General features: G+C 33.0%; 3 protein-coding genes across 3 annotated transcripts; 1 reads left to right on the top strand and 2 right to left on the bottom strand.

Annotated features, from left to right (window-relative positions):
• Positions 1 to 10,137: 10,137 nt before the first annotated feature.
• Positions 10,138 to 11,346, top strand: LOC140450881 (uncharacterized). Its single transcript, XM_072544563.1, has one exon. The coding sequence runs from the start codon at positions 10,138 to 10,140 to the stop codon at positions 11,344 to 11,346; it is 1,209 nt and encodes a 402-aa protein (XP_072400664.1).
• Positions 11,347 to 25,244: 13,898 nt separating this feature from the next.
• LOC140450882 (zinc finger BED domain-containing protein 5-like) lies at positions 25,245 to 25,667 on the bottom strand. The gene has a single exon (XM_072544564.1). It carries the CDS (start codon positions 25,665 to 25,667, stop codon positions 25,245 to 25,247), a length of 423 nt encoding a protein of 140 aa, XP_072400665.1.
• Positions 25,668 to 28,395: 2,728 nt separating this feature from the next.
• On the bottom strand, positions 28,396 to 29,280 carry LOC140450883 (uncharacterized). Its single transcript, XM_072544565.1, has one exon. It carries the CDS (start codon positions 29,278 to 29,280, stop codon positions 28,396 to 28,398), a length of 885 nt encoding a protein of 294 aa, XP_072400666.1.
• Positions 29,281 to 72,089: the final 42,809 nt, after the last annotated feature.

The raw sequence follows: 72,089 nt of genomic DNA on the forward strand, positions 1-72,089 counted from the left end.
AGAACGTGATTCATTTTGGGCATTAAGTAAAGTAATTTCTTTAGAGATAAACATTAATAAGTTTGAAATTGGAAATGGTTCGAGCTATATTCAATTACCTCAACAAATTATTAATAAAAAAGCTTGTATAAACGTTAGAAATTTTGATGAAGCTTGTTTTTACTGGAGCATAGTAAGTGCATTATATCCAGCAAATCAATCAGTCAATCGAATTAATTCATATCCACATTATAGTCAAGTTTTAAATTTGGAAGGACTTGAAATTCCAATTAAATTTAACAAAATAGCAGTATTTGAAAAAGTAAATAATATTTCAATAAATGTTTATGGTCTAGAACTAATTGAAAAGAAATTTAATGTAACTCCGTTACGTCTGTCTAAATGTAAATTAGAGCGACACGTTAATTTGCTAATGATTCAAAATCTATATTTTCCAAAGTTAAACGATTATGATGCACCTGATCCACTTGATAATGAACAAATAAATATTAGTTATCATTATTGTTGGATTAAAAATTTATCTAAATTGTTAAGTAGTCAACTAAATAAAGATGGTCATAAAAAAATTATATGTGATAGATGTTTAAATTATTTTACTAATCAAGAACGGCTTGACAAACATTTAATTTTATGTGAAAAAATGAATAACTATAAAATTTCTATTCCAGAAAACAAAATAATTAAATTTAAAAATTTTATTTACAAACAACGAACACCGTTTATTATATATGCTGATTTTGAATCAATGCTTGAACCTCTTGAAATGAGTGTAAAAAGCACAAAATATCAAAAACATATTGCATTTAGTTGTGGATATTTTGTGAAATGTGAATATGATAATAGTTTATCCTTTTTTAAAGGTTATCGTGGAGTTGATTGCATGGATTGGTTTGCCAATGAAATGTTAAACGTTGCTCAAATAATTCAATCAAAAATAAAAAATATAGTTCCTATGAAACTAAAACCTAATACAATATATGCACAAAAATGTCACATTTGTGAAAATGATTTTAAATCTACAGATGTAATTGTACGAGACCATAATCATTTTACTGGTGATTTTAGGGGTTTTGCACATGAAATTTGTAATTTGAATTTTAAAAAAGTATTTGTAGTACCAGTCTGTTTTCATAATTTGTCTGGATACGATTCGCACTTTATAATAAGAGATCTTGCAAAAAGGGGTAAAATTACATTACTTCCCATAAACAAAGAAAAATATATTTCGTTTACTCAACATTTACCATTCGATATTAAATTTCGATTTATTGATTCACTTAGATTTCTAGGTGCATCTCTCGATGAATTAGTATCTACAGTAGATATTAAAGAATTAAAAAATTTAAAGTATGAATTTAAACACCTACCTGATTCTCTATTTCAGTTACTTACACGAAAAGGTGTATTTTGTTATGATTACATTGATAAATGGGAAAAACTCGATGAAACGCAATTACCATCACCAGAACATTTTTATAATAAATTAAATGACGAACCTTTACATAATGACAAATATCAACATGCCCTTAATGTTTGGGAAGGATTTAATATACAAAATTTGGGAGAATATTCAGATTTATATTTAAAAACGGATATACTTTTATTGGCAGATGTTTTTGAAAATTTTAGAGATATAGGTCACAGAACTAGTGGTTTAGATCCAGCATGGTACTATACCATCCCCGGGTATTCTTTTGACTGTATGCTTCTATACACAAAATGTGAATTAGAGTTACTAAGTGATGTAGATGTGATATTATTTATCGAAAAAGGAATTCGAGGTGGTATTAGTCAATGTTGTTCAAGATATTCAGAGGCTAACAATAAATATATGACAAACTATAACCCAAACAAACCAGATAAATATCTGTTTTATGTTGATGTTAATAATTTATATGGTTGGGCAATGTCTTAGCCACTTCCAATTAGTAATTTCAAATGGACTGATCCAAATATTGATGTAACTGGTATACCTGATGATGCATTATTTGGATATATACTTGAAGTGGATATAGAATATCCGCAAACACTACATGATTTACATAAAGATTTTCCATTCTGTTCAGAACATCAAATACCTCCGGGTTCAAAGTTACCAAAATTAATGACAACACTATCAAATAAAAAAAATTATATTATTCACTACCGCGCTTTAAAACAAGCAATACCGCATGGATTGATCATTACAAAAATTCATAGAGTTTTACAATTTAAACAATCTGCATGGCTTAAACCTTATATTGATCTTAATACAGAACTTAGAACTAAAGCTAAAACTAAGTTTGAGCAGAATCATTTTAAGCTTAAAGTTAACAGTATTTACGGCAAAACGATGGAAAATATCCGGAAACATAGAATTGTAAAATTAACGAGACAGTGGGAAGGTCGATATGGTGCAAAAAACTTAATAGCCAGTCCAAAATTTCACAACAGAACAATATTTGATGCTGATTTAATGGCAATTGAAATGAAAAAAACTGAAATATTTTTTAATAAACCTCTCTATATTGGAATGTCTATTTTAGATATTTCAAAAACATGTATGTATGAATTTTACTATAATTATATGTTACCAAAGCTAGGAATGAACTGTAAAATTATGTACACGGATACTGACAGTTTTATATTTGAAATTAAATGTAACGATTTGTATAAAGAGATTGTATGTAGTGACATTCAAAGATTTGATACAAGCGACTATGCTCCTAACAACCAATATAATATACCTCTATGTAATAAAAAGGTTCCTGGTCTAATGAAAGATGAGACTAGCGGTAGAATTATAACGCATTTTGTTGGTTTAAGATCTAAAATGTATAGTTATAAATGTGAAGATAATACTGTTGTAAAAAAATCAAAAGGAGTTAAATATTGTGTTATTAACAACAAAATTACCTTTAATGATTACATAGAATGTCTTCAACAAAATTCGGAAAAATGTATTTCTCAATGTTTAATTCGTTCAGATTCTCATAATGTTTTTAGTATAGAGCAAACAAAAATTGGTTTAAGTCCTTTTGATGATAAAAGGTTTTTAATTAATAATTCATTTAATACCCTTCCTTGGGGTCACTATAGTTTAAATCTGACATTTTAAACATCAAACATTTTGTAAAATATTGAAAATAAATATTTATTTAACGGTTCTTGTTGTTGTTGTATTATTCCCACCTCTATAATTTTATATAAAAAGAAACTAAACTGTAAAATCAATGCAGTAATCATGAGCAGTTCAAGAATTTACTTGGGTGAGAGAAGATTTCACTTGAACAGAGCAAATCCTAATGAATATGTTGCTGTAAGTATACTTGGATCATCTTTCGAACCATGCATCAGAATATGTGGAATTACAAACAGCTCCATTATTTTTAATTGTGAAGAGTGGAAACAATTTTTATTAAATAAAGAACTAATTGACGTTTATTTTAACTATTCACAAAAATCAGAAAAAATAAAATTTGAAAAGATTTGGTTGCAGTTTGAAAATATTAATAACATGAGGATGCTAAATATATCAAGGGATATAAATACAGTTTGGTTAGGAACAATCTCTATTTCGGAACTGTGGAAAGTATCATCGATATTAAATTGCATTTTGGATGCATATAAAAATATAAATTTCATAATCTCTTTTAAAATTTTGCAGTTGGGAGTTAAAAACTGCAGTAATATTACAGATGCTGGTTTAAATGTACTTAAATATATAAAAAATACAAATCCACTAGTATACACCATAGCAGTAGAAATTATTTATAGATATCCTGAGCTACTTAAATGAAAAAAGTTACATTTAACAAGAATAATGAAATGTATATACTACGCACTTGGAATTTTGCTTATCAAGACGCTAGAAAAGGAAATTGGGAACAATATGTAGTTGATCGGTATCGGTTTCATCGTCGCATCAAAGAAATGGAAAAATATATTTCTCCAATTTTAAGTAATAGTCATAGAAATAAAATGTATAAAAATTATTATTGTAATGAATAAAACATAATGTAATATTTTATAAGTTTTTTATTTAAAAATATATATATAAATTATACAATGTTATTTTTATTAATCCAAGACTGTTGTTTCAATCCAAGCCATTTTACAAGAATCTTATTTCCTTTTCGTTTCACCACCTTTTCAATTAAATATACATCTGGATATTTAACTTTTTGTAATTCTTCTCGATAGAATGATCCTTGAATTTCTTCATGTTGTTCATCTTCTAAAACGTATGTTACAGGATTAGTTAAATTAATTTTAACAATTTTAAAAATTTCAGTAGTCCAGTTAGGAGTATAGCCTTTGTTGAATGCATGACGGATTTTGCTTATACGCACATAATCTCCCTTCTGAAATTTTTGTTTCCTAGAATCTACAACTTTTATATGATTAAATGCAGTAATATATTTCGCATTGTGATCGTTTACCTTACTAGGTATAGCGTTAATAGTAGAGTGTTTTGTATTATTATATTTTGATACAATTTCTGGTAATATATCCAACCATTTGTAATTACCTTGTATACTAAATCGTTTCCAAAGTAACGATTTTAAAGTTCGAATTACTCGTTCAGCCATACTTGCTTTAATGTTAGAAAAAGTACTGTAATGATTAATTCCAAATTTGTTCATTAATGTTTGAAAATCTTTATTGTAAAACTCTGTGCCCTTATCAGTCTGCAAGTTTTGGGGAGCTTTTTTCATTTGAGATAATATGTCTTTCATTGCGTTTGTAATTTCTTTTCCGGTTTTAGTTTTAACTGGTGCAGCCCATACGTATTTACTAAATACGTTGATTACAACTAAAATGTAATTATAACCTTTATTTTCTTTAGTAAATGATTTCATAATAGCTAAATCTGCTTGTATAAGATCATGCAATCCTTTAACGATTACATGTCTCCGTGGGTAATTAATTCGAGCTGGAGCATGAAGTTCATGAACAACTTGAGCCTTAGACATTTTTTTCTACAGGACACTGTAACAATAGCTCTATGCAGATATTATTCGTTTTTCCTATTTTAAATTGTATCACATCACCCTTTCTAATTGTGATACCGGCCAACTCATGAAATTTATATGTTTTTGAACTTATTTCAACATTTCCATCTGCTGCATAATGTGCAACACTTTCAATTTTAGCTGTTAGAGGACTTTTAAATGCTATTCCACCATTATCGAGTACGTAATATTTTTTATTTAGACTCGTTTTCTTTTCTCCTCTTAAACGAATTAGACACTTTACATGAAAGTCAAATGAATCACAAATATAAAAAGCTGACTTTAATTGTGGTAAAGGCGTTGACACAATATCATCTGATGAGCAGGTAGGTGACAATGTAAGATAATGTTGATTAAACTTGTTTAAAGGCATATTTTTTTTTAAATAATGTTAGCAGTTACTTGACGTAACCTGTTTATATACTAAAGCAGGAGGGATATGTACTATATATGTAGAAAAACTCGGATTCACGTTAGTTGTTCAATATGTATACAGAAACGATTTCTATAACAGACATTGATACTGGTGTTAAGAGTTTAAAACAGATATTTCTAAATCTTGAATGGGATGCTCAACATGAACTAGTATATGGAAGAGGATATTTTGATGACAACTATTGTATACACCTGTCAGCGAAATATAAAAAAGGGTATGAGACTTGCGATTTGTTTTTAGAAAAGCAAATTTGTCTACATGGGTTTGTATCCTTGTTAAGAAAAGTGGAACTGGATATTTATTTAGATCGCTTAAAAGATTATCTTCCATCTGTGCTATATGAAACTGATGTTGATAATGCTGATAAAGAGTCATCAAAATAATTGTATTTTACAAAAATAAAAAAATTCAAAATATATATTGTTTTTTATTTACGTTTTTACTAACGGACAAGATAGTGTCAATTCAACATAAATTTCATTATATGACTTAAACTGAACAAGTGGAAATGATAACACATCATTTTTTGTAAAAACATTGTTATCAACCAAATCTTCTAAGATGGTCGATGAACTATTATACTTCATTTTAAGCGGTTCTGGGAAACATTTAACATTTTTTACTTTTCCAGTTACAGGCATAGTATATAGAATATTTTTGCCATCCAATACAAAGTAATCTTTGCTAACATTTAAGTCTTTACGTCCACGAATAGTAATTATACACACACTGCAATAATCGGCAGGTTGGCAAATGTAAAATTGAGATTGTAGTGGCTCTGAGACAATTTCATCAACATTACAGGTTTGAGATGTTAGGTAGTGTTGGTTGAATCTGTTAAGAGGCATTTTTGCACTGAATGATATTTAACAAAAGTTGCAATATTTATGCACTTTATGCGATAACTCCACTTTCCCGCAATTCCTCAATTATTGAAATAATTTCATTGTTGTGTCCGTTATTACCCGCTGCTTGAGAAGCTACTAGCAATCGTAGTCTATCAATCAACTCATTAAAATCATCAAAATATTTGTATTCAATAGGATTTTTATTATAGGACATCAACGTCATTTTTCCACCATTTTTGGAAGATTTCAACGTTAATTTTCCACCACGTTTGGAAGACATTCCCCGCGTAAGCACACCTGATGGTATTGAACCAGATCTAGGACGTATGGGTTCAATTAAGTTAGGTTTTACTATGTAGAGCCACTTGTCTTTTATATCGTTTGGAAATGTACGAATAGGTAAAGCCCTATTATTATTCCTACGGTAAGCATTAGTCGGTTCTATAATATCAACATAGTAGCTTATGTCTTGCTCAGTATACGTAACAGGTTTTTTTAAAAATAACAACTCATAAATTCCGAGAGTACCCGGGTAACTCACTCCTTTTATTCCAATAGTAGACCCATCAAAGTAAATCTCTGAATCTCCAATGAAAAACTTTTTTTCTTTAGGATCGTAGAATATACCCAAAATATGATCATATTTACCTGTCACATCACGCACCATTCCTTCAATAAAATCTCTTGGAAGTGGTGCTGTAAATTGATCAAAATAATCATGCGATACTTCAGGATCGGTTTGATAAAATTGTGAAATAGTATCATCTATAAATTCATTCAATTGTGTTCTGGATTCATAAGGTGTTTCAATCAAATTAGTGGGTTCTGTAGGGCGAGTGCTGGATCCTAATTGTGTGCTGCTTAGTTGAGGTGGTGGTGTCAAAAATGCTATTTTTCTAAAGGCGGATGGATCTCTCTTAATAGGACTTAAGTTTTTACTTCCAAGAAGTTCTTTTTCTGATTGTGGTGTAATAATTTCTTGTTTAACAGATGGTTGTTTTGTTTCCAATGCGGTAAGCAATTCTTTAATCGGTTTAGTAATGGGTGTATAGTTTTTTTCCAACTGTATTTGTGAATCAGTTATACCACTTTTTAAACGTTTATATTTTTGCTTCAAAGCTTGCCTACCTTTAATTAGTTGTTTAGCAAGCTGAGGATCCATTATAACTGAGGAAATATAAGTAAATTATAAAGCTTATATACTAATATACGCATCAAAACCTTTTCTATATCGACCAGATGATATTTGACAATCTTTGTCAATGGTTAGAAAACCAAATTTATCTTTCCAACAGTGAGAACACACATTTTTAAAATCTTGAAAGGACATATCAATATTTACATGATCATCATATATGTGTTTTAAATTTGTCATATCTTGTTTAAAAATTATTAGAAAATTTGCATTATCTCTAATGAGTTGTTTAGGTATTGCTGAATAAGTTTGACATAAATAAAAAGCATCTGTGGATCTATGACGACCAAAGCAGTAGTAACTTTGAATAATTTTTTGATTGCATGAACCTACATCATCAAATATGATAACAGAATTATTTTTTATATCTTCCGGAGCAATGATGTCGTCTACATTACCATATTCCTCATAACCTATTTCTTTAATCGGACTAATTAAAGTTCGCAAATATGCATATTTTGGTTGATGTAAACTTTTAGAATACACATAGATATTTTCAAATCTTAAACCATTAGGATGATCAATTAAAGATAACATAGCATTGGTTTTTCCTGAACCACTAGCCCCAACAATAAGACCTCTTTTAGAATCACCTCCAAACAAACAACCGTGTTTTCCCGTTTTAAATTCATCGTTATTATCATGATTTTCAATAGGTAAACGATTCTTTTGTTGAATGATCTTCATAACGTTCAAGTGATAACTGATAGTATAAATAGGTTGTAATATATATATATAAGTACCATAATGGTAAAACGTGCGAAAGTGAAAACACGTCGTATAGGAAAAGGATTAGTCAACAGTCTCATTAACAAACTTCCATTCGAAGCACATATACCTGGATACCGATTTTGTGGTCCTGGAACTCACTTGCAGCAAAGATTAGAGAGAGGGGACGAAGGAATTAATGCATTAGACGCTGCGTGTAAAACACACGACATTGCGTATTCACAACATAAAAATTTAAGTGAAAGACACGAAGCAGATAAAATCTTGGAAAATAAAGCTTGGGAACGGGTAAAATCAAAAGACGCTAAGCTAGGTGAAAAGATTGCAGCTTGGTTTGTAACGACAGCAATGAAAGGTAAACGTAAATTGGGTATGGGATTTTCTAAAAAACCAAAAAAAGGAGGTGCGTTGAAAAAAAAAAAGAAACGCATTATTCGAGCTCCCAAGAAAGGTGGTTTTTTACCATTGTTGTTACCATTGCTCGGAGCGTTAGGAGCTGTTGGGGGAGGTGCAGCTGGAATTGCCAAGGCGGTTAATGATGCCAAAGCCGACCGCGAAAAACTTGCTGAACAACAAAGGCATAATTTGGTAATGGAACAAACGGCAAAAAAAGGAGCGGGTTTTTATTTAAGACCATACAAATAAAACGTCGCGGCAAAGGTTTCCGTTTAAAGCCGTATTCAAGAAACTCCCGGTAAAGCTACCTAAACGAGCAATGACTGATGTAGATCTTGTTAAATATGCTGGTTTGTTACATATTCCTCATTTTCGTGGAGTTTTTATGCGTGATTCTGTACCTCATGTAATACGAAAACATGAATCAGGTATAGTAAACCACGATACTAAAGACGGAAATGGTACACATTGGACTGCATATGCTAAACAAGATACGGTAATTACTTATTTTGATAGTTATGGAAATTTACCTCCTTCTTCTGAATTAGTACGATATTTTAAAAGTAATGGAAACGTTACTATAGTATATAACTATGATGTCATTCAAAATTTTAATTCTTTTAATTGTGGTCAAAACTGTTTAAGATTTTTATTTAATTACTATAATTAATCATTGAGCATCATTTATACTTGAACCATCATGTCAGTCACATTCACCCTTACTGGAGAATCATCAATTCTCAGTGATGATTACAATCCTCCCATTTATCTTGATGAGAATTTCAATTATGAAATTGGTGTTGCAAATTTCGACACTTTTAACAGTATTCCAAATGTTGATATATATAATAATGTTTTTGTGTGGGGTAAAAACAGCGAGTTTACCTTTAAAATTCCTGTAGGTGCCTACGAAGTTGATGATATTATTAAAATTATTAAAAATGAAATGATTCAAGCATAATTAGTATGAAACCCGATATAAATACAAATAGAATTAGTATTAAAAGTAGTGATTGGATTAATTTTGATGTTGATAATTCTATAGGAAGTTTACTAGGTTTCGATAGAGTTAAACTTACACCAAATAAACTTCATCTATCCACGAATGTGGTAAATATTTTAAAAGTTAATACTATCTGTATTGATTGTAATATTGCTGTTGGATCTTTTTTAAATGGAAAGGCTGTGCATATTATTCATCAATTTTTTCCTCAAGTTCCTAATGGGTATAAAATAGTCGAGCAACCGTTAACCATCTTGTATTATCCTGTAAGCAACAAGACGATAAGCAACATAACTGTACGAGTTTTAGATCAACAAGAAAATTTGGTTAATTTTAATAAAGAGACAATTACTGTTCGGCTACATCTTAGAAAAATTGAGTAAAATGGTTTTGCAGTTTCATCGAAGTAATTATCCCAAACATTCCTATAAAAGACGTCATCTCATTAAAACAATTAGTAGAAGGATAACATCTAAGCTGTTAACATCTCAAAATCGTAAATTTTTGAAATCACTTGGTTATCAAGTTTTAATATAATGGAAATGTTACACGTGTTGGGTCAACCTTTTAGCGATACAACTATTGAAGATTATCAGTATCACACTTATCAACCATATACATCAAATTTAAACTATAATGATGAAATTAGAATTCCTATCCAAGATCTAGACGCTTATACTTTACCATGTAACAGCTATATTTACATTGAAGGTCAAATGTTAACCGATAAAAATCAGGTTCCAACAAAATTTCAATTTATTAATAACGGTATTTCATATTTATTTAGAGAATTAAGGTATGAGTTAAACGGTGTTATAATTGATTCTGTACGAAATATTGGTTTAATTTCAACTTTGAAAAATTATTTGTCTCTTAATGAAAATCAGAGTAAACTATTACAAAATGCTGGATGGTTTCCAAAAGGAGATAAACTGGTAATTGATAACCATGGGAATTTTAACGTATGCATACCGTTAAAAATTTGGTCCGGATTTTTCGAAGATTTTCAAAAAATTATAATAAACATGAGGCAAGAATTAGTCTTAATACGAGACAAAGATGATATTGATGCTATTATTGCTACAGATGAAACAGAAAAACCAAAAATTGCAATTAATAAACTATATTGGAATGTACCTCATATTTTACCTAATATTAGCGAACAATTGCGATTAAACAAAATAGTTCGTAGTAACATAGAACTACCTATTAAATTTAGAAGTTGGGAGTTGGTTGAGTATCCCACTTTAAATAATTCAACACGTCATACTTGGCCAGTAAAAACAACTACAAAGCTAGAAAGTCCTCGACACATTGTAGTGGCTTTCCATGATGGTCGAAAAGGAAAAATGCTGAAAGATATGAGTAAATTTGATCACTGCAATCTAACAAATATCCGTATGTTTCTTAATTCGGAGCGATATCCTTATCAAGATCTCAACTTAGATTTTGACACTAACCGTTTTGCAACGTTGTATGAAATGTTTGCCAATTTCCAAGAATCTTATTATCATATTCAAACTAATCAACCAATATTTAGTCCAGAAGAATTTAAAAAGAATGCCCCTATAGTACATACTGATTGTTCAAGACAAAAAGAAATAATTCAAAGTGGCTCTGTTGTTTTGAGAATAGAATTTGAAACTAGTAAATCTGTAGGAAACAATGTTTCCGCTTATTGCTTGATATTACATGAAAAAGAATTCTCTTACAATCCTTTAACTAAAATTGTGAGACAGCAATAAAAGGTCTGCATCATAGTCAAAATGTTAGTTGTTAAAATGAATCTGGTAATAGACGTTCAAGGGTTTAAGATAGAAAATAACAAATTTGTAGTGAAAGAACTTGCTGCTTTTAATGGAACACAAATTTGTCATTATGTATTCAAGTCTCCGTTTCCCATTAGAATGTTGTCTTCCGATTTACACAGACAGGCAACTTGGTTAACAAGAAATCATCACTGCATTGATTGGAATTTTGGTTTTACACCCCTTTATCATTTTGCAAATATTTTAAAGGATATTACACAAAACGCTAATGCAGTTTACGTCAAAGGTTTGGAAAAGAAAAATTATTTAAAAAAATACATTACTGTTCCTTTATACGAATTGGATGAACAACCATCATTAGAAGTTAAGGAACCTGCTTGTTTTTATCATAATAGTGAAAAATGTATTTGTGCTTTATCTAATGTATTTTGGTTGTATAATACTTTTTTAATGCAAAAATAAAAATATATATTACATTATTTTTGTTTTATTTCTTAGTTATAAATATTGTAAAACAAACAACCAATTAGTACTAAAATAATTTATTCAAACAAAAATTACATAGTATACGGTTTAATTTTTCTGCGAAATTTACTTAAGTGTAGTTTACTAAATGATTTAAACATTATTTGCTTGTTTTCGAATTGTTTTATTTTTTCTTTTAGTTCTTTAATTTTTTTCATAAATTCCTCCAATTCTTGTTTAAACGATATGTTGTGTTGGAATGAAAACTACAAAATAAAATATATTATTTATTTATTGTATTTACATTAATTTACAGTATCTACCCCCTCATCTTCAAAACAGTGTTTGGGTAGAACATCTTTGAGTTGATGTAAAAAATCGGTCAGCCCTAGTTTTTTTATTTTTTTTAAAAAGCAACACATGCATATTACATCAGTTAAATAATCTTCGCAGATTCTGGCTCCCGTTACTGTCCAGATACTGTTTAACTTATATTACGACGAACTAAATGTTACTAAAGATCACTTTTACAATCCTCAATTTATGTAGTTTACATTTTAAACACTGCGCATGCCTAAGTTGCTGCGTAGAGGTGACCTTGATTTACATAAATAAAAAGTAAGTACATTTGATGTTTAAGAACATTAACAGGTTAATAGCAATGGATTGTTGTCACAAAGCTAAATTAATGGCTCAACATCCGAGAAAACCTTTGTACAAGTTTACTGAAGCAGAATTAGAAAACTTTACCCTACCATACTTTAGAAAATGTGTGGAACCGTTGGAATTACTTCGATCTTGGTATAAATTACCCACAAAAGCAGTTCAAGATTTTGAAGTTCAGACTCGTCTGCCATGTTTTGTACATTTTAATCGTCCCGAGTGGAGAACAGAGCTTGAAGGTACAGCACCGGCCCAATCCAGTTGTCATTTATGTAAGTCTGCGCTTGAAAATTTAAAAAACATGTATAACAGTGTAATAAATAATTAAGAAGGTATTATTTTTTTAAAAAGAGTTTTATTATACTAATAACCTATCCTAACCTTGACTGTCACCCTGACTTGGAACTAGATCATGACATGACCTTTAATGTCATTCACGTGACCTTGAACCTGATCTTTTCGTGACCTTGAACTTGACTTTAACAGGGCCTTTAATTTGACCTTTACGTGACCTTGACCTCGGCCTTAACCTTTGCGTGGCCTTGACCTTTACGCGGTCTTGACATTCACATGACCTTGACCTTGATCTTCTCGTGACCTTGAACTTGATTTTAACAGGACCTTCAATTTGACCTTTACGTGACCTTGAAAGTAACCTTCGCGTGACCTTGAACTTGATTGACCTTGATTAAAACCGGTTTCCCCCACCACATTTTGCACCAGCTTTGGTATAGAATATCTACTATCTGTCGAATCTCGAGTTCTGGCAAACCAAAATCTGCCGAATCATGACAAGCTCTCATAACACAAAACATAACCAAAAATAGGAAAAAGAGTCTAAGAAACTCAATGGATTTCGTTAGCGCATATCTTGTTTCAATAAAATGCTGCAGAAATTGAGTTTTAGCATGCAATAAAAATTATACTTACAATTAGTTGTAATATTAGTAATTTGAGCACAACACAATAAAATGTACAACAGCTACACGTGCTTTCAAAATTAGACAGCAGCTCGCAACGGTTAGTGGCACATATAGAAGCCAGTTGTATCTTATTTTGGAGGGGGCAGGGCAAGTGGCTTCTAGAAGCCACTTGCCACTAGAAGTAATAGCTATTACGGATCATAATCACTTGAATTTACGTGGCTTAATGAACTGTACTGTAAGTGGCTTCTATTATTGCCACTAACTGTTAAAGGGTTAAATAGCAAATATTATACCGATTATCTGTTATCAAGGTTTAATTTTCAGATTATAGATAACAACCTCAGATGAAATTATACATTTGAAATGATCGTTGTTAAAAATTTTTATTTTTCTATCTATATCGGCTTTGTGTGATAAAAGTTAAAAAAGGACATTTTTGAATAAGAAGCCTCCGTGTAAGGCAACATTATTGTTTTTCTTGACATATTTCGTATGAGTAAATAGTGGCTTACAGCAAAATGGTATATAAGTCATCATTCATGGAAATATCATTCATTTTTCTCTATAGGGAGATCGACTTTTCTAATTATTGTCTTAAAAGCTTTAAGTCATGTTTAAGTTATTATCATGTGTTATATCAACACATATATCATATAATATCCGTTGTAGATTACCCAAGTTACCTTTACATACTCTCATTTTGTTTGTAATAGGAAAAATACCTCTTTTATATTCATTTCTAACATTATGTGTGTTTAGTGAAATAATAATGAAAAAAAAAATAATAAAGATTTTTTTATTTGATTAAATATTACAATTATAAATATATTTAGTAATTTTATTTATTGATAAAATTTTCTTATTTATAGAATCTAATGTAGTTTGAAGCTGTGTTTTCTTCTTTTTCATTATATTTATACTTGCTAGGAGTTCTGTCTCTTTTTCTATACATTGTTTTAGCTTCCTTTCTATACATAGCTTTTTTCTGTTTTGTCATAAAAAAATTTTTGTTTACATTAATAAATTTTCCCACTATCTTCTTCATTTGAACTTGTTCCTTATTTTCTAAACGAATCTCTTCATTATAGTTAAATGTTTCATCCATGGAGCTATCGGCAATAGATTGAATATGAGATACATCTTGAGCATTTTCATCAAAGACAAATTCATCATGACCAGCTTCCATGTAATTTTCTCCGTCAACGTTATTTTCAGGGAGATTTTCAACTGTTTCCTCGACCATCGAATTTACTGTGATGCTTTCTGGGTTTTGATGAAACTCACCTTTAACTTTAGCTTGCAATAGATTGCGTTCTATTTCCTCATCGCTAGAAATTTCTTCCATGTGTTTAGCAGGAGTTGATGATGCTGGTACCCCTCTTGTAAACGATCTATATCCAATTGGCTTAACTGTTGCAGGATCGTCTAAAAACACCAATGCAGTTAAACTTTGATTATCCTCTTCTTCGTTGATAGTATTGGGCACCTTTACTAAATCATCAGAATCGGCAGATTTCTTATAATAACTGATTATTTTTATACCTTTACCTCCAGTCCTAGGTTTGGGAATAACTTCTTACGTTTAGCAGCTTTCATTATGACTAATATGTATGAATAATATATATAATAATAAGAAGGCAACGTTGACTATAATAAGAAATATAACTTTAATAAGAAGTCAAGTAAAACTTGTATTTATACTTGAGGTATACCACTCAAATATATTTAATCTGTATCTATTCCAGAAGTTCTCAATTTTTTTTATTTAATTTTTTTGTATTCAGAACAAGTTTAGAATATTGCATATTGAATATTGAAAATTTTAAAGATGATTTATTTTTGTAAATGATTTCAAAAATTTGTCATAAACAGAGTTAAATAGATAGTTCATAATTTTTCATAGAGCCGTTTAGATTTATTTGACTCCAACTTTTTGCAAACCTCTGATTTGCCTATGGCTTTCTGCAGTGATTTTTTTATTATATAAGATTTAAAATCCCACCTACTTTTTGTAAAAATATATATTTGTATTACTTATCTTAAGGAGAAAAGGCATAATCTCAAGGATGTTTTCATCTGAAAAGCTTCCGAAAAAACATGCGTTTGTAAAAGTTATCTAAAGATGATTTTAATTATATAACATATAAATCCCACCTAATTTTTCTAAAAATTTATATATTTGTATTACTTATCTTAAGGAATAAAGGCATAATCTCAAGGATGTTTTCGTCTGTAAAGCTTCCGAAAAAACATGCGTTTGTAAAAGTTATCTTAAGGTGATTTTAATTGTATAACATATAAATCCCACCTAATTTTTCTAAAAATATATATTTGTTTTACTTATCTTAAAGAATAAAGGCATAATCTCAAGGATGTTTTCTTCTGAAAAGCTTCGGAAAAAATATGCGTTTGTAAAAGTTATTTTAAGGTGATTTTAATTATATAACATATTATAAAGCCTACATATTTTTTTAAAAATACATGTCTGGATTTGTCTAGGCAGATATTGTCTAGATTATTTTTGAAAAATATCAATAGTGATAATGCAATCACGCTCCTTAACTTATATGTAATTTTTTTCTGTCGGTTTGGGATCTAATTTTAAATTTGAAGGTGAATTCACTTATTTTTTAAAGTTTATCTTATTTTTTATATGTAAAAAGAATTTGGCTACACACTGAGAAAACTAATTTATTTTAACTATGATACAGTACTACTCAGGCTTATAGTATGAAACATTGCAAAATACACACTTTGAAGTCATGAAACAACCACATATATCACTCCATTCATGTTTAAAATAAAATTTCTTACAAGGCACAAATTCTTTTAATATTTCACGTTCTTCTGGAGAATACTTAAACCACACGCGGCACTAGTCATATTTTTCCACCACCATTCAAAATAAATGAAATGTGCACTGATGGATTTTATGACCTTAAACACTTATGTTCAATGATTGGCAACAATTTCAACATTGATGAAGACGGAAACAAAATCACATGGAATGATATTAAAGTTTTGGAGGTAGAAAAGAACAGGCCATTTTCCTTGAAAGTGAAGACTAGTTTTGAAGGACCCTTCAAAACAATAAACCTGCGTCGCCGATTTAGGGTTCAGTTTACTGAATTAGAAAACTTAGAAAAGACAGCATATGATACTGCACCAGGTATCACTGCAGTTAAAAAGAGAGATCTCATCTTTATGCGAAACAAATGCAATTAAACCCCAATACCATGATTTTTTTAATAATTTAGTAGTTGGAAATGATTCACCATAATATTAATGATACTTGCGATATAAGTATGTATAATATATTATTGTATTGTCTGATGATACGTTTTCATTTTCTGTGTAGCTTGTAATTTTTATTACATACTGTTTTTTTTGTCTGTCTTTTTTTGTCTTTTGAAGTTACCATTGATTTGATTATGTGCAATTTTATTATTTCAGTTCAGAGCTATAAGGAATTATTTGTAAAATCTACCAAAAATCAAACATTGTTTTAATACGTATTATTTGCGATTAAAGCCCCTTAAAATTGATTATTTTTATTTCCAAAAATTTTGGTTTAACATTTAATATCTTAAGAGTAAAAAATTTTTTAGTGTTAAAATATTTTTAAATTCCCATTATCTCAGAAAGATATTATTTGCAGTTAATGCTCTATAGTTCTGAAGGTGCGATATATGGGATATTTATTGTTCTAAACTAGTACTAAAATGTTTTATTTAGGTCCGCCTAACTTGGATCATTATTTTTATGACACCTTCTATATAGTCTTAAGTCTAAAGTCCAGGTAAATGAGATTTGAGATAATGAAGAAAAACTTGTATCTATATCCTATTAAATTAAGCAGCGACTTTTTGAGAATTTGATAATAATACATAAAAAACACTTTGAAAAAATCTAGGGGCCCCCAGAAACAGGTAATTGTATGATATATTTTGGACATGTCGGGGTTTGCAGATGAATTTAATATTTTGAAAGAAAAGAAAATCGAAATCTATTAGAAAAATGAGTTTAATTACTCAACAACGCAAGATAACATTTATCCACTATTTTATATTGCAAAGCTAACTGTTTCTGCTTCGCAATTATCTTCCTCTTTGTTTGCCTCACTGCCTTGTCCCTCCTCTATAGCTTCGTGAAATCATCGTCATCATCATGGCTTATTCACTCCTGGCGGAGGGTTTGCCGCCCTTTTGGGCTCTCTGATTCATTTATTGCGGAGAATCAGTCCGCTGTTGTTTTTTTTATTCTTATAGCAGCGTGTGTGACTTGGCCCTGTCTACAATTTTCCTCCATTCTTTCCGGTCCTTACAGCGCTCCTTCCAATTGTAGATTCTCAGCTTCTTTATGTCTCCTAAGACTTGATCTCTCCATCTTGTTTTGGGTCTCCCCTTTGGTCTCTTTGTTGTTGGTCTCCATCCAGTTATTCGCTTTAGCGTAGAGTCTGGGTTAGCTCTTTCTGTGTGTCCCAGCCACCTGAGCCTTTGTGTCTTCACGAACTTGATTATGTCTTCACCCTCGATGACTTCTTTAATTTCTTCATTGGTTAATCTACTAAATTCGCCTACACTTATCCTCACCGGTCCCATTGTTCGTCGAATTATCTTTCTCTCTAAGATTTCCAACCTCATTTCATCTTTTTGTGTTAGGCACATTGTCTCTGCACCATAGGTGATCACTGGCCTGATTGCAGTCTTATAAATTTTTAATTTGGTTTTCTTACTAATGTGCTTTTCTTTCAGGAATTTTTGGTAGTTCCAGTAGGTTTTATTACCCAGTAGGATGCGTTCATTTATTTAATCCGTTCTATCATTTCTGTCATTGTAACGATATATTTTGCCTACCATAGGGGTATTACTATTAGGGGTAGAAGATGGGGGATAGAAATTCTTGAGGCGAAGATAGGGTAAGCAAAATAAATGCTACTTGTGCGAACGGGCACTCAGGGGTTAGTTGGAGAGCTGGAGTCGTGAATAAGTAAAAGACAAGGGGGTTTGGCTTGGGGCAACTACAGAAAAATGAAATAAAGGTTCATAAATCTCTTGGGACAAACAGAATGAAAATAAACCGGAAACACCTCAAGAAATTTAATATAGGGCGCCACTTGAGGTGCCTAATTATACCTATTACAACCAGCTAGTTGTAACAGGAGATATAATTATTAAACCTAAAAAAAACATATCTTTTCCAAATGGAAACTCAAAAAAAGGGTTAGTTAAAAAAAAATAAGCAAATGTTAAGAAACAAAATTTAACATTTATTTTTGTGTCACCACAAACAGTTACAAAACATCGAGAACACAAAAATGCTCAAAAAAGACAATACAAAAATATAATAATAGCTGCAAAATACAAAAATACAAAAAAAAAACTTACATGTGTTATCTGTTTACAATTTCCAGGAGTTGGAGATACTACAAAAGCTTACAAAATTTACATGTAAGTTAACCTTTCTTTTAAAGAAAACAAAACAAAACAATATCAAAAATAATAAAGCTAACTGTCATATTTTAACATTAAATTTAAAACAAAACTGAACTAATAAAATGACAGCTAAAAGTCAAACCATAAAATTTACTACTTTAAATATTACAATTACTTTTTTGTTATGAAAGCAATTATTACGTTTATTTAAAAAATGTCTGCTTTAATTTTAAATTTACACAAAAAAATGTTACCTGGATTTCACAATAACACGAAAACAAGTTCCTGAGGTTGGAAACTGGAGTTGAATCCTGGACACGAATACACGAACAAAAGGGACTGGATCTCACACTGCAAATAGCATCGACCATTTGAGGCCGAAGCCGGCACTGAGCACAAAACTTATGACACTGCCTCTTAAACAACCGGAACAGGTAGAATTAGATGATTAACTGCTACTAAAATTGATTTCCATAACTTAAGACGAAGATTTCCCTGAACAGGGACAAAAACAGAAAACTACAAATTCAACGTGAATTTGGACATGACGCTGGACCACTGGAGATCACCGCTCTTCACCGCGGCTCCAACGAAAGTGACACAACGGAAATTAAGACGTAAATTAATTTGAAAACGCAATATCGGGCGGTTTGAACAAAGAAATATCGAAGAATTTGCGCCTGTGACATAAATAAACAATAAAAAGATTTATTGTCGACGGCGGCGACCTAAAAAGAACGAAAGATTATAATGGTTTTAAATTGAAGGATACGAACTAAGAAACATTGAAAAAATTCTTCGTTATTATAATGCATATATAAGGGGATTTCAATTAACACATATACGAGGGGATTCCAATAAATTTCAAATGCTACATCATTCACCATCACTCCCAGGTATTTGAAACGGTGTACTCTTTCAAATGTATATGCACCAAGCTTAATTTCTTTCTCTATGTTCGTATTCTCTCTTGAACACTTGAGGTATTTCGTTTTGCTTTGGTTTATTACTAGCCCTCTCTTCTTTGCTTCTTTATCTATTATTAATATTATGTTCTGCATGGTTTTTAAATCTCTAGTAACCAGTGCAATATCGTCTGCATACTCTATCAGTTGGGCTGAAGATTCGATAATCGTTCCCATAATTTTGGCTGCTCTTACTGCCCCCTCTATGGCAATGTTAAATAATGTTGTTGAGTCTCCCTGTCTGACACCTATCTCCATTTGTACTTCATCTGACGGGCCTTCCCTTGTTAAGATTCGTGCCTTGGATTCCTTCATCGTCATTTTCGTGAGACTTATTAGTTTTTCTTGTTGCCTAATTGATTCATATCCTTAATTAGCTCCTCCCTTATTACACTGTCAAAAGATTGCTTGTAGTCAATAAACAGTATATGTACATCTATTCTGTGCTCGTAACTTTTTTCAACGATTTGCGTTACAATGTGTATTGCATCTATTGTTGAATTACCTTCTCTGAATCCATGTTGGTATTCACCTATTTTTGTTCTAGTTTCTTTTTCTATTCTTTGTCTGATCAAATTAGTTAATATTTTGTACGTTGTATTTAATAACGTGATTCCCCTGTAGTTAGTGCATTTCGTCTTGTCGCCTTTTTAGGGATTGGTGTTATCAGACCACAATTCCAGTCGTTCGGCATGCGTTCTTCTTCCCATATTCGTTCTATTAGGTTGTGGATTCTGTGGGCTAGTTCCTCTCCCCCTTTCTTGAAGAACTCATTTATAATGTCGTCTGGTCCTGCCGCTTTCCTTGTCTTTAATCTGTTTATGGTCGCCAATACTTCGCTGTATGAGGGAGGCTCTGATTGTTCTCCATTCCTATTTTCTGTTTGTTCTTCATTTTCTGCGTTTTCAGCATCGTCTTTCTTTTTAAACAGTTCTCTATAGTGTGTTTCCCATTCCATTTTCCAATATTTGCGGTATCTCTTTTTCTCTGTGATTTTATGTATTTGTATAGTCTTGCATTGTCATTACTATTGGCTTCGAGTTCCTGCAGTAATTCTTCGATCCATTTCTTCTTTTTTGTTTTGCAGCATTTGTCTGACTCTTTCTTCTTCTCTTTATAGTGTAGGAGATCTTCTTGTTTCCCTGTGGCCACCCACCTGTGTCTTGCTTTGTCCTTGTCTTTACTAGCTTGCTCGCATTCTTCATCGTACCAATCCTTTCTTTTATTGTCTTCCATTAGTCCTATCGTCTCCTCTGCTATTGTTAAGATACTATCTTTTATGTCTTCCCATGTTTTATCTATGTTCGATGGTTTTAGGACTAGTAGTTTTTCTTCCAATTTAGTGCAGAATTTTCTGTTTGCATTATCTGTATTTAGTTTCGACCGATTCCACCTCTTTCTTTTCTTTCTGTCGTATTTATCTTTAAGTATCTTCAATTTCATGTCGCCTATCACCAAAATGTGATCTGAATCAGCATTGGCTCCCCTGTAAGACCTTACATTCTATAAAATTGTTCTCCATTTTTTTGAGATTAGGATGTGGTCTATTTGGTTTCCATCTGTTGTTCCAGGTATTAGCTACGTTACTTTGTGCTTGAATTGAATGCTAATAATAAAAGTATTGGTTGCTGCTGCTACATTACATATTCTCCTGCCATTGTTATTCGTATTTTGATGGATCGTTTCTTTTCCTGCGATTTCTCTGTTCGTGCCTTCTTTCCCTATCTTTGCGTTTAAGTCTCCTAACAGGATTAGTATGTCGTTCTTTGGTATTTCTTCGTAAAATTCTTCAAGTTTCTCATAGAATTCATTCTTCAGGAGCATTCTCAGTAGGGGCATATATGTTAACAAATGTTAAATTTGCTTGTTTATTTTTCATTCTAATATATGATATTCTTCTATCAACCGCTTTAAAGTTAATAATCTTGTCTCTTACGCTATTACTAACTAGAAAGGCAGTTCCATTGCGCCCCTGTTTACTTTCTCCTGCGTAGTACATTGTGTAATTTCTTCTAGCAATCATCCCTTCTCCTGTCCACCTTATTTCTTGTAGCGCTAGTATTCCCATCTTGTATTTTATCATTTCTTTTGCCAACTCTTCCATTTTGCCTGGTCTTAGAAGTATTTTGATATTCCACGTTCCTATTCTTATTTTTCTATTTTTGTTTTTTGCTTTATTTTGTTTTGTTTTGTTTTTACGTCTTTTCTTACAAAACAGTTTCATGTCCGTATTCATTGCCAACTCCGTTATACTGTCGCCGTTTTTTTTTATATTTATTGTTAGTTTTTTGACGCCATTTTCATCAATTTTCCTCTTAAATCTATATTATCAGATATGGGAGATCTCTCGTTTATTGTCCTAGCGTTACCCTTCTTCTCTTCAGGTTTCTTCCAGTAATTTACATCTATGCCTTCTAGTTGCTCAAGTGAGAACGGTTCACCATTTATCCATAATTTGTTGTATTTTAATGCGGCTGTGTGTCCTTCCTGGCGTACCATTTTCATGTGCTGGAGAAGATGCTTCCTTTCTTGTAGTATTTTCTTCGGGAAGTCCTCATTGATATATATTTTAGTTCATCTTAGGTTTTTAGCAGCCTTCAGAATTTTCATTCTCGTAGCTTCCTTTTTCATTTCTAATATGATGGGTCTGGGTACATTTTGGGGATCACCTTGTCTGCCTATTCTTCTCATCTCTACCAGTTCTTCATCTAGGTTTGTTTGTACGCCGATTTTTTTCATTATCGTCTTTTGTTCGCTTTCTGTTTAGTTTTCTTCGACCCCCTGTATTACTATGTTTTTTCTTCTAGCTTGTCTTTCCAGTATTTCGATTCTAACTTCTTGTTCTGTGATTTTAGTTCTCATTGCTTTGTTATCTGCCTTCAACTGTTCGTTTTCTTTATTTAGTTTATCCAGGCCTACTTGCATTTTATCTATTTTGCTTTCGATTCTTACATTTCTTTCGTCGATTTTTTCTAATTTTTCTAGTATCTGCTCCATTGTACCGCGGTAAGGGTGTCCGCCCAATCGACTTGCCGGAGCTTCAACCCTTCTCAGCACTTTGGAGTTATGCTCAGATTTGGATTTTCGTAATAATGATTCGGCTTTAATGCAGAAATTTTTCAATAGCCGACAACGTCGTTATTTCAGACAGCACTTCAGATCTTATCGGAATGTTTTTGTCTAGTGTTTATTAATCGTTTAAAAGAGGTTATTGTGCTTTTTGCAATGCTTACTCACTGATATCTGCTGAATTTTGACGAAATATTTTTATCGGAAGAACAGCCGTCGGTCTGAATTCACTGTTGTCTATTTGTATTAGTTTATTTTTCACTTAGTTACACTAAATTGATATTTTAATACGGAGAGTATTTTGACAGTATCGTTCGGATTCAAGCCTCGATGCCAAGTGATAGAGATATTAATGACTCAATGCTATGATAGTTGATAAATCAAATATTTTGGACAATTTCAAATTTTTATTTCCAAACGCTATCTTCCAAAAAAATACTGCAAGTTACAACAACCAGCTTCGTGGAATACTTCTTTGAAAAAGACCAGTTCATCTCTATCTTGCCATCCCTTTCCGTAGTGTTTCTCTAATAGCTTAGTAATACTTTTTGTCTTATGTTCTTTAATCGCTATCCCAGCCTTCAGTGTTCTTGGACTAATTTGTGAGACTTTTTTCCCTCTTTTGCATAAGCTTTTGGGTGCGCATAAGTCAGTTTTGTAAAATGCCTCACCCCTTATAAGTGGTACTGTTTGTCCTCTTGTAATGATTACTCTCTTTGACGGTTGGAACTTAAAATGCCAATAGCCTGGTTGTTTTATTACTTTTTGGGTTTCAGCCTTCCAGTCCTTAATTGCAACACCAGTTCCAGCTCTGTAAACAGTGGCAAACTTTTTGATTAACTTTACATATTCATCAGGATGAACAATTACTGTGTGTTTTTTATAAATTCTTTCAATTTGTCCAAACACACGATCAGGGGGAATATAAGAATGCCCCACAACGGGAAACACTATCTCAATTTCCTTTATTTGTCTTGGAGCTTCAAACTGAAGCCAGTAACTCAGCATAGTGATGACCGTGGAATTTTTATTCCGTGCTCCACACCCATCGCAAATAAGCCGAAGAATACGTACATTATCCACAAAATTTGAAAGGAAGTCTTGCAAGAACGACGATATTTCGTTTGAACTTCTATGATGGTCCAACTCCGTCCAAACATATGACGTAACATTTTCTGGAGTTAATTTACTTTTTGAAGATCCACAAATGCAGTTAGGTGATGAAAATTAAGTTGCATACTGAAATATGCCGACTGATCCGGAAGTTTTGGTAGCGTCAAATTCTTCTGACAGTCAAATGAAGATGTGACCATGTTGTCTCTCTCTTCTTGAAGAAGTCTATAGAAACTCTCACTTCTTACTTTGTGGAGACGTTGTGCTACAGACTTGTTTTTTTTTGGGCTTCGTCAGTCTCGCCTTTTATGCTGGATTTGTACTGTAAACAAGTTGAACACAAATCTGTCTTGACTTTTAGGTTTATGTATTTCAAATTCTTATATCTAATAAAGAGTTTTGAAAAAATTGTGACTTGTCGGGTTTGAATCTAGGCGACTGATATACAGTCTTGTGTATTTTATGCTACCTAATTAGATAAACCTTATGCACAAGTAAATAAACATTGGCAAAATAATATATAAATTATCTAATTGTATTAATAGAATCGTATTTTTAATATTTTTACCTAATCATGTCCCTTTCTGGAGATGAGATGTTGGAGACTGATGCTCTAGAAGTGTCCTGGTCCCCAAAAAAATCAAAAAGGTCATAGTACCAAAGGCTGGGTGTGTACAAATCGTCAGTTGATAAGCCAGATTTTCTTGAAGCTTCGACTTTTTTCTTCTATCTTCTGATATTGGAGCACAAAATGTGTATCTTTCTCAATACCGATTCCTCCTTTATACCAGGTTCGATCCCTGACAACTTATTCACTAACTGTAGGTAAGCTGCATTTTTCAGGTCTCTATTGTGGTATTCAGGCCACTTAACTTTTCACAAACAGGGACTATTTTTATAAATGTCAATAAACTCAGAAAGCACAGTCTGTTCTAGCGTTTTTCCCACTACACTTGTTATATTTTTCAACAGTTCAACTAGTTAAACAATAAACACAACACCTTTCGCTGCTATGATTCCAGAATGACACAACTGACGCCTGTGACAGGCACTCACCATACACGCTCAGGCATCATACATGCATGTTGGTTGAATGATTGTATTTTCATCAGGCAACAGACATCAAAGAGCTTATGCTTGTGGTCTTTTTCCACCACAGACGTATATGCATGCATGACAGGCAGTCCTGTTCATGCATGCATGTACGTCTGTGGCCGGCCTTAAAGAAGCTGGTTTTTTTAACATTGGAAGGTATGGATCTGCAACCAGAAGTTTTCTTTAATTTTGTCGTGGAATTCCTCAGTAAAATAATTATGGAAGTTTACGAGTAAACTTAACAGATGAGTGTGGAACTCACTAAAGGCAGCTTCAGCTATGTCTGATTCCAGTTCTTCTCTAAATTCGGTGATTAGTGAAAAGCTATCCAGATTTTTATTTTTCGCCGATTTTGTCCAAAAAATTAATTTCTTCCTATACGCTTGTATTTTATCATTGGCGTTAAAGACAGTTATTGTCTTTTCCTGAAGTGAGAGACTGACTTCAGTGACCTTATTAAAAATATCTGTTAAATATGCCAATTTAATTAACCAATGCTCGTTACACAATCGATCACCCAAGGCAACATTGCTGTCAATTAGGAATGTTCTAACTTGAGCTCCCATTTTAAAGAGCCGAGCTAAACATTTGCCGCGAGAAAGCCACCTTACTTTGTAAAGAATATATTTTGCCTACCACATAGCGTATTAATATGGGGGTTGAAAATTGGGACAGAAGTTACTGGGGATGGAGATAGGGCAAGCAAAACAAATCGAAACTCATGCGAACGGCACTCAGGGTTTTTTTGGAGAGCTGAGGTCGTGGATAAGTGAAGGAAGCAATGGGATTATATAGGGGCAACTACAAAAAAGAAACAAAAAGAGGGTACTTACATGAGTCTCCTGGACAAATGGACAAAACACAACGAGAAGGAACTCTAGCTATTTAAAATGGACGCCGCTTCGAAGGATCCCCTGTCGGATGAAGAACAAATACTCTTCCTTCCTAAAAACGAAACACAAAAGGAGATAGAACACTTTTCTAAAATAGGAGATAAACAAATTGGTTGGAGAAATAACTTAAACATTGATTGTTGTCTCCACACAAACGGTTACAAAATAAAGATAATAAAAAAATAATTATGATGTAAATAGTTACAAGGATTTATACCAAAATAATAAAAAATCGTTTACAAACTCTGTTTACAAGTGGGAGATGCTACAACACTTACAAAAAATTGTTACTGGGCTATAAGTTACTGGGTTATAATCTGTGACAGAAATACATCATTATAAATAAAAATTATCTTTTCGTACAAGAAATTGAATACTCATTTTCACTCATCATTTAATTTTGGTCAAAATACTGTACCAGGTGCAGTTTATAATATGAGGTTTACAAGACCTAAATACCGACTGTAACCGCTTGAAAATCTTCTGATTGCCCTTCGTATCAACCGTGACATTGAGTAAAGTTAGCCAACTGTAGGGTCAACGACAGTACGCGTTTTATTTTTAAGTAATTAATTTGTTGCATATCAGATAAACGAAATAAAGTCATAAAATATACATTCCATCAAATTCCATCAATTAGTGGCGTATCCGCCTAGACATAAATATTTAGTATGTATACCGTTAGAATAATGGATTATGTTGTAGATATTGTAAAATTTTTAAAAAATTAATTGTAGTAGATGAACAACACGGCCATGACTATCAGCATAGGGAAAACAATGTGTTAGAGAGAGAGGTCGCATTTCGTGACGTACTGGCGACGTCCGAGCGTGGTGCGCGATCCTATTTTTAGGTGGGTCGTACGGTGCGCGAACCAGATATGCGGTCGGTACCTTAATTTTTCACGCGATGCATCGGGATCCCGTAGATATGAAGGGCGCGGCTGTTTAACAGGCGTCAAATGAAAGCGTTGGTGGCACAGAGAAGCCACTGTTAATTCTTCTGTCAAAGTTTAATAGTAACTTGCAATTCGTCTTCTTTTCCGTATAGTGCCTAACAGAACATGACATTCGACGCAGGACGTGACAGTCGACGCAGAATGTGACATTCGGCGTAAAATGTCACGTGAAATGACGTGACATTCGACGTGAAATAACGTGAATGACCTGACATTCGATGTGAAATGTCACATTCGACGCCGGCAACGCAAGGCGTCGCTTGACATAAAACGTAATATTCGACATAGGATATATTCAGTAGTAATATGAATCCCTTCGAGTACATACATAGAGTAATGGAATTTCAAAGAAGACTTATTCAATTAAAGAAAGACATTAAATCGTATGAGGATTTTAAACAAATTACAAGAAAATTAGATAGCCTGCATATTGACAACAAAACGTGGAAACTGGAAGAGGTGAATCTACAGTAGCAACAAGACACCTGGATTTACGCATGTAGAAAACTACCACCAGCTACATATCCATTAAGACGTATTCAACCAACACCATGGGTGCCAACAACAACACCAGCGAGCATATGACAAGTGAAATAGACAATGTCTATGCAATGTCTTGTGTAATATTAGCATCTGTATTTATCTTAATTTAAAAAATTATTTTTGAAATTGTAAGGAGAAAATTAGAATCTTCATGTAATATAAGACTCGATCAATAAAGTGTCTTAAATAAAAAAAGCGTTTAATTTCTAATATATTTATTTATACATATAAAAATTACAATGGTATTATGTTATTGGCAAACCAGTGACGTAGACGATCCACATTTCTTTCGGTGCATGAAAATAATCCAGTGGCATGACATGGGTTTGCAGTAGGACCAACGTTTCCAGTAGCATGAGACGTACCATCAAACTTGCAAACGTCAATAATAGGGGGAAAAACTCCAAAAACGTGACGTTTCTTATCCAAATATTCTGCTTTTTGTTCTCCTCTAAGGTAGATGTAATCTGCTGAATACAACAACTTGGTTTCTAGTATTTCATTGATTTTGGACAATTCTACTTGTCCATCAGAGTATCGAATTCCAAGCAGTTTTTTCTCCACATATGATGCAGTCTTTTTATCCTCATTACTTAGCGCATTAAATGGTTTCTGTGGCAAAAAGATGTAATGGCTTCGTTTAAAACCTATTTCAATGGTAAGTTCTTGGGAACAAACCATCCGTCCACATTGAATCCCTGAATGTCTACGAATGCTACTCTCATGATGACTGCTCGTGTACTACTGACACTTTATGCATCTAATTTAGACTTTTTACAATTTCGCTGAGAGGGAAGTACTCCATTACGCAATCGTGTATTATAATGCAGTAGACTTTGGTATTTTCAGGAAAACCATTATTCGCTTCAATATCGAGTTTTACGTCAACAGTGGATGCTTTCATGCTTTCTTCTTGTTTTTGAGGACGAGCAGAGGACGCTTTTGTTGGGAATGTATGTAGCTAGGATAGAATTCAGTATAATTGAAATAGGCCTCATTGTAGTCAGTTTTGCTAAAATCCAACTGCATTCTCTCGTTCGGCCAATATTCTCCATTTAAGGATAATCTGATACTTTGAATATCAACATTGTCAAATAAGGTGGGATCGGCTGAATTCTTGTCACGTTTGTTGGTTTGAAAGAAAACAATGACATAACTAGGTCTTTCAACTGATGTGCTAGTTTTAACGGCCCAAACTTCACGTCTGGCGCCTTTGGTAATGGCAGGTAATTCATGTAATTCCCACTTTCTAAATGGAATAACTATAGGTTGATCTTGTTGAATGGATTTCATAAGTTCCAATTTAATATCATCATTGGGAAATATGTGCTTGACTCTAAGCTCAATGTTAGTGATGTTAATCTTAACAGTTGTAACTTGGCCTTGAGTTTTTTCTTTGACAATTATGCAATCGTTGTCGTTTCGAGCTCGAGCTAGTCTTATTGTTTGTCGACCGCACGTAATCATTGGGTAATCATTGAAAATGTTGAATATATGTTTAAGAGGTATCTGTATGTTGAATGAATGATCTGCAGCATGTAGAATGGGATCTTTAGGGTAATTCCAGCCTGCCATAACCATATAATTGGAATCTTCTTGAGTGTAACATGTCATGGCACGTACAGCACTTATGATACCAGGATCCCGCACTGTTTCCATCTCCCTTGCGCTTTCGCTGTACGTACACGAATCGAAAAGAAAAGCACCCACATTATTTGCTAGTTTGACGTCGCCAGTTCCGTTTATTGCGAGTGATCCTTTAATGCATAACAAGGTTTCGCTCATTGCAAAGAACGAGTCGACTTAATTGATGCTAAATTCTACAATGTCATTGCAGTTGAGTGATTTGATGAATGGTGCATATGTTCGGTATTCGGCCTTTCGAATCGACTCGTCAAACATTGACTTACGATAAATATCAAATATTGGAGGCATTATGCTGTTTGAACGTGATCGTTTTCCATACATAGTTGTCATGTTTTCAGTTTAAAACCAAGTGATTGTAAAAACAATGTGTTTGCAAACGTAAGATGTTGCCGCTTAGACGAGGACGTAAGATGTTGCCGCTTAGACGGCTGCACAACTAATGGTGTACTATGGGCAGTAGATTGCCTTATTAATAATCCCATTTCCCTCTTGATCTAAGTTCCAACACCAATGTGCTCTGTTCTCCTCTAAAGTTTACTGGTCGTCCTTCTTGATCGACAGCCAACACTGTGATATTGGTAATTTCTCGTTGCGGTACAACAGGTAAATACAATAAATTGTGTGGAGTTTCGTCAATTGCGTACCCATGATTTGATTGTATGACAAATTCGTAGATCGTGTGAGCAGGTCTGTTACCATCGAAGGCTCCGGTACTAATGTTGCATTCAAAGCGTATGCTAGATACTTTAATAATCCTAACAGGTCGATCTGAAGAATGTGTCTGTCCAGGATTTAGTATTGCAGGAGAAAATCCCAATACTGCACCAAGACTGTCAGGTTGCTTAAACGAAATCTTATATTTGCTGAAAATTTGACACTGCAACGTGTTATGGTTAGGTTTTAGACTAAATATCGTTTCTGGTTTAAGCACATTATCAGCACCCAATTTCTGTTGTATGTATTCTTCAATATCAGCAATTTCATAACATCCATCGGGGAAATAAAATTGTTGCAATTTGTTTTTGTCATTGTAGTAATAAAACTTGGTATTTTCAATGTTTGGTATACTATTGTAGGAATGGAAAAATCGAAGAGCTATCTCATAATCTTTATTCGGATCCAACACGATTGGTGTGGGAGGTTGAAATGAGAATATGTAATTGGTGCTGTCTACTCTCAACAACTGCGACATGATGACTGACTCACGTCAATCTATTAATAGGTTATTATATTAGAAAAACAACAACAATTACTTTAATAGTTTTATTTGGTCCAAAGCAAGTTTACATAAATGACATGAAGCTTGAGAATCAGGTGGGCCATCCCAGTGAGTCCTCCAATTCGGTCTGTTATAATGTATGAAGCAGGGAAGTAGTATCTTCAGGTTAAATTCTCCTCGATATTTTTCAGGCAATTTATGCCATATTTTTAACAATTCTGTAGTTCGTACAGTTCGTATAATATAATCTAGCGGTATGTATTTTAGTTCTTCTTCACTGAATTCTGTAAAGCATTTTTTGTGAAACATATGGTCCATAAGCAGTTCTGTACTTTTAGTAGGCTCCATTATATAAAAACTTTAAGCATAAATGTCCACAAATAATTTGATTGTAGGTTTGATACTGATGGTTATTATAGGAAATGTTGGCACGTGCACCACCCAGATACTTAACAAGTTCTTTGGTCGGCTTCAAATGACCAAATGAATCGAAATACTCTACGTTGTTGTTTATCTTTCTGTATGCTACTCAATGTGTTCCGTTATGTGTGGACACATCCAAGTTTACTATTGCACATTCTCGTTGTCGAGGACCGTCTCTAGGCAGAGCGTCATTCATGAAAACACCTCGAAAATGTGGTATTTTAAGGATCTTCGCATAATGTGCAATCTCCACATCATATAGCGGACGATTGGATAGCTTTATTGGAAGTTTTTTTTCAAATACAAGCCGAATCCACCTCTCGGTTTCTTACGTAGGTACAGACCCGAACCGATGTGTTCCATTGCCCTGTTATGGCGAATATCCTCCTCCAATTTCTTTTGAGCATTCTTAGCGTCGACTACTGTCTTCGCCACCCCAGCTGCACCCCCCGCTAAAGCCCCCAAAGCGGAAAGGCCTGCAAATAGAGGTATGAGAGGTAGGAAACCTAGATTTTAGTGGTAGTACTCGAGGAACATCAACTTCTTTACGACCACCAAGTCTTTTGATTATGGATTTTGCTATTCGTACAGCCGTCAAAGCAGTATCTGTTAACGATGCTCCTCTTTTCATGGACTTTGCAATTTTTGAGACAACATCTCGATTGAAAGAGTAACGTCCTCGTCTTCCACGACGAGAGCATCCCATCCCCAACTTTCTTTTCGTTTTCATTCCGCCAGTTACAATTAAAGCAGCACTTTTTTCACCAATGCTAGCGTCTTTCGACTTAAAGCGCTCCCAAGCTCTATCTTCCAATTCTTTATCGGCCTTGTGGCGTTCTTCGAGAGATGCATGCTGCGAATAAGCGATATCGTGTCGTTTGCAAGCTGCGTCTAATGGATTAATTCCTGGATCTCCACGTGCAAGACATTTTTTTAGTTTTGTTCCAGGCCCACAATACTGATAACCAGGAATATGTAGTTCAACTGGAAGTTTATTAATTAGAGAGTTCACGAGACCTCCTCCTTCAACGACCAACATTGGACTGATGTCATGCAAGTGGTGACATCTATAATATATATTACCGTATTTATGTACTACACTTGCCACATGATGAAGGTCGTTCAGCAAGAGCAGACGCTACCAATTGATAATTTGGACATTGTCCAGAAAACAACCAACAGTAAATATGGTAAATTGCTACCGAATTCATTCAGAGCAATTATTTGCGGTCCAAGTGGGTGCGGCAAAACGAATGTAATGCTATCTCTTCTATTCAATCCGAATGGCGCCAAGTTTAAAAATGTCTATGTTTATTCTAAATTCCTCTTTCAACCGAAATACCAACTACTGCAAGATGTAATAGCGCAAGTTAAAGGTGTAGGATATTACCCATTTAAAGATAACGAAGAAATTATTAGTCCCAGCGAAGCTAAACCCCACTCTGTGTTTTTATTTGACGATGTTGCATGTGATGGGCAGCAAAAGATTCGCGAGTATTATTCCATGGGTAGGCATAAAGATATCGATGCCGCTTATTTATGCCAAACATATTCAAAATTACCGAAGCAGTTAATTAGAGACGTTAACTGTAACATGATTGTACTATTCAAGCAAGACGAGATTTAAAGCAAGACAAGCAAGAAATTTAAAGCATGTATTTAATGAGCACGTATCGCCAGACATGTCATTTGATGAATTTAAAAAAATTTGTTCTGAATGTTGGTGAGATAGGTATGGTACTATGGTAATTATAAAAGATTTTGATCTCAATAATGGCCGATATCGCAAAGGATTTGATAAATATATAAAATTGTAAGGTAATTATTTAGTCGTTGACACAATGTCAGATGATACGGTTGCCATTGCCCTTCGCAAGAAGAAAGTCGCCGAATTGGCTAGATCAATTCGCAAAAAATATTTGGCATTGAAATTAGGCCGAACAGAACAAGATGAGTCCCTAAATAAACTGTTTAAACCACTCTCGAAACCTCTCAAAGATATTGCACAATCATCAAAAACGTTACATCATACTATCACTAACAAGTTTGATCAAGTTAAGAAAGAAGAAGTGAAAAAGGAGGAGGAGGAGGAGAATGGTGGTGATGATGATGATGTATTTCTTGATGCACCCGATCTAGCGATACCTGATGAAAACATTATTTAAGAACCAATCGATATTCCGATGGATGCCACAGACGAATATATCGATCAATATCCTCCAATAAGTCACAAGTACATAAAAGAATATTTGATAAAAGACGATAAAATTGATAAAACCTATGGTCCATTTTACGATTCTATTAGTGGTTGGATATTGGGAAAACGTCGAATAAACTTTGACAAACGCAATGGAGACATAATAATAATTCGGGAACGTGATTTAGAAGAACGTAGGTTAGGTGGTACGCCTGGTCTGTATCAACTTTTATTTTATGCCAACCCTGAACAGTATAATGATGAGGATTTACAAAAGTATAAAACACTGTTGAAAAACACAGAGATTCATCTGGATACCTTAGGACGTCTTAAAGGTTCCAGCGGAGAAAAATATCATTCTATTATTAAACATCTATTTAAGCCATCTGATGCAGCAATGAAAAAGCATGCAACTCGATCAAAAAAAAACTCGAACACAGAACGAAAACATCAACACGATCATCGTCATCTACGGCCAAAGGAACGGGATTGGATGACTCTCGTTTAGCATACAACACTGCACCCATGGAGTATATTTATTGGGATGATCCAAATGAGCTAGTTGAACGTCTTAAACTATTGGTGGCTTCGAAAGACGTCGGCAACACATCTCTCGACAACGAAATCGTAGCCATCATTAATGAACTAAAAGAAGCTAATATAATAGAGTAACTGGACATGACGGCATCATTTCCACTATGAGTGTCGACAAATTCGGTCATCACTCTCGTAACAGTAGTAATGCTCAAAAGGTGGCACGAGTTACATTTCCACATACGTCTGACGGAAATATTAATGCCGAAAATTTAAAAATTTGCAATGTCAAGGATCCATCAGACAATGACGATGCTGCAACGAAAAAATACGTTGATGGACAAATCAATGAGTTACGTAATCTGCACCAAACACATAGTGTGTTGTTGCAGCAAAAAACAAATGACATACAAGATTTAACCATCGGTCTAAACGATGTGAGAAAGGAGCTTCATATAACTACAGTCCCACTTCTCGGGCAAAAGTTACAAAAAATAATCAAAGATGGTCTGGAAACACTAAGATGGCAAATATCTACAGGACTAAAGCATACACAAGAAGATCTAGATAACATTAAAGCTACAGTAAGAGAAGAACTTCGTAAAACTATAGTTCCACTTCTCGAGCAAAAGATGCAAAACATAATCAAAGATGATCTGAATATACTAAAAAAGGATACGGAAAATAGTATAAATAAGTTGAAAGAAATAATCAAAGATGATTTGCATACACAGAAAAAGGATATGGAGAACAATCTAAAATCTGCTGCAGAAACAGTTGCAAGGCATACGATGTACGATATAAAGATGGAACAGAGGATAAAACAAGTGGAACAATCATTAAAAAGCATAGTAGATAGCATTCATTCATGGGATTTAGACAAACGCCTTAAAGTAGTAGAAGGTGCGATAAAATAATGTCTAAAGTAAAGAAAGAGGTGGTGTATGAGTTGCATAAACCAGCACGAAAAAACTATCCTCGTCGTCGAACAATAATCAAAGGAATCGATGACTTGTGGCAAATGGATTTGGCTGAAATGCGTCCTTATGCACAACAAAATAAAAATTACAAACTAATACTAGTTGTAATTGATTGTTTTTCAAAATTTGTGTGGACACGTCCTCTAAAAACGAAGACTGGTGAGGAAATTACTCGGGCATTTTCGGATATTCTCGCTCATACTCGACGAGTCCCAAAAAACTTACAATCCGATCAGGGAACTGAATTTTACAACAGAAAATTTCAAAATTTAATGAACAAACACGAAATTAATCATTACAGCACCTACACGATTAAAAAAGCTGCCATTTGCGAAAGAGTTATTAGAACGTTGAAAACAAAGTTGTACAAGTATTTCAGTTTACATGGATCATACAAATGGTTAGATGCTCTACCCATAATTACCGAGGAATATAACAACACAAAACACAGTAAAACAGGATACAAACCGTCTCAGGTTAACAAATCCAACGAAAAAACCATTTTAAACAAAAGTTATACTCATTTAAAGATTGCCGGTCCACGAAAGCTTAAAGTTGGCGACATTGGACTACTGAATTATTTAGAATTGCACAAGTTAAGATAACAAATCCTATAACGTATTTGCTGGAAGACATGCAAGGTGCACCGATTAGCGGCGGGTTTTACGAAGAAGAATTGCAGAAAACATCAAACCCTGACATATACCTGGTCGAAAAAGTACTTGACGAAAAGGCAATAAGATATATGTGAAATGGTTAGGAATGGATAGCAAACACAACAGCTGGATAAATAAATCGAATATAGTTTGAGGATCTATATTTTAATACGCCGCGTAGACATACACTTTTCCAAAAAGGCTTACAATTAACCACAAGGAGTGGGGGAATGGCAAAAGTATAAATTTAAGAGAAACTACGATGATCAGTTTACATTCACTTCGTCAACGGTGTTCGAAAAACAGTAGTGACATGAGTTCTCAAGATAGTGGGTATTTTTCAGACGATATGCATATCAACTAAGACTATAATCAAGAATTAGAAAGAATTTTGGAAAATTATGAGGCTGCTGCCAAATCAGAATTTTTCTACCTGCTTACAACGACATACACGTTATCGGGATATGAAATACAATGTGGTATAAGCCCTGCAAGATCATTTACGCCTGCAGTGATTTTATCACAACAATATAAACCTAGCAGAATATCATACAGCGTATACGAATGGTATTCCTTTATTTCAATCATCACACAACAACTAATTGATTTTTTTCAATCAACTGATGACAACGAGCACCAAACGTTTCCATGCGAAGAATACTGCACTGTTACCTCGATAGTTTACGATGATTGTAAATTCATTATTGTCAAGAAGCATGGTGTGGAGTACTATATGGATGAAGAAAAAGTGAAGCAAATTGTTGAACTTAGCACTATCGTGATATCGCCTCGTATACAGTTGTTAGAAAATTTGAACTTTTATGAATATTATTATAATGTTTTAGATTTTTGTAAAAATAGTGTAGTAGATAGTTTAAGCCCCTTGCAAATATTGTATGCGTTTTGTTCTATAACGCCAAATGATATGACAAATAATGCTCTTAGGGAATTCGTTTATTTTTATAAAATTAAGGTAATTAATGGTTTAAATAAATGATAAAATTATAAATTTAGAGTTTTTATTTCACATACATATACCTTTACATATCTTTACAATTACTATATTTACAATATTTTTTATTTAAATATACAGAAAAAGAGAGAGAGATAATTGCTTATGGATTAGACGTTGTCATTCATCTCAAAAGAATCAATATTACTGTCTACATCAGAGTCATCAAACCTGTTATTTCTAGGTATTTCATGTAATGCATTTTAAATCGAATAAAACTTGTGCAAAACAACTATGGCACCAATAAAATTTTTGTTGATATACGCATTCAATGATCTCATCAGCATCATATACTTTGTGAGTATGATCGTAACTCACAAGTAAAAATTTATTTAATAACTCATGGGCTTTTTTAAATGTAAAAAACATGATTTGCATACGTTTAGGCGATGCTGCTGAAGCCAATATCCACTAACCCATACACAATAACTGGAGTGTTCATCTTCAAATATATTCCCCCGATCTGACTTTCCTAATACAGCATTTCTTAAATGTGGCGGTATTTGTTTAGAACAAGCAATGAATTCTATTCCTTTATATGAAGGAATAGGATCATTTTTAGCACTGTTTATCATCGCTTCCGATTTATATGAAGGAAATTTTTTTAAAATTATTTTTGTTAATTTCCACGGCAAGGGGGACTGCTCGATGAAATTTGATGCTGATACTATTGTTTCGCAAATTTTTTTGATTGACAACTCGGTCAATGATGGAGCATTCATCTATAAAAAAAAATCTATTCTAAAATACTGTAATGTCCCCATGGTAGCGTTCTAAAACTATTTGAAATTAAATATCTTTTATCGTCATAAGGACTTAACGCAATTTTTGTTTGTTCTATACTATAAACGTTATGGCTATATGACCGAATGGAAAGTTGTAGCAGTTTGTTCCTTAAAATGATTTAAACAGTTTACATAATCATTGAATTTTATCACATTTTTTACTAGATTATGTTTAGTTCCTTTTGCTTTTTTACTAACTCGGCCTGATTGAACTTTAAAAGTATACATTTTTGAACGTAATCCCACAAACTTTGTCATAATTTCCCCTTTATTTTCATCTTTCATTACTCCCAAAACTTTTTTATTTACGCGAGGAATATTATAGATATTATCTGCAGCGTAATCAGATGTATCAAATTTTGATAGATCTGATTTTATTACTTCCTCATATGCATCATCACAGTATAGTTCATAAATAAAACTATCAGTATCCATATACATTACATTACATTTATCAGCGCCTAATTTTGGGAGCATATAGTCGTAATGAAATTGGTACATACATAACTTTGATATATCTAAAACAGTCATGCCAATGTATAAAGGTTTATTAAAAACTAGATCTGATTTAATCAGTTCTATAGCTACTAAATTTTCATTAAATATTTTTCTGCTGTGAAACCGTACACTATAAATTAAATTTTTAGCACCATACCGTCCATTCCATGATCTGACTAGTTTTACTATTCGATGTTTCCGGATGTTCTCCATAGTCTTACCAAATATGCTATTATTGGCCAACTTATACAGGTTTTTTTTTAAATCGTTCGTAGCTGTAGCTCGTAGTTGAGTATTTAATTCGATGTAGGGCCGCAGCCAGGCAGACTGTTTAAATTTTAAAATTTTGTGAATCTTTTTTAAAACTAATCCATTAGCCAACATTTGTTTTAAATTTCTATAATGAACGATATATTCTTTTTTATTATAAAGTGTTGTCATTAGTTTCGAATGATTTGAACCCGCAGCTTTACGGTGTTCAGCAGCGAATGGAAAATCTGAGTGCAGATCATGTAATTTGCGAGGATATTCCAAGTCAACTTGTAACATGTACCCTACGGGAGAGTCATCTGGTAGACATAACATCAAAGTCTTTGTCATCCATCCATTCGAACCCTTCGTAGGGCAATGGCTCTCCCATTGCCCACCCATATAAATTATTGACGTAAAAATACATTAAGTACTTTGAGGGCTTTGTAGGATCATATTTAGGCATGTACTTATTATTAGCTTTTGACATTCTACCGCTACATACTGAAATTCATCCACGAATTGCTATCTCAATAAACATTATCATGTCAACGTCACGCAATAACTCTAGTTTACACCTTACGTATTTCAACATACAATCCCAAGAATAACCTGGCATTGTGTAGTACCACGCTGGATCTAAACCATAAGTTATTGTGCATTTTTTTCGAAAATTTTCAAAAACATCTGCCAACAGCAAAATATCAGTCTTTAAGTACAAATCTGAATATTGACCTAAATTAGCAATGCTAAATTCATCCCAAACTGTTTTAGCATGAGCATACTGTTCATCTGCAAGACCCTTATCGTTTAGTTTATTATAAAATGCCTCTATCGGAGGTAAATCGGTAATGTTTAATTTTTCCCAACAATCAATAAAATCATAACAAAAAACCCCTTTTTTAGTTATTAATTTAAATTTTTCGTCACTTAAATTGCCAAATTCTCGTTTGCAAATTATAAAGCCATTTTTATCTAATGTTGATGCTAACTCATCTAAAGAGGTCCCTAAAAATCTTAATGAATCAATAAATCGAAATTTTATGTTACTAACTGCATCTTTAAGTGTAAATGAAATGTATTTTTATTTATTGACTGGTAGTAGACTAATATCTCCTTTTTTACTTAATTCTGAAATTATAAAATGACTATCATAGCCACTCAGATTGTGAAAAATCAGGGGGACGACAAAGATTTTTTTAAAATTTAAATTACATGCCTGGTGGGCGAAATTTCTGAACGCTCCTGTAAAATGATCGTGATCTCTGACAACGATATCTGTAGGAGAAAAACATTTTTCGCATATGTGACACACTGTAGCCCCACAAGTACGTGGTTTTTCCTCCATTGGTATAATTGTCTTCATTTTTGAATAAATACTTTGAGCTAAATTTGGCATTTCATTAGCAAACCAATCCATGCAGTCAATGCCTCTATAGCTCTTATAAAAAGACAATTTTTCATCATAACTACATTTTACATAGTATCCGGCACTATACGGAATATGTTTTTGATATTTTTTAGTAGAATGAGATGTTTGGTGATCTGTAACTTTTTTTAGCATGCACTCAAAATCTGCATATATAACAAATGGCGTTGTTTGTTTATAAGTATAATTTTTAAAACTAACAGCTTCATATTTAGGAAATGACATTTTACAATTATTAATATCTGCACACATTTTTTCATGTTCAGATAATTTCCCTTCAGTTGAAAAATAATTTAAGCATCTATTACAAAGAAATAATTTGGTCTTTCTTTTATTTACTTGTCTAGAAATTAATCTAGACAAGTTCGTAATGTGACAGTAGTGGTACTTAATTTCAGAATTATCATTATCTACTGAAGGTGCTTCATAATCGTTTAATTTAGGAAAATACTGATTTTGAATTAAAAGAAGATTTACATGTTTGGCAACTACTTTTTTAGTTAATCTTGCTGGATATACTGCAAAAAATGACTTTTCATTATTTTCTATCAATTCTAAAGCATATACATTGACGGAAACATTATTTAATTTTTCAAATTTTGAAATTTGATGTAACGGCATTGGTGCTTCTAAGTCTTCTGTTTTTAATACTGTACTGTACCATGGATATGAGGACGTACGTTCTTTATTTAGTTTAGCCGGATAAAGGGCACTAACTATTGCCCAATAAAAACATGCCTGATCTGAATTTTTTACATTAATACAAGCACGCTTTTTTTGAATAGACTCTGGGAGTTTAATATAAGATGAACCATTTTCAATTTCATATCGATTAATATTTACTTCTAAAGATACAATTTTATTTAATGCAAAACCCTAGTCATTTTCCTGAAATTCGGATAACTTATTATTTATTTTATCTTTAACATTCTCAAAAAACCATCGTTCTGTATCAGTAGATATGTCTAATATAGCATTTTTTGTATTAAAATAATTAAAAGTTAAAATTTCCTCCTCCCCAGATTTTTTAATAAATTCTCCGCAAAAACAAACATTAACTTTAACAACTTTATCTGCTTTTAAAATTTTTCTGATTTTATTTTTAAAAATAATATAACAATCATTTAGGAAATATGCTAGGTCCTTATGATATAAATTAATTATAACTCCAGTTTTAATTCGACTATTGAACGCGGAAACAACATTTTCCCATTTAACTATTGTTTTTAGTTTATTGTCTAGTCCCATACCTACATGTCTATTTAAAATACTTTGTTTAAAATGTCCGACATGCGTTTGCAGTTTTCTAATTGTACCTATAGGCAAATTGCGTTTTTTTATTACTTTATTGCAAGTTTTAATTTGTTTCGTTGTGCGTTTCAACCAAACTTCTTCGTCTTTAGCTGTAAATTTATCAAAAACTATCTTTCTGACTTTTGATGAATAACAATAAATTTTCACATTGTTTAACAATATCCATAATGCTTGCTTACCTCTCTCTCTTTCTTTTGACGCTCTAGATTATTTTAAAGCTTGACATAGGCTGGCATTTTCCTCCCAACTCCACCTGGCCCTGATATACTAATGAGTATTTTCCAGAACCAAACTCTGGCACTGCTGGTAGGTATACTTCTGTTACCCGTTCCGGCAAAAACACCACCTCGTCGCCTATGTCGAGTAGTACAGATGTACCAAATTTAGTTTTGACAATTTTTGCCTCCTTTATCGGTTGCGGGATGTCTATCGGCAAGTCTTTTAATTTTCTTATCGGTTTTCTGGCTGCAACGATAGATGCTGAATTAATCTTAGTTAAATCCATCTGAAATAAAAGAATAATATATTAGCAAAGCAGAAAAGTTGCAAAATCAAAAGAGAAAAATGAACAGTAAAACAAACATAATTGGCAATTATTTAATGCAACTACAGATGCTGAATTGATTTTTACATAGAATACAAAAAACATAAAAGTAAAAAGACAAAATGCTAATCTGAAATAAAAGAATAATGCACTAGCAAAGCAGAAAAGTTGCAAAATCAAAAGAGAAACACCGGAAAAAGATTTATAACATGAAAAGAGGAAAAATGAACAGTAAAACAAACATAATTGACAATTATTTAATGCAACTACAGATGCTGAATTGATTTTTATATAGAATACAAAAAACATAAAAGTAAAAAGACAAAATGCTAACGTCTTTTTTGTAGACAGTTATTGCAACTACAGATGCTGAATTTTTATCAAATCTCGGAATGTTATAAACAGCAGAGCAAACAACATCTAATTCAAAAAAAGAATAAATCTTGATTTTGACACAGAATAATTACGAAAAACATAAAAAGTAAAAAAAGACAAAATGCTGTCGTCTTTTTTGTAGACAGTTATTGCAACTACAGATGCTAAATTTTTTATTAAATCTCGGAATGTTATAAACAGCAAAGCAAACAACGTTTAATTCAAAAAAGAATAAATCGTGATTTTGGCACAGAATAATTACGAAAAACATAAAAAGTAAAAAAAGACAAAATGCTATCGTCTTAAAAAAATCTTAAAAATTTGGCATAGAATAATTACGAGAACATAAAAAAGTAAAAAGAAAATACTACTTCAAAATGCTAACTTCTTTTTTGTACACAGTTATTGCAACTACAGATGATGAATTTTTATCTCGGAATGTTATAAACAGCAAACAACATCTAATTCAAAAAAGAAAAAGTAAAAAAAAAATTCAAAATGCTAGCGTCTTTTTTGTAGACAGTTATTTACTGTAACTACAGATGATGAATTTTTATTAAATCTCAGAATGTTATAAACAGCAGAGCAGAAAATATCTAGTTGTATTTAAAATAAAAATCTTAAAATATTTAATACAGAATAATTAAGAGGAAAATAAAAAGTAAAACAGAAATTATTTAACATTCAAAATGCTTGCATTAGGTCACAATTATTTAATTTTAAAAAATCTCAAACTTGCCTTGCAATCTAGTTACACTAACACACACTGTCAGAATAAAATTGATACTGAAGGTTGAAATAATGAAGGTTGTTAAACAAAATTGTAATTATATACGAATAAAGAATGCTGTGTTCTTTCTAAGTGATAGTTCTTTTAATAAAAAAATTATATTGTTTATCTTGTTGTTTTATTTAAATTCCAAAATTCAAATGGTCTGTCGCGCCCTTCATATCTACGGGATCCCGATGCATCGCGTGAAAAATTAAGGTACCGACCGCACATCTGGTTCGCGCACCGTACGACCCACCTAAAAATAGGATCGCGCACCACGCTCGGACGTCGCCAGTACGTCACGAAATGCGACGTCTCTCTCTAACACATTGTTTTCTCTATGCTGATAGTCATGGCCGTGTTGTTCATCTACTTACGTGGTTAATAAAGAATACAGTTGTCACCTTTATAGAACAATAGTCACTTAGACGTTAGTATCAAATATGGACTAAAAATTAACACTTCTAAAACTAAAGTCATGATAACCAGCAAAGAAATAATTGAGAGGGTACAGTTTACCATCAACCAAAAAGTAGTATAACGTATGCCAAAATACACGTAGCTTGGCACTACATTAAATGAGCAGTGGGACCACTCCCAAGAAATAAAAGCTCGAATATAAAAAGCAAGAGCAGCGTTCATCCAAATATCCAAGCTGTTCAAATCACAAAATTTGAATTTAGAACTGAAACTCAGACTCCTCCGATGTTATATATTCTTCATCTTAATATATGAAGTCGTCTTATAATCTGTTAGTTAGGATCGCCGGTGCAAATTATTTATGATTAAATAAATATTTGAAGGTAGTACGACTGCTTTGTGCCATTGTCGCAAAATAAATGAAATTGTGCACGTGCTGTCGGTTTCGTAGTTTCAAATTATTCCAATAGAGTGCCACATATGGATATAAACTTAAAACATTATTTTTAGGAGGCGCTACGATAATTCAAATGTTATGTTCTACCAATAGTACATTTGCGGTCAAGACGTTAAACATGGTTTAAACAATCTTATTTTCTCTAAAATTGTATTTTAAAGATATCATTATTAATCAATTTAGTGCAAAAGTTAGTTTATATATCTTTGTTTATTTCTGATTTCTTGGTGGTAATGACTAACCACCCACAAGAAGGAAAGCTTATTCCATGGCCTATCTCAATTAAGATTTTTTCGATGCTGGTTATTTTAGAGTAATAATTACTTACAGATTTATTTTTTTGTTAATTCTCATCATCACTTCACATCAGCAGCTATGCCTTTCATTATGTCTTTTTTAGTTATTCTACTTTACTTTAGGAGACGTGCAATAAGGAAAAAATAGGTACTTATAACTTCTTAATTGGTAATTTTAAACTTTTAAACTTAAAAATTACAATTACGATTTATATAAATTACATATAATTAGATAAAAATATATATTGATTAACAATAAAAATATAATTATCATCATCATCATCACTGGCTCGACAACCCTTTTTGGGTCTTGGCCTGTTCTAGGATTCTTCTCCATTCCGATCTGTTTCGTGCTTTTTTTCTCCAGTTTTTTATTTTTAAGGTTGTTATATCATTTTCTATTTGTTCTAAGTATCTCAGTTTCGGTCTTCCTCTTGTTCTTTTTGCTACTGGCATCTGTTTAAATATTTTGTTTGGTATTTCGCCTTCTTCCATTCTTTCTACATGTCCTATCCAACGCAGCCGTCCTATTTTGATGAATGTTATAATATCCGGATCCTGGTATATTTTGTATAGTTCAGAGTTGTATCGTCTTCGCCATATTCCGTTTTCTTTTGTAAAAATATAATTATTGCTGTTCGAAAACTACAATTTATTTCAACATTAATTCAGCTACAAAAGAGAGAAAAATTCAGCTACAAAGACTATAGAGGCATATTGTTACTCTGTGTGAGCTGTAAGGTGTTAACGTGGATCATAAACAGGAGACTAAGTCTCTTTACAGAGGAAATCCTATGAGAATACCATCCTGGATTCAGACCAAGACAGTCTACTATTGATCAGTTATTCAACGTAAAACAAATATTAATAAAAGCGTGGAAACCTGATAGAAAGAGATAAAATATACTTAATTATGCGAGAATATGGTACACCATCACAGAACATCACCGAACTTTATGTGGGACTTGTAGAAAATGGGAAAGAAATAAGGCTAGCAGTCAACGTAGACAAAACTAAAGCCCTAATACAAGCAATCAAAGAACGAAAATTGCAAAATTTGACAATAAAAGACGCAAATAATAAAGTAGTAGTAGACGTAATAGTAGTAGAATTAGTAGTAAGGTACGTTCACCAAATAAGGCCCATCTAACAATTATTACCTTTTTATTTAATATACTTAGGAGATAGGAGGTCGGGAAAAAATGTGTAACATGCTTCAGTTCTAGTAATATAAAAATAAAATACAAAAAAAATTATTTCGTAATTAGTAATATGGCCCACCCCAAAACTTTAATGTACGAAGCATGTTAATGGCAATAAAACCAATGACAAGATTTACTAAATATTTATTGAACATTAATATAATTAACAAATGATATACTATCACTTTTCACACCATGGACATACGAAATTCGGCACTTTGTCTTTGGATGTCAACCATACACATTCTTCATGAACATATTTTTTGCAAAGTCTCATGTCAGCTGTTCTGTCTTCACAGCATAAATGACAAAACCAGTTAACAGTTTCTGATGTTCCACTGCAGCTTGGAGCAGAACCGTTGTTTTCATTACTAGATTTCTCCAGATATTTTTGTTTCACCGGAATTATCTTCCTTTTTCCAACTGAAACCTCCTTAGAGGTATTATTTACTTTAGCACTCTGCTGCTTTTGTCTTTCAGCGAATAGTTCCTTAGTTACTACTTGCGCCTGATAGTTTAGTGCTTTCCGTCTAGATCGTCATGGTTGTCGCTATCGTCATGGTTGTCGCTATCGTCATCATCGCCATTAAGACTGACATCACATGAACTATCTCTCACAGAAAATAGCTCACTTTCCGAAGAACTAGAACTGCTGGATTGTCTCCTTTTTCGGGAACTCCTTTGTTCGGAAACTGTTGGAATCTTTGATGCTTCGGCAGGTTCGGAACCCATTTGCATGTTTTCTTCTGGATCAGGACGCTGTGAAGGATGGGAAGGAGTGAATGCATAGTCAGGAATAGATTCTGGATCAAAAGGATAAATCCCAGTAGCTCGGAATTCAGACATGACATTAACTGGGGACGCAGCTTTTGGCCATGCCTTGCCAAAGATCATCGTCCCAATACTACTCAAATGGTTTAATGGTTTAAATACTGACTTGTCCATAGGCTGAAGTTCATGAGTCGTATTGCTAGGCAAGCAGTACAGTCTAATACTGTGACCTTCAGCAACGTCACAGATATCTGAATCTAAAATGACGATGCTACATCAAAAATCAAAAGAAATTCTCCTGCAGGTTTGTATTTAGCAAAATGATGCAGCCACTTGATAAAGATCGATGTGGTCATTGAGCCCTTGTCGGTCATTTCTACAGCTGTTCCAGGTGGCAAATAATCTTCCCATTCTGGCTTGTGTAGCTTTTCTTTAAAAATGATCATTGGAGGAATAACCTGCCCAATTACATTTCCACATGACACGATAGATACATTTTCCCCATGTTCAGGAGCAACAAAGTGTAGCCGTTTTTCACCTTTCTTTGCTAAAACTTGAGGAGACTTGTGAAGAGACAGACGACAACTCTTTTCATATTATAAATGAGTTGTAGTTTGCCAACTGCCTCTAGTTCGGTCATGATATTTTTTAATTTCTGGAAATGATCATCGACAATAAACTTATTCAATTTTGCAGCTCTTCCTGGATTCATATGTTGCGCCTTCCTTCTGGCAACCTCTGGGTTCCTCAGTAGGAATAACTTGAGCCATTTGCGCCCAGCCAAACCTTTTCCCTCATTAAACGGATTCTGCAAATTATTTTTTTCGCAGAACTCAAATACACTGCGTCGGTGAAATTTAGCTGTAAGTGGATACCTGACTTCAGCAAGCCGAAAAATTCTTTAAGTAAGTTCTCTTTCTTGATCTTCCTCTAAGCAAGGTTTTCATCCTAACTTCTTGTAACGTTCCAACGAACATTCATTGGACGTCAATCTATGACGTGCCAACGAATATTCATTGGGTGCCAATTTGTAACCCTTCGAGGCTCAATTTGTAACATCCCAACGTTGAGCTGCTGTTGTCAACTTGTAACCGCCAACCTTAGTTTGCTGCTACAACCTGACTAACATCACTAACAACGTTGGAGCGACAAATCGTTTCCCGTTGGGACCAATTTTTAACGTCATAACCCCTAATGTATCAATTGCAAAATTGCTACATTAGACGTTATACGAAACACTCCCTGGCTAGCTCACTCAGGACGTGAATATGGCCTACTCTGGAGCAACACACGCAAACAAGTAAAAAGAAGAAACAATACACAGTTAAATTAACACATGTTTATTAAAATATTAAACAAAAAGGGCAGAAAAATACATGTTTAAATATTATATTGAATTTAAATAAAAATTATTCGCCTTCTTGCTACAGTGTTACATTATAGTAAGGAAAAATGCTTGTCACCAAATCCTAGGTTTTATCCTGGTCTTTTCTGCTATGGTTGTTAGCAAGCCATGTTGTTAGTTGTGGATTTTCTTGCCCTGGAGTCAACTCTCCTATCGGAATGATAGTGCCATTCTCAGGCCGGTTGGTCTTCTGGATGTTAATATAATTTGACCCGCACCTGAGAAATGTATCCCGGAGGTTGACTCCTAATTCAGGAGACGACACAACAATTGGTTATTATACTTTTACAGAAGTCATGAAGAAAATCCACATTTTTAGAAATAAAAGCAATTATATCGACTTTTGTATCGAACGGGAAGGGGGAAATGTCAACAAAAAGGAGTCTTTGTCACTAGCATTAAACTAAACAGAGAATAAAGATGGCACCTCTCGTTCCAAAGTAACAGAAATAGAGATGAAAATAAAATTCATTCTTTAGAAACTTGAGTAAAAGATAAAAATGATGATTATTAAGAAAATAGGAAAGGTAGATACTGAAATATATATATATATATATATATATATATATATATATATATATATATATATATATATATATAGAAGATAGATTTGGACACCAACTGGTTTTTATACCAAATACCAGTAAAAATGAAAAGAGAATAATGAATCAATTAAGTAACGACATAATTCTGATACAATCTATATCTGAGAAAATATATAGAAAAATAAGAGATACAATGGAGGATATAGAAGAATATGAATTATGATAGAAGATATGGAAATTGGAGAATAGAATTAACGAGATATATTAACATAAGAAAGAAAGCAGGCAATGTAGCAGGTATAACGCTACACACTTCCACCACCCAGTAGAAAAATTTCGAAAGTACCTTGAGAAATTTTTCTCATCACTAAACTCATTAAATGTTATGATCATCAAAATAATAATAAAGGTAATCTTTACCAAATAATAAAGTTATCTAGATACCTAGATATAGGTATAATAACTTGTAAGTTTAGGTACTATTATTTAAACAAAATAAAGTGAAAATGGTTAACTTGTGATAAGATATAAAAATTAATATACTTATATTAACCTAAGTCAAAAAAATTAAATGACTATCACCCAACGAATTATAGTATCCGTTAAACTAAAATTTTAACTACATAATTATAAACTATGTATTACAGTATTGTAATAATATATACACTAAATGACTTTAGAGTGAGCACTCTGGGTATTATTTCATCCCCAACGAATTATAGTATTCGTCACACTAAAATTGTAAGGTAAATAATCCTATGCTATACCTTATAGCAATTCCTTACAAGGCTTTAGAGTTAATACTCAGGATAATATTTTATCCCAACGAATTATAGTATTCGTCACACTAAAATTATGAGGCAAATATTTATGTGCTATACATTGTAGCAGCATGTAACAGGGCTTTAGAGTTAATACTCAGGGAAATATTTTATCCCAACGAATTATAGTATTCGTCACACTAAAATTGGTCGTAGACCAAGAGGGAGAAAAGCTACGTTAAGGGTTATCCGCAATCTTTGGTACTGTACATCGATTATACACTGGGCCGATTGAAATCATGTTGGTATGAACGCAGTAGCTCATAATCCATGGTTAAACCTCGAAAGCGCTCCTCAGAGACGACAGTCCTGTGTACTATGAACCCCCCGACGCCATACCCTAAAGACAACCTTACCATTAAAGGAAGATCCAGTGGTATAAATGTACATCTCCACCACAGTTCGGTCCCATATATATGTAATTACATAAATATCATACAAAAACAACTAATATGGGGACGATGTATCTATCACTCATGGAGATAAACATCGTTAGAAAGACATTCTTTCAAGAATGTTAGTTCTTAAGGGAAGCTAATTTTAAACCAAGGTAATTATGATATTAGCAATATCACTAGATATGCATATAATCATTAAGTTATAAAAGATAAGATATCATAATCATCAGTAATGCAGTAGGTATATAAATCCAAATATTAGTTATCATAATACTAATCTAGATTTTAGTTGCATATATTGCATGAGATACTATGAGTAGAACATTATAAGCAGTTAAGAAAGATAAGGTAAACATCAAAATATAAAAGAAATAAGTAAAAATTTAGTAAGACCAATCTAGACATCTATTAAGTATAAAATTTACACAAGATGAAAAGAAAACTGCACAAAATTATACTCAGTTGAACTGAAGAAGAAAAATTAGTCATAAATATACTTTGATTTAAATCCAAACGTTATGCACCTGTTAGAATAATAAAGTAATCTATACAGAAAAATTGTACAGAGCAAAGTTATACAAGAGGGTATAAAAAACAAAACCTTTCCATTGTCATTTCAAAGAGACACAACCCTACACCAGATTTCTAAATAGTAGTATGCATAAGGTTAAATCTACCTTGTAAATGCAATAAAAAAATTTCATTAAAATATAACACTCAAGAAAAAGAAAATTCATTGTAGTTATGCATTGATGAGGGCAATCATTGTGAACTAAATCAGAGAAACTTATTATGACTAAACTTCAATAGACAGTATGGTCGGGAAACAATTACATTGTTTATTAAAGGTAAGAAGATAATGAGAATGAATTCTCGGCATATTGCATATGCATATTTATGGACTAAGGCAAGTCAATAAAACAGCAAATTGACATTAAGCTAGTATAAGATAAAGTAATTTTTGTACCAAATAGTATCAAAAATTAAAGGTAGGTAAATATCAAGATAATTAAGTAACACAAGTAATTTTGATTGTCAGATAAAGATAAGTATATTCTTCACAATACCTAGTAAGTCAAAGTTCTACACAAAAGACATTAAAGATACTGCATAAAATTTGGCTTACTTATGATAAAGGAAAATACAAAGCAAAGATAAGATAAGTTGTGGTAATATCATATAAAATTGCTATAACACTAAACACTATCCAGGGATCTACACAAAAGAAATGGAACTAGAACTGCATAAATATAGACGTATGTATTTAAAATGTTAAAGACAATTCAAATGCAATCAAAAACTTCAAAGCTTCATAATCTTACACCAGAGGTTTCTATAAAAGAAGATATATGCATAAGATTACTTTCACTCCAAAAGATAAAGAATTATGCCTAACGCAACACCCCTAATGGGTAAATGGAAAATATTAACGCCCTTGTTAATAGTTTTCCTTCAGTGACCTCAAGTCCCGCGAAGATAAATCATCCTAGGCAATTTTTATGTGCTTGTCCGAACAAATCTCATATTTGAACCCACTCAACGGAAAAACAAGACACTTGCACTACGTATGAAAATTAGACATAAGTTATTACCGGAATAGTTTTAATAACACCATAAAGGTAATACAAGTAGCTAACTTGCAAAGGTAAGAGATAATGTGTTATTAAACGAAGATAAAGATAAGTAAATAACAATCAAACTTGTGAAAGGTAGTAGATAAATTTTCTAGCAAAGGTTCTCATAACTAAATATTTTATTGAAAAGTCCATAAATAACGAAGATATTTGTTAACGCAGGTAATAAAAATATGTATAAGCTTAACAAAAGAGATAAGAAGATAATTTAAAATATATGCAATACAAGATATATGTAAGTTTAAATTACACTTAAAGGTAAGATATAATAGTATAACTGCAAGTTTTACTCAAAAGATATATTTTTAATATGCATTACTGATTTTCATCGTCACTAGAATCAGTGACATCTAATTTGATATCCCTGACATGAAAATTTCCAAGATCATTTCCATCTAGATCCTTTAAATTGTAGACTAATTTAGACAAAACTTTATTGACAATACAGGGGACAAATTTTGGCGCTAGTTTTGCAGAGAAATCATCGACAGCTTTTGATAGGACAAAATTTTTCTTCCAGACTTTATCACCAACGTGATATTTGACATCACGTCTACGAAGGTTATACCTGCTAGAATTCGTCGCATAAGAGTGACGTATTCTCTTTTGCACTTCTTTGAAAATAGAAGACATATTTTCTAGTGGTCTTGGGTCGAATAGCTTGTTATTAATATTAATGACTTTGCTTGCTTTGTCTTCTATTGCACCAAAGAAGGAACCGTCCAAAGGGATATTTCTGGCAAAAGTTAGAAACGAAGGACTAAATTGTGTAACTTCGTGTTTGGCTAGGCGAATAGCCTGGGCAATCTTAAAGATTTCTTTGTCCCAATCTTTATGATTATCATGTATAAAAGAACGAATAGCTGTTACGATAGTTTTGTTAACTCTCTCAGTAGGATTTATTTGAGGAAAATATCTCGCATTATACCAAATTTTTTGTACTTTATATTTATTCATTAAATTTTTGAAATCATTGGAAACGAACTGTTTCCCATTATCAACTGCGAAAATTTGTGGTACCCCAAAGATAAGAAAAACTTGATTTTCAATAAATTTAACAATAGCTGTAGAGGTAGCATTTGCCATTGGATGGACTGCGTATGCGCTATGTTATGCAGAAAGTCCATATCATGCTAAGTGATAACCATCTGGAAATTTTTGTCCTTTTTTTTTGCTGGATATCCTTTGCAAAGCGCATCGCTTAAAAGAGGAATATTTGCTAGGTCCAAGTTCTTTGTGATCTGAAGATTTTTGCTAGCGCCAAACGAACTACAAGACATACCTTTACCAGTTGAAACCTACATCGTCACTCTTTCTACAGTAGAAAAGCCGTTATGGTTTTTTGTGATCTGTCAGTAGCTGTCAAGACTCTGCGTATGCGCTATGTTATGCAGAAAGTCCATATCATGCGAAGTGATAACCATCTGGAAATTTTTGTCCTTTTTTTTTGCTGGATATCCTTTGCAAAGCGCATCGCTTAAAAGAGGAATATTTGCTAGGTCCAAGTTCTTTGTGATCTGAAGATTTCTGCTAGCGCCAAACGAACTACAAGACATACCTTTACCAGTTGAAACCTACATCGTCACTCTTTCTACAGTAGAAAAGCCGTTATGGTTTTTTGTGATCTGTCAGTAGCTGTCAAGACTCTGCGTATGCGCTATGTTATGCAGAAAGTCCATATCATGCGAAGTGATAACCATCTGGAAATTTTTGTCCTTTTTTTTTGCTGGATATCCTTTGCAAAGCGCATCGCTTAAAAGAGGAATATTTGCTAGGTCCAAGTTCTTTGTGATCTGAAGATTTCTGCTAGCGCCAAACGAACTACAAGACATACCTTTACCAGTTGAAACCTACATCGTCACTCTTTCTACAGTAGAAAAGCCGTTATGGTTTTTTGTGATCTGTCAGTAGCTGTCAAGACTCTGCGTATGCGCTATGTTATGCAGAAAGTCCATATCATGCGAAGTGATAACCATCTGGAAATTTTTGTCCTTTTTTTTTGCTGGATATCCTTTGCAAAGCGCATCGCTTAAAAGAGGAATATTTGCTAGGTCCAAGTTCTTTGTGATCTGAAGATTTTTGCTAGCGCCAAACGAACTACAAGACATACCTTTACCAGTTGAAACCTACATCGTCACTCTTTCTACAGTAGAAAAGCCGTTATGGTTTTTTGTGATCTGTCAGTAGCTGTCAAGACTCTGCGTATGCGCTATGTTATGCAGAAAGTCCATATCATGCGAAGTGATAACCATCTGGAAATTTTTGTCCTTTTTTTTTGCTGGATATCCTTTGCAAAGCGCATCGCTTAAAAGAGGAATATTTGCTAGGTCCAAGTTCTTTGTGATCTGAAGATTTCTGCTAGCGCCAAACGAACTACAAGACATACCTTTACCAGTTGAAACCTACATCGTCACTCTTTCTACAGTAGAAAAGCCGTTATGGTTTTTTGTGATCTGTCAGTAGCTGTCAAGACTCTGCGTATGCGCTATGTTATGCAGAAAGTCCATATCATGCGAAGTGATAACCATCTGGAAATTTTTGTCCTTTTTTTTGCTGGATATCCTTTGCAAAGCGCATCGCTTAAAAGAGGAATATTTGCTAGGTCCAAGTTCTTTGTGATCTGAAGATTTCGGTTAGCGCCAAACGAACTACAAGACATACCAGTGCCTAAAAATTAAGATTGTTAATATACATTTTTCCTCTTAAGTTCGTTGTACGTCGTCAATAAGATTTCCATGTTGTCGCCGTACAACAAACAGTTTTATAAACAACAATTTTTATGTAGCTAATCATTAGCTGTAGCATGTAGCAATCGTTAAAAATGACAGACGCGAGCAATTGTATAAAGTTATTTTAAATGAAATCATATGGCAAGTAATACTTCTTGTGCCACCCAATAAGTTTTAAAATTTTTGTCAGATTGTGCAATGTAGAAAAACATTTCTAGATGCAGACTGCATATAGAACCTTGGTATTTTTCAAATTTCATGGGAAAGGATCCAAGAGGTTAATTTATTTTTGCCGTTCTGATAGAATTTTATTCTACTACAGTTTCATTTGTTTTTTTTTTGTTAACGTCTGTCATACTATGCAGTCATCGACATTTTTCTTATATGACATCATATGGCATGTAGGGCATGATTTAAACGGTCTTTTGTCAATCAGTATGCTCCTGGAAACAAGAAAAAGTTAATCTTCCAGCAATTTTAATTACATATTTGAATTACAAAATCGCGCAAAAATCTAAGACCGTACTGTGTGATACATAAGATTTAAAACAATATATCACATGCACCATATTGTTACTTAAGAAAAATTTTGATGACTAATCTTATTTTTTTGACAGATTGTTGATAAATAAACAAATGAATTCTATCGATACATACAAAACTGAAAAAATAAATAAACTGACCTGTTCTTGCACTTCTTAGACTAAAAAACTATTAGAGGTAGTTCGTATTTATTCTAGACGACCACTATATGCGTGACTTGGCATATGATTGCATTTAAAATAATATTACAAAATGTCATCAGTACATCATTTTTAATTGAAGACATAAGTGGATAAAGGTGTTATGTCACATTTTTTTAGTTCTGAGTAAATTGATAAAATACATTTTAATCTGGAACTTTTCTATTATGTTTTAGATTGAAATTGGTAAAACTCTATTAGTTAAATGACTGTAAAGTATTGTCTGTGATATGCTTCAGAAATATTTTAAGGTACAAATCTCTTGAAAAAATATTTTTTTGTGTACATAACACCTTTATCCATTAACCTACAAAGAAAAAGTTTATATGATTTATTGTGAATAAAGGAGTTATACAGATATGAAAGTAAGTTATTCTTTATTAAACATAATATTATTCTTTATAAAACATTTTTAACACTAATCTAAACTAAACTATCACGATTTCCTTGACTTTTTGGTCTTAGGGTTGTTCTGATTTTGCTCTAAAACCTCTTCATAAAACCATCTATAGTCGGGATCAATAAATTTAAGTTGATCTCTTAAATTGGACATTTTCTCAGTTGCCCCACATCTGGGAAGCTGTCTTAATGTAATCGTTGCAGGTTCAACTTGAGATGTACCTTTCTTAAGTAGATCCAGTTCCAAATATGGAGTAGACGGATCTAAACAGGATTTATAAAAATAATAGCCAAATTTTTCTACTCGAATCCATTTAACGTTATCCCGTAGATTATCTTTTTCGTAAATTGTATTTGTCACTCTACTCTCTCTCTCTCTCTCTCTCTCTGTCACTTTGTATTAAACTGTATTAAATGAAGCATGGCTGGAAGTGGTTCGAAATAAAAAAGAAATGCTCCATATTTACATACACATTGTCTTTAGTACTAGCAGAAGTGATGATTCCACGGTATTGGTCTGGTGTAAAAATATTTCGATGCTTCCGAAGCACTTTCTCAATTCGACCAAAGTCTCGATGAGAATCGAGATAACTGTGTCCTACTTCGTGATATTTATGTTCAATTATTTTGAACCAGTTATTTAAAATTAAATATTGGTACAAGCAGGTAATGAAAAAGTTTTTGTTTTGTCCTGCACATGAATCCGACCATATTATCAAATGGTCAATTTCAGGATTCTCTTCTTTTAATAATTTGCAAAACTGCAACAGACAACTTCCAACTTCATTACTGCCTCTATTTGTAAGCAAATTCCCAGTTTTCTCTATGTTCTAACGACTTCTGTCCAACGTCACATACACTACAATTATCGGTTCTCGGATAGGCAAAAGATAAATTGAACTTAGTTTCAAAAATGTGTCTGTAGAAAGAAGCTTTAACCATATATGCATTATCCAAGTTCTGCTCTTTACAGTTTTGTATATACAGTTGGTACAGTTTATTTACATTGAGCAGAGGAGAAAGGTATTTCTTGTACGCATTTTTGTTTCTTGTTGGAATTTTCAGCTGGAACCTTTTCTATATGTCTTTCAATGCAGTTGATCACACCATCACTTATTTTGTGCGGACGATTTTCATGACGTCCTTGTTGATCAGATGACGGTATACATTGGCCAAGCTTTAGTGAATTTTGTAGTTTTTCAACTTTTTTTCGGCTGATTCCTATGGAGAGCAAAAGGCAGTTTTACACACTGTTATTGCCTTTTTATTGCGTGTTATCCCATATTTGAAGGTGTAATTTTTGATGATCTTGTATTAGAACGATGACGAGCTACTGGTTGCATTGTAATACTTTTAAACAGTAAAGTTTTTTTTAACGTTCCTACCCAAAGCATAAAATTTTCTGAAAAACATTTCTCTATCCTCTATATTGAACTTGTTCGTACAGTTCAGACGACACTGCTCTGTAAAAAGTACTACAAGCTTGATTTCTTTCCTTTCCATTACTTTTCCTATTTGCGAAATATATTCTTGACCCATTTGCCTTAATTTTGCAGCTTTTTTTCGTTTCTACTCCCCTGGATTACGTGGTCGCTTTTTGGATACTTTTGGTTTTAGTGTAAACAACTTTGTTTTTAAAAAAGTCTGCTCTATGCCATTAGCAGTGACGTGTATATTTTGTTTATTAGGTGATGAAATCGTTTCATTTTCAGTTTCTGCTTCAGTAATTTGTATATCTTGCAATGTTGCTCCATTTGTAGAGAAACAATTACGCTTAACCTTCTCGATATTTTCTTTATTATATTTACCAGTATTTTCCGAGTCACCAGAATCGTTTTCATCGCTGCATGGAGAATACTCACTAATGGACGTTACATCTTGAAAACTTTTGTTTATATTACTGGCTGATGTAGCAGCTTCTTGAAAACTATCGTTTGTATTATCTGCAAATAAAAAATGTCTTAATATCAAAGTAAATATCAACTGTAATATTAACACATTGGCTGCCATGAGTACCCAACCTTGGGTCTCAGACAATTTATTGGATTTACACACATATGAGTCTCGGTCCAGTATACATTTATCAGCCGCGTGTGCCCGAAACAAGTCACATCTGTGTAGTTTTTATATGGAAACAATAAATAGTGGCTGTTAGGAGCTAAAAATCTATTTGGCCTGCATTTCTGAGATTTTATTGTGGCTACACGCGGCTGGTACATGCGGACTCTGAAAATTTGTACATATGAATATGATAGGAGATAATAGTCGTTTGTGTTTTGATATGGAAGTAATACATAGACGTAAATAAAACTTTATTCTGACAAATTCACAAAAGTAATAATTTTCTATAAAAAAAGTTGAAATAGGTATTTCGAAAGAAAACAATCATTTTTTACATTGATGTAAGTCAAAAAAACATGACATGCAATAGTTTTTGCTACACTGAATACATCTCATTTTGGTTTTGGGTGTTTTAACTTGAGCATAAATACGCCCAAATTCTCTTTGGAGTTTTTCATAACACGCAGAACATCTTCCTCGATGGTTTCGTACAGTATCTGTAAGCACATGTTGCACAGGTTGAATTTGAGTTTCTAATGTTGCGGTTTCTAAATTTAGAAGCTTTGATATAACTATTTCTCTAAACCGGGTGATACTTATTTTGCTGTTAGTTACTTCAAGGTACACAATATGGGCATTTACCAGAGCAGTTCCAGTCAAAAGTTCTATGTCAAGCTTTCGATACCACTTTACCCCTCGTCTAAGACAAGTATCATGGCCTTCATCTGATCTGAGAGATCAATGTAGGCTTTGTGTTTATTATAATCTGCTAACAGTTTTTCAGTTTCTTTGTTACCGCACTTGATTTTCTCGAGTTCACTAGTATGTTTTGTACTGAGAGTAAGGACGTCCCGTTTATCCTTCCACTTCTGTACCACAATACCAGATGTGAACTTTTTTTTAATGACTTTTTGGGGATTGTGCTTACGGTTAGATCGAAGTGTACCTACCAGGTGTGTCTTCTTTTCTAATAATTGTTGAGCTAAGTCTACACTTGTGTAATAGTTGTCCGTATATATAGTCCGTACTGCATTCAATAACTTATCTGCAAGATTGAAGACAACATTTGCAGACGACGACTTGCCCTCGACTTTATCCTGACCGCAGTATACTAAAAAGTGAGAAGTGTATCCCTTTTCTAGACATAGCTTATAGAGTTTCATTCCAAATTTGTGACGTTTGTTTTTAATAAATTGTTTAAAGCTTAATCGCCCCCTAAATGGTACAAGAGTTTCATCTATACATAGTGACTCTTTTGATATGACCATTTCTTGAAATATTTTATTGAGTTTCAGTAGAAGTGGTGATATCTTCTGCAACCTCTCGTTGCTTATTTCTTCTTCTTCTTCTTCTTCTTCAGTGCCTTATCCGGTCCGGATGTTGGCGATCATCAAGGCTATCATGGTTTTGTTGACTGCTCTGCGAAACAGCTCCGCTGAGGTCATCCCAAACCATTGTCGGAGATTTTTCAACCACGAGATACGACGGCGTCCCGGTCCTCTTCTGCCAAATACTTTACCCTGCATAACAAGTTGAAGAATTCGATATTTTTCTTCGTTCCGCATCACGTGGCCGAGGTACTCAAGCTTACGTTGTTTAATTAAATTAAGCACTTCTTTTTCTTTTGTCATGCGCTGTAGTGTTGCCGAGAGGCGTCGATCGGGCTAGAATGGCCCGTATCTGGCTCAGCGGACTTCTTACGGTCCTGGGAATTGGACCTGGAGGTAGTGCGGGTGTCTACAATGTTCCTACCTTCTTATTCTTGCGATATGAATGCAAATGTACAAGATATGTGGTATCAAGAGACAAGTGTGTGATCTCCTTCGAGAAATATCACAAGTCAATGAGCTCGAGAAAGACTAAGTAGCAACAAATAGTAAAATACGACTCACTAGAGTCGTAGAAATAAAAATATGACTGGTTAGAGTCCAAAATTAATAGAAAAAGGATTGTGTGCACCAATCAAATATGTATATATATATATATATATATATATATATATATATATATATATATATATGGAATATATGCGACAATAAAACGGCATGTATTTGGTGTTTCCTTAACTTACGGAAGGAAGTACACCGGAATGTATATATATATATATATATATATATATATATATATATATATATATATATATATATATATATATATATATATATATATCTTATGTTCCTTGACTTACGGAAGAAACATAAGAGAGATACAAGTTATGAAAATAGCAATAATAAAATAGCATAAAGATAACAAGTAATGAAAGTAGTCAGACGTATTGTACGTAAGACTTAAACAATAGGTACGTTTTCAGACGCTAAGTCCTCGTAGAGGCTTCCGTGAGAAATATCGTACAACACAAATAATATATATATATATATATATATATATATATATATATATATATATATATATATATATATATATATATATATATATATATATATATATATATATATATATAAGAAAAAATAGGGCAGACGTATGATACGTGAGACCGTAGTTTTTCAAACAGAAAAATAGCACAATAAAATGGCAAATATCAAATAAATGTGTACGTATTTCAAACGATAAGCCTCGTAGAGGTTTCCGTAAGAAATGCCGCACGAAACACAAGTAAATATATACGAAAATATGTCAAGCGTATGCTAACGTAAGACAATATTTTCAAACAGAAAAATAAGCACAATAAAATGGCAAGTATCAAATAAATGCGTACGTTTTCAGACGCTAAGCCTCGTAGAGGTTTCCGTAAGAAAATCGTACAAAAATGCAATATAAATCAACAATAAATCAATATAAAAATGCACACAAATATCAACAATAGCAAATAAGGTAAGAAATAATAAGGCAGATTCTAGGTGGATGATTAACACCGTACCTAGAGTCTTCAAATACGAGGGCAAGCTCGAACTGGCCGATGATAGAAAATCCACCTTCTTTTATACAGAAAAATCCTTTGTCTTTAGGATTATGACGTAGTAAGATGGATTTTCCAAAGCATCGAACCAATAGGAAATTTAAATTGTCGAAAGATTGGAAATATCATTATTTCCAACCAATGGACAATTTTTCCTGTGTGTTGAGGTGTGTCCGGTGCGCCGATTGGCTACTGAATGAGAGCGCCCGGCGACAGTAGGACCTCAACGTTGGTGACATGGTCCACATAAGATATTTTTAGTATCCTTCTGTATATCCACATCTCGAAGGCTTCGATTCGTTTTTCAGTGGCTTGCGTCAGTGTTCAGGCTTCAACTCCATATAGTAATACTGGAAGAACGTAGCACCTCACTATCCGCATCTTGGTTCCCAAACTGAGATCACTGCAGCACAGCAAGGATCTCAACTTAATAAATGTAGACCGTGCCATTTCAATTCTGGATCTAATCTCTTGAGCGTAGTCCCATTGTACGTTGAGGGTAGTTCCGAGGTAAGTGAATCTGTCGACTCTCTGGATCTCTTCGCTACCTGCCATTAGTGCCCCGGGATCTAAATTTGTACGGCTGACAACCATGAATTTAGTTTTCTTAATATTAAGGTTCAGTCCGTATGATACGCTCACAGTTCGCACTCGGTCTAGTAAGGCCTGCAGATCGTTTAGGCTGGTTGCTAGTAACACAGTGTCATCGGCGTAGCGGATATTATTGATGTATTCACCGTTCACTCGGATTCCCATGTCTAGGTTTGTGAGGGCTTCATTAAAAATCTCCTCAGAGTATATATTGAAAAGAGTCGGCGATAGCACACATCCTTGCCTTACTCCTCGCATGATCTTCACTTGGTCGGTCAGTTGGTCTTCGACCTTGACTTGAGCACGCTGGTTCCAGTATAAATTCATGATGATCCGAATGTCCTTCTCATCCAATCCTACTCTTTGTAGTGCGGTGACCATCTTCTGGTGCTGACAACGGTCAAATGCCTTGGCGTAGTCAATAAAACAAATATAGACATCACAACTGACATCGCGGCATCTCTGAAGTAGGACTTGTAAGGTGAAAAGTGCTTCACGTGTACCCATAGAATTGCGGAATCCGAATTGCATTTCACCGACATTTTCTTCGCATTTCTTGTAAATCCTGGCATGTATGATTTTAAGAAAAATTTTAAGTGCATGACTCATAAGACTGATAGTTCGGAAATCTTCGCATGTTTTCGCAGATCGTTTTTTTGGTAGCGTTACAAATGTTGAGAATAGCCATTCATCTGGGATATTACCTGAATCGTATATGGCGTTGAACAGTTCAGTTAACTCTTTTGTGCTCACTTCACTCATCACCTTAATAAGTTTAACGGGTATTTCGTCCGGACCTGTAGCCTTACCATTCTTAGACTGTTTTAAAGCAGCCTTTACCTCGCTTTCTAGAATTGACGGCCCTGTCATGCAATTTATTTCCGGAAGGTTGCCGCGGTCGTCCCAGAAAAGTTCTTCGATATATATTTTCCAGGTAACTAACTTCTCATTCACTGTCGTCGCCAGATTACCGTCTTTATTTATGAGGAGGTGTGTGTTTCTCCTATTGTATTGACCAGTGGCTTCACGAATCCTTCGGTGGATATTTATATGATCGTGTTTCTCTTGGAGCTCCTCGATTAGTTTACATTTTTCTTGCATCCATGTCTCCTTGGCTCTTCGTATTTCTTTTTTTTTTTTCTTTCTTCATTGTTATGAAAATGCCACATTTTTAGAATCAATTGAAAACGATTTCGCGACATAACGCTCTTGACTCTATTGAAGTACAGCGGATTTAGTGACCAATAACACTCTATCGACGGATATTGACATATTTCCATCCATAACAAAATGCCGATGGATTTTTTATATCATTAGCATCGGTATCATACCACTGATGAATTCTAGCTCTATGTGCGCTTTCTTTTTCTTTGCATTGATTTGCATATCGATTGGTTTCTAACACCATCATACTAATAATTTCCTCGTCTAAAAATAGTTCATAGAAATCTATTGTATCTTTGTCTTTATGAGTCTCATATAAACGAGAACAAAAACCAGCATCAACGACTGTGAAAGAGAAGTTTTTCAAATATTTACCGGTTACATTTTTCCAAGTTGGATTTTGATTGTCACGCTCATCTACGTCATTTTCATAACTTAAAACATATTCGACTGTTTCTTCCTCTGGATCTTTGGATTTTTCAAAAAAATCTTTTATCTGCGGATGTACTTGCAGCTACGTCGTTGAATTTGTCATGAACCTTGGCACTCTGAGAACTAGTGGCAATATCAGAACCATTAATACTTTTGTTTTGCTGTCTCAATAAACTACCGCTGATTTTACGTCGTTTCATAGCATATTTTGGATAGTCTAAATCGTAATCGGAAATTTCTGATGAATCATCGCTATTTGGAGCATATTCAGCATATGACTAGTCAAATAAACTTTATTGATCATCTTCATCTGATAAAACTTCCTAGAATAAAAGATTCTTATTTACATAAAACCCACAATAAGCATAAAAAACACTAACCTGCCAAATACGAAGTAGCCTGTTTTGTTCTGATTCGTAAGACATCGCTTTGTCCTAATTTTGAATCCCGATACTAAACAATAAAAGCAACTCTCTGTCTGCAACCAATATTATATAGAAACACACTAAACACCTACCTAGACACTGAGTGAACAGTCAATAGCCAGCAGAATCCCCCCTCTTACCATTAGCGGAGGTAAACTATATTTATCGGGGCGTGACTCCACTGTTGTGTCTCGTGGCTATTAGGACAAAAGTTTTACATCGAGGCCGCGTGTACCTATTGCTGTGTCACGCCGTTATATATGTTTCATAGAACCTTTGAAAATATAATATTCACTATTAGTGAAACATCATTATAACATACTTACCAATATTTACAAAAGTTGACTTTTGTTCTTGTAATAATTTAAATATGCGTTTAATTCTGGATCCCATAATAAAATGTTAGTTTTTTTTATCAAAACACTTATTTATTTAATAGTACAGACAACATGAAAGCACTGCTTATTAGTTAAACACGATAAACATAACCTCAAAATTTTGACATTGCACCAGCTCTGAACAAGAAACTTCCACATTTTTACGGGATAAAGGTGCCAAGTCCTAAAAATGTGACACAACACCTCTATTTTCTAAATCTAGTAGAAGTTATGTGAGATGACACCTTTATCACTCAAATATCTTTTTAAAAATTTTTTAAAAATAGAGTCGAATTTAAAAGTGGCATATATACCAGGGAAGTCCAAAAATAGCACTATCTCATTTTTTCACAAAATGTGACATGACACCTTTATCCACTTATGTCTTCAATTATTATATTAAAAAAATTTTGAGGTACTTCAGATACTCAACAATTTATTAATTCAAAGAATGGAAAAGAAAAGTATTTTAGAAGTGTGTAAACATTTATTTCCCGAGCTATAGCTGAGCGCTTTCGGCTTACAAAGCCATCTTTAGAGCCATGCAATAATAGAACACTGAAATAAATAACTAATTTAAAGTTTACAATGTTTCACTTACATCAAGTTTTTAAAAGTATTATTACTAAGGAGAGATCTCATTTTGGTAGAAAAATATAGAATTTTCTTTTAAGCAATTTCTATGTTAACCCATTAACGCCTAAAAACAAACTAGCGTGGAAAAAATGACAAGCGGTACAAAATTGTGATATTTGGGTTATATTTATTACATGTATTCAAAAAAATATTTTTTTTTCAAAAACATTTTGAAATACAAGGGCGTCCTCAAATGGGGACGTTAGGTATTTGTATGATATTTTTCAAAACATCCTTTTTCAATACACATTGTTTTGTCACACTTTTTGCATGTCCACCTTGCCCTTATATGACACACAACACTTTAACTGTTTTCCAGTTTTCCCGGAAAATGAAAGCCTTCAGTGACTTCAATGCTGGAACCAGCTTTTCTTTTTCTTTGTGTCCTTGAGGTGACACCATCTCTCAAATAACTACGTACTATATGGCAACGGAATTCTAACTGATCCATCACATTTTCAGCAGAAATTTGATGAAGCTTCCAGGCATTAGTCATAATCATGTCAAGAAAGTACGTAAATAAAACCCACCACCACTTTTTACCTTTTATGTTTATTCCATATAATGATATGCACTGGTCATGCGCATCTACTCCACCCATTCCAGAATTGTAGGAAGCAAAAAATTTTGGCTGTACTACATTTTCTTTTGATTTTGATGCTCTGGACCACCGTTTTACCTGACCTAATGGTTCAATGGTATCATAGTTGGATAACATAGAACAAACACTACTGTCATACCATTTCACACATAAAATTTCATTAGCTTTGTCGAATCTATAATCATATGTACCTCTTGCCATTTTCTTCATTAGCTTAGACTCCATTACTGGACATTTTTGCACACGATTTTCTCTTACAGTTTCTGTGGCCTTTATGTTTTTTTGTTTCAGGTATGTCATTAGTTGATATGTCGTGAAATAATTATCGAAAAAAATTTCATTTCTAGATAGTTCGGGTAGGTATTTCAAAAGATTAATTACTACTTTAGCTCTATTCCTATTCCCCTATTCCTTTAGTATCTTCAGTATCATTTGGTTTTTTTCCACAATAAACGTCAAAACCATAACAATATCCAGTGGAACCAGTTATCATCCAGTTTTGCTGGGTTATAGCCGAAATATTTCACCATGGATTCGTCTATGGATATATCTTTATGGAAACATCCCCACTGGCAGAATTTTTCTATAATTTTATCTGCTAATGGTCTAATTTTGTACATACGATCTTTAGAATCGCCTATTTTGGCATTATCCGCTAGATGAACAAATTTTTTTATTTCTAAGTGCCTGTCTCTGCTCATAACGTTGTAAACACAGGAAACTGCTAGGTCCTCATCTAATGACCAGTATAACCTCTCTCGTGGTAATCTGTTATACCCAGTTAGATATAATATTGCAAAAAAGTTTTCATTTCGTTTGGAGATATTGTAAAAGAGTGATTATTTTTTTGCCGTGCGTATAAAATTGACTGATCAGAAATGTATGTAATAATTTCTTCAGTAAGTAATTTTTCAAAAATTTGAATTGGTGATAAATTCCTCAAATCTTCTTTAACGTTTTTCTTCTCCTCTTCAAATGATATATTTACTGTTGTAGTACTAGATTAAAAATCGGTTTTTACCCACTTGGGTTTTAAAAAATTAGCATATTCCTTTGATTGTCCACCCGAAACTTCATCGGAAGTTCTTACATCTTCTGGTTCATCATTAGACTTAAAAGAGATTTCTATAGTTCCAGGAATTTCATTTGGAATGTAATTTGGATTTTATAGAATATCATCATCATGTTCTTCATTATTTGTCAGTTCATCCAAAATAGAGCCATAGAATGTTGTAGGATCCATAGTGATCTGAAAAGAAGCAAATACACGAATTAGGCATATTTGTGCCTATCGTCCTCGTTTGGTAAAATATAGTGGCTGTTAAATACTACCAAATATAAAATAAATTTGTTATGGTGAATACTGACATTTAGAATAGTCCGTGGACTTTTAATTTCCAGTATAAAACTTATAAAATATAATATTTTTCTTGATGAAAAAATGTTTTTTATTCTGCAACTACTATCTCTTTGAAACTCGTGAAATACGAAGCACTATATAATCACATCTGGTTGTATTTAAAGCGAACTGAAGCCAGTTACTGACTAAGCTATTTATCTCGATAAGGGAAAACGTGACTAATAGCCGAAAATATTTTAAAATTCAGTAGAATGTTTATTTTTATAGACGTCCTTAAATAAGTACGGCCGGCGTTAATAGGTTAAAATATTTCAAAAGATTGTACACTGGACTCAACAAAAAACACATTAAAAAATTTGCTTATGGTACGGGCGTCAGAACCTGACCATTTGTTGGAGTTAAAGCAGTAGATCGAATCAGGACATATCGCACCTCCGCTAAAAAAGAGTCACAACTCAAAAAACGTTGTTTTGAGAAAATTGATGTTAAAGATTTTAGTTTAGTTCAACATGTATTTGTCAGTTCCATGACTAAATGCAAGCTGATATGTTATTTTATTATAACTGGAATATATTAGCCTAGTGTTATTGGTACATTATTTTTCTCAGAAAATTCAATTTTTGCAGATAATAGTGAAAAAATAGAAACATGCCGATATTTTGACACTTTTTTAGAACAAGATATTATCATCTTAAAAATCACGTTTTAGAGTACAATAAAGCAAACACAAAGAAAAACAGAAAAAACTTTTTTTATTTATTATTACAAAGAGTTATAGAATGCTGAATAACAACTGGGAATGTGATTATTCTTTACTAAATCCAAGAGATCTTTTTTCTTATTGTATTTAATGCTAAGTACACTTTTGTAGGCCTGTTGTAAGGTGCTTGGAATGGTATTGTTTTTTCTTCGGCAGAGATCTACTTCCTTGAACTCTTCATCTTTATAGGAGGTTATATAATAGAGGGTAGTAGGATTTTCTTGATTTAACTTAAAAACCTTTACTTCAGTAATCTTCAAAGATTTTATGCCTGTCATGCCTATATCGTCACACAATTTTTTAAGCGAATAAAAATCCAAGTAACCGAATTCATTTACATGATAAGGTTCTTTCTTTTTTTTTGCCAAACGAATGATTTGTGCATACTGACTTGGCACGTAGATAGGACCAGATTTTAAACTTTTCTTTATAGCCTTCTCAACAGTTGAATGAACAGAGTCGCCCTTATTCTGACTATGTCCACTTATCAAATATTTATGGGTTATTGAACGTATTTTAGGGTATTTACTCAGAGCATAAATATACATAGCAATTAAAAATCTATTTTTTTGTTGGCCACAACAATTATCTGAAAAGAAAACGAAGTCAAGCCCAGCTTCATTATTAGAAGTACCCAGTTTTTTTTCTATGAAATTAAGTACACATGAACCTATTTCATCACTCCCCCTATTTCCATGCCCTTAATGCCAAAAGTAGCATTCCGTTGAACCAGTTTTCAAATCAGACACCGTGAAGTTGTAGCAATTTAACTTCGATTTATAATAAAAATCAGATACAGTTCCTTGAGGCGTAGGAAGAACTGCTTGCAAGTCATAGACTGATACAATGTAATTGGGGTTAGCCTTCGCCTTTTCTTGGTCTTTTTCTTTTCTCGATAAATCTTTTTCTTCCAAATGTAATACATACTTGTGTTCCAATATTTCCTTAGCTTCTCCTATGGCATTTTCATACGCATCACATAACTCACAGCGATTATTCTGGGTATAAAGAAACTAATGTTAAACTCCGTGTTAAAAATGTTTGAGAACATTACCAAATTTGCGTGCGGTAGATTGTTTTCTTTGCAATTTTGTTTATAGTCATTAAATATATTAGTTAAATTTTTTCCACCTTCGATGTATTCCCTATTGGTTTGCTTGCGAAGATAGTGGCCCTCAATACGAGGAATCGATCGAATGTGCTCACGAACTCAGTCTTTAATCGATGGATCCACTTTTTTATGGTTTTTGTGTTTACCTCTTAGGTCTACTCCAGGAACCCTTTTTCAGCTTTGTCAACGACCTTTCTTGTAATTCGATTGTTGATATCTAGCGTAGCCATAAAAAAGTATTTGCATACGCGAACTTGCTCATTATTATTTATATGAAAATAGTATGCATTATTATGTTGTCTAGGCCTCTCTGCACTACTGTACCTGTACGCTGGTTTGACTGGTTTCATGCATTTGTGAATGAAATCCCTCTGTCTATTTATATTTTCCAGGGCCCAATATTTTTAAAAAATATTTTTCCTGGTATTTTCATCTATTTTATTAGAGGATTTTAGCCGGCATTTATCTCCACAAGCAGGTCTGATACTCCTGGCAACAATAGGTTTTTGTGATTTAGATCTTGAGGTATATGCTTGGCCCGAGTTTCGTAATTTCTTGGCTTTGTTACTTAACCAGTTTTCTGCCACTGCTACTCGCTTTTTCCCTCTTTTTTTAGGACTGGCAATTTTGGTGTCTGCTGGTTGGGTGTCTGTTAGTTGAGTATCTGGTACTTCAGGTTCTGATGATTGTAAGTGTACTGCTAGAGTGTCTGCAACTTCAACGTCTGGTACCTGAATGCTTTCTGTTGGAGTATTTACTGCTTGAGAGTCTGCAAGTGGAATGTCTGCTACCTGGCTTACATTGTTTGAATTCGACAAGAAACAATTGCAACCTGGACTATCACTACTGCTTGAGCTAGAACTATCACTTGATGTAGAAGAGGAGGACGAACTAGAGCTACTAGAATCTGATTCATAGTTCGGATCTTTAATGGAATCATCATCATTATCGCTTACAAAGTCCGAGATTTGGAGGTCGTCTTTCCGTTCTGGTGAAAGGTCAACCCGTAATAATGATGCACCAGGTTTATTATTATCGTTATCCGTAGCTATAACACAGTTTGCATTATCATAAGAAACAAGTGCAGCATTTTCCTCTTCTAAAAGATGTCTTTCTGAGATTTCTGAAATAGAAGAAACATTATTATAGCTAAAATAAAAACTTTGTGCATGTTATTTAGGCACGCTATTTTTTTATTAGTCAATATAAAATTACCTGAGTTTCGCACTTGATCTGGTGCATAACGCTCTGATTTTATTTTCTTAGCAAGGGCCATAATTCTGCTTATCCTTGAACTCGATGAACTTTGCATGTTATTGAACCAGCCTGAGTGCTGCAACAAAAATAATAATAAATAAAAACAAGGAAGGATAACATACAGTCATAAACAAGAAAATAACAGTCAATAATTCTAAAAAAGCGTCATAATTAAAAAAATAAACGTTAGTGGATTTGAAAATCGTACGTGCCGGTTCTGCAAAACAGTCATATTCCAAAAATAGTTTGAAAAAATATACTTACATATTCAAAAAAACTGGCTAAACTCAAAATGTAATACTCTTCCGCACTATGCAAAAGTACTTTCCTCGTTTAAAACTTCCAAAAAAACTGTCACAACACAAAAAAGAACAGTATTTTACTTATTGCAATAATCAGATATAACTAATAATTCACACAAAAACCGTTACAATTCTAAATGTGACTTTTTTCAGGATTAAGCACTACATGTAGACTGTGATAAAGTCAGAGGTGACACTGTAGCGGAATGCATGCTGAGCTAACCTGTAAAAAACAAAAGTGTCACATCGCCATCTCGCGGGGACTAATTCAAATATAAGAGTGACGATTTTATGGAAGAAAGTATGACTTATTTTAATATTTGTAGCATGGCCATCTCAATAAAGGCGATTTTTGAGTTGTGACTCTTTTTTAGCGGAGGTGCGATATATTAATTAGATTGATTGGCCGTGCACTTAAAGTACTCCTTATTATCATTCACTCGCGCATATACACCAAATTAGAAGAACACCTGAGTGAAGTTCAATTTGGATTCAGAGCAGGACTCGGAACGAGGGAAGCACTTTTTAGTTTGCAAGTTCTAATACAGAGAGCCAGGGATGTCAACTGCGATGTGTATGCATTAGGGATGTGTAGTTCACCATCGAAATAGTTCAAATGAACGATTCTTTCAACTGAACGAATTGAACTAGTTCATTAATTTTTATAGAACTACGAACTGCGAACGATTTGCATTATAAATTGTGTCTCAACTTCTAAATAAGAAAATAATTAATGAATGAGATCATGTATTTATTATTTTGTGAATGGGATGGACTGACTAGTTTAAAAAAAGAAATGCCGATTAGCCTCAGATAACAGATAATAATTCTTATGAATGTGACAATAACATAAACAGTCTTAACTTAATGTCATAAGGGTTCGGATCTTATGCCCATGTATTGGCTTGGACGTTACCATGCTGTGTTGTTTCTTGTATTGTAATTTTGAAATAAAAATTTTTAGTTGTGGTTAAAATGATTGATGCATTTACATAAAATATAATTTTATCTAAAAGTGAGAATAAAAATGTGTTATTTAAATGTTCCTAGAAAACTAACTGATTTTTTTTTGTAAAGGTTCTTTTAGAAATAACCTAATTATAGATACCTATGAATTTAAATATATGTAAATATTAAAATAATTCATACGTGAACCATATTTATATTTAAAACGGTTAAAAAAAAAACAAATGTAATGATGAGATAAGACAGCGAATGGGGGTTGACGGCTCTCTAACAACAGACATAGAAAGAAAACAGCTGATATAGTACGGACACGTCCAGAGGATGGATAACTCAAGACTCCCAAAAATATTTATGCAGTGGATACCATCAAACCGCAAAGAGGAAGACCCACGAAATCTTGTAGAGAGGAAGTAACGAAGGCTATGAGGGCAAGAGGTCTTAGAGAGGGCCAATGGGATGATAGAGTGTCATGGAAATTAGGCATCGGACAACGTCGCAAGACGTTTTAAAACCGATTGATATATATATATATATATATATATATATATATATATATATATATATATATATATATATATATATATATATATATATATATAAATCCTACCATCATTGCTGCATCATTTTATTATAGGTATGTTTGTGCGTCCACTCGAAAAATTGAAATATATCTAAATTTTAGACTGTTGTTGACTATCCCGCAACCATGGCTACTTCAGTGTCAACTCAGTTTTCTTTATACTTTAAGAATAAAGAAGATGATTTTTACTTTCACTACGATAGCAATTTTGCATCCACATATTTTGCCATCGTTGGAACGTCCCAATATACCATATTACAGCAAGCCGACATTTCTGTGTCCGCAGCGGGTATTTTTGTTCATACTAAAGCTGTTTCTGCATCCGCAACGTTGCCATTATCAAATACCTCGGTTCAGTTGATCATTCATTTTGATGTCATCCTAAATACTATCTGTACTCTGTTAGAAAATATGTCTGCGTAGAAAATGCCATCTTATATTCTCAAGGTTGTCTGCTAGATAATGAGTAGCATCATTTTATAAATGAAGCCATAATGACAAAACGAAAAGAAATTGTAAATCAGGAAAAACTGATATAGTGCTATTAATGAAAATTATTGACTCACAGGAATATCACTAATATAAAATGAGAATTAAAGATATTAAAGAAAGAATTAAAGAAAAAGAAAAACTCAAAAAGTTAATCAAAATATGCCGCAAATACTAAGGCACTATACAGAATGTTCATAATTTTCTAAGCACATTTCAGTATTACATGATATACGAATATTTTAATAATAATGTCAAAGCTAATAACTTTATTATAGAAATTCCAAAATACTCATATTTCTCAAAAAAGATATAATGTAAATTATGTTGCATCGGAAAACCTTTTTAATAAAAGTTATTAACAATTATCAGTGTTGCAACTTTTGAAATACCAGTAAAGTATCAAAAATAAAAAGTGAGAGAATAGAAACGTTCGTGTTTACCGAGAAAAGTTGCGGACAAAAGTTATGAGCTACATTCAGAACTGAATTGTTTATAAATAACATTTTTTTAATATTAATTAGTTTTGAAGTAATCGTACTGTTTCAAAAACATATTTTTTAACTATTTGTAACGTTAAAAAATATCTTAAATATAATGTATCAGGCATAATTAATGTTATAACTTTTATTATATATAAATATTTATTACATTTGAAATTTTTTAGATATTAGAAAATCGTATAATACGAAAAAACATTTAATTTCCTTTTTTTGGATGATAGAAAATGGTGCTTATAACGGTATCGACATCAACAAATCCCATTTTTTGTAACAAAATTCGAAAAAGCGTATTATTTATATACCCAGACTAATGTTAAATATAAATCACACAAGATAATTTTTGAGAAAAATGCAGTTGAAAGTTTTTTCGTTTTAAGGATTACTTCAAAGTAGGTGAATATCTCAAAAAATATTATAAGTAACAAACAGTTGTAACTGTGTTGATTATTTTTTTTAACAATTTTTGATAAGACCAAAAATTTAAAAACACTAAACTAAACTAAAGACTACATATTATTAATAAAAGATTAAGCTCTGAAACTGTGAAGATGGTTAACAATTTTTGTTCAAAAACTTTTTTCAATAAACGTGAAAATTTTCTCTTTTCTCATCCCCTCTTAGATTAAAAAGAGTATTATCTCCAAAGAGATACAAAGTTGACTATAGGAATGAAGTGAAACATTTAAAATAACACAAATCAATAATCATTTTCATTTTAATAAAGAACTTGAGTAGAAACTTAAAACTATAGTAAACTAATACAAAATACATTCTATTGAATAAAATATACTGAACTCAAAAAATTACTTCGAATGTGCTATAAGCACAGAAGTAAGAATAAACCATCAACTAGCGGCAGGCATTAATGTATCTCGTGATTGTCAGCCCAGTGTAAAATTGCATCACAAATTAACTCAATCGGTGAATATTTCGTATAAAAACCTTAATTTGGAGCCATGTTTTATTGCCAAAAATATTTGTATTGCTGGATTTAAGTTCTTCACACTCTCCTTTTTTCGGTGGTGTCTTGTTTCTTATGTGATCTGTAAAGAATTTTTTTGCAATTTCTTTTTGGTCTAAAGTACATGGCACCAGAGTATGACTTTTTTTGTTGATAGTAGGGACATTTTCAGGTTCGACAAACTAACTCACTACCATCTAATTCTGCATCATTTGCTTATACTACATCACATGTATCATAAGTCATCAGGCAATCTATACACCTGTTTATGTACGTCATTAATGTGACCCATAAAAGTTGTTAGTTGTTCGATATCATTCGGCTACATGTTGAAGATTTGGCTGGCTAAATATTTGCATAATCTCGTTGATGTAATGGCACCAGGATTTTTACTCCACTCATTTTGACATGTTTTTCCTTAACTTTATAACCGGTCGTCGGATTATTTGTACCGATTTTCGGGAACAAATATATATTTGAATCCTCAACAAAGTTTTTTCTTCAATTTGTCAAAACACCTATGTGTTCTTGTCGGTCAATTCTGAAGAGCACCGGAATACCCCTTCCTTTGTCACGAATTACAACTCTTTTGAATTTAGTTAGCAATATTTTTTCAGTAGGTGTTATGGCTTCTCAAAACTCTTCAT

Source organism: Diabrotica undecimpunctata, chromosome 9 (assembly GCF_040954645.1).
Source record: "Diabrotica undecimpunctata isolate CICGRU chromosome 9, icDiaUnde3, whole genome shotgun sequence".
Classification (NCBI taxonomy): Eukaryota; Metazoa; Arthropoda; class Insecta; order Coleoptera; family Chrysomelidae; genus Diabrotica; species Diabrotica undecimpunctata.

Coding starts and splice junctions, on each gene's coding strand:
- LOC140450881 (XM_072544563.1), top strand. CDS start 10,138: ATGGAAATGTTACACGTGTTGGGTCAACCTTTTAGCGATACAACTATT.
- LOC140450882 (XM_072544564.1), bottom strand. CDS start 25,667: ATGGGAGCTCAAGTTAGAACATTCCTAATTGACAGCAATGTTGCCTTG.
- LOC140450883 (XM_072544565.1), bottom strand. CDS start 29,280: ATGAGCGAAACCTTGTTATGCATTAAAGGATCACTCGCAATAAACGGA.